The 72,089-nt window shown below is 35.2% G+C and overlaps 2 protein-coding genes across 3 annotated transcripts; both read right to left on the reverse strand.

The window, feature by feature from the left end:
- Positions 1–1,437: 1,437 nt before the first annotated feature.
- ADHFE1 (alcohol dehydrogenase iron containing 1) lies at positions 1,438–35,327 on the reverse strand. 2 transcript variants are annotated; one of them, XM_003759739.4, is made up of 14 exons: positions 35,062–35,327; positions 30,586–30,623; positions 25,345–25,391; positions 23,035–23,088; positions 22,694–22,848; positions 21,913–22,109; positions 20,409–20,486; positions 19,129–19,234; positions 18,022–18,174; positions 14,799–14,897; positions 13,348–13,426; positions 13,086–13,182; positions 7,672–7,829; positions 1,438–3,009 (listed from the first exon to the last, which is right to left on the reverse strand). In XM_003759739.4, exons 1-14 carry the CDS (start codon positions 35,310–35,312, stop codon positions 2,926–2,928), a joined length of 1,596 nt encoding a protein of 531 aa, XP_003759787.2. In that variant the 5' UTR covers positions 35,313–35,327; the 3' UTR covers positions 1,438–2,925. The 2 variants fall into 2 exon arrangements, 1 of the variants encoding a protein (XP_003759787.2); XR_004230930.1 differs by lacking the exon at positions 13,086–13,182.
- Positions 35,328–40,477: 5,150 nt separating this feature from the next.
- On the reverse strand, positions 40,478–43,295 carry RRS1 (ribosome biogenesis regulator 1 homolog). The gene has a single exon (XM_023495977.2). It carries the CDS (start codon positions 43,257–43,259, stop codon positions 42,003–42,005), a length of 1,257 nt encoding a protein of 418 aa, XP_023351745.2. The 5' UTR covers positions 43,260–43,295; the 3' UTR covers positions 40,478–42,002.
- Positions 43,296–72,089: the final 28,794 nt, after the last annotated feature.

Consider the following 72,089-nt stretch of genomic DNA (forward strand, 5'->3'; position numbering starts at 1 on the left):
AAATATCCAAAAGAAAGTCAAAATTCTGGGAACTCCAAAGATAGTCAACGATATTCCAAATATAGAATAGATCCTTAATTTAACCAATTCAATTCAAATTCGTAAACATTAATTAAGAATGAATATGTGGTAGGCAAAGAAAGTTAAGGGAAGAAGTGATTGATGTCAGAGAGATCACTGAATGAGAAAATTGTTATATGATAAAAAATAGTGCAAGGAGAAAGAAAACTTCAAGCAGGGATATACTTTCCCGTAGGCATTGTACTTATCTGCATTTTACCACTCTAGCATGTCATAGAGCTGGCTACTTCTTGAACTCCAAATTTTCAACTCAGTCTTTTGGAGTAATTTTTCTCCATTAAAATGCACCTTTCACTTTATAATGAGAGTGAATGAAAAAAAAATGGGCTTAATTTTACATAAATTCACTTTGAAAACAATTTTCAATGAAATTTAACTCTTCTACAAAGAGAGAAATACCTTAAAAAATTAGAGTTGACCCTATGTCTCATTCTTGTTGGCTATTAAAAAATCGATAATTTCACATTCTCTAAGGAAAGGAATTAAAATAAGAAATTGTGATTTCATAAATCTGTTTCTTTAATCCTAACCTTTAAATTCTTCTCCATTAATGTGACTGCCAAGCACAGTTACTTGTGATTCACATTTAGACATCTGGCTACTCTTAGTAATGGCAATGAACATTCAAAAAAGAAAATTTAGTATTTTTAGTTCTCAGATTTTTTTTCATGTGATAGTTTCTGAATTTAAAACTTCATGTTGGTGACCAGAACATAATTATTAGAAGCAATAAAGTTTTGGACAAGAAGGAAACTTAGAAATCATTTAGTCTAATATCTTTGATTTATATTGTGGAAATTCAGGTCAGTAGATGTGAAAGAATTGGACACATCTTAGAAACAAGATGGCTGAACTGAGACCAGATCCTAAGTTTACTGAATTCCAATCTATTGTCATTTATAATAGAAATATTTTTAAAAAAATTAATGTATTTCAGCTGCCTGAACTTCTATTATTTCTGTGTTTCTAATTCTCATTGAGACTTTCAAATATGTCAGTTATTTGTAGTTTTTGCCATGTCAGCTACACTTGGAGACATTTTGTTCAAGTTTTACAGAGGTTTTCTGAACTCCTTTCAGATTGGTGAAGAGTACACAAATATTCTTTCCTGTGTTCATTCTGTTCTGATAGCATTACAACCTGAGAAGTTATTTAAGGGGATATCTTAACTGTAAGATGGACTAACTTGGGATATTGAGGCTGTCTTGGTCCTTTCTCAAATCTAGGTTAGGAGAGAATTAAGTAAAATATGGCTGTAATTAAAATTTAACAAAGAAATAATGGACCTGATTTTACATTGGATAGAAAATAGCTATTCAATTATCTTAAGGCTACAGACTCCAGAAGAAATTTGAGTAGTATAGCTTTTGGGAGATGCTATAATGTCTCCTTCCTTTATTTTTCTTAGCAATGTAATATTTATGTATACATTATTTAGTCATACATGCACATTTTGAAATGTTAAAAAAAATTTAAAAATATGATTCACAGTACCAATATTATACTGCCCCTTTTCAGGACACTGATGCCATTAACATGAACTACTGCTATGGCCCTAGTCAAGGACAAAAAGGCTGAAGAAGTTTTTGAAGGCTAGTTGTGACTGAGTGGAATAATTGTTTAATATTCAGGATTTTTATCTTATATATGTAGGGCAGGGTTCTGACTCAATTGCTCCTCTTTCAATTAATTTATTCTGGACCAAAGAGGCATTTTATGGGCCTTTACTTCCAGAGTAAAGTAAATGTTCCTCTCAAAGAATATTCTGTTCACTACTTTAAGGGTTCTTAATCTGTGCTCTCTGGATTTGTTTTTAACAAATGTATAGTTAGCCATATTTCTATAACTGTTTTTCTTTGTAATTCTATGTATTTATTTTATACATTCAAAAATGTTAGAAGAGGTCCATTGGCTTCACTAGATTGCCAAAGCAGTTCATAGCACAAAAAAAGGTTAAGAACATCTATACTGGAGGATCAGGAGCCTTAATATTGTTTTCTTGTGATTTTCCTTGATTCTCTTCAATTTTAGTGTTTTTGGAATTTTTCATGAACCAAAAGGTGACAGACATAAAAGCATATCTTCATGGAGTCCTCCCCTTTTCATATTCTGGTGCTCTCTCAACTTATTAGATAGCTCCAGAGAAATAATAAATATCTAGAATTTTTTAAAATTGGAGATAAAATCTGGTGGATTTTACTAGATGAGTCACTCGGCTTGTTTTCTTTAAGTGACAATCACAAGAGTTTATACCTGGCTCAGACTGCAGGTAACAAAAGTCATGGAAGAGAAAAAAAACAAAAGATTAGAAGGATTATGTGAGGCAAGGGGGGGTGGAGAATGAAGAAAAAAGGGAAAGGGGAAAAGCCAAAGGGAGAAGGAACAGAGAAAGAAGGGAAAAAAGGAGACTCTCTTTTTGTCTGTCTTCCTTAGATGGCTCCCTATTATGTAATTGCTTCCTCAAAAGAGAAATATCCTATGCTATACTTAAAAAAATTTTTTGAAAATTTGAAAACTCAAGAATACCAAATTTCAAAAATCCTAAATTTCTCCCCATGTCATTTGGCATATACTTTTTGATGTATTAGTGGAGGAAACAGAAGAGAGCTACTCCTGAGGACGACCATGAATGAGGAAGCAATGACTTTGGGGCAGTTTTTCTAGATTGCTTCATGAAGGTAGCCTAATCCAAGGACAAGATCTATCCATTGAAGACTTTCTTGCCAGTTGTTATAGAAGAAGGGGGGATGATTTGTAAGTGAGAAAAGTTCAAGATCCTGGGAGGGCAGCTTCTGTCTTCTGAACGAAGATAGCTGATGGTAATTCTTTGTGTTCAAATTTAAACTAGTAGAGTTTCATTGAAGCCTCAAATAGAGCTGACAATTCTTCTTCTGACTGAGGACGTGGTGCAAGTTTAGTTACTCTTTCCTGAAACAGTAAATGAAAAGGGGTTATGTGGAATCTGGAAAAGTCTAAATGCTGCTAAATCAAACTGAATTAGGCTGGTCTTTAGAAAAGAGGAATTTGGCAACAAAAGGATATGGCTTCTTTTTAAAAAAAATCTTTTACTGGATGCAGTGCTAATTATACTTAATAGCTATTAGGATGGGTTAGTGGTGCTGTGGTTGGAGTGCCTGGTTTGTACGCAGGATAGTTGGAGTTCAATTATGACCTCAAGTATTGTGTGACCTTTGGAAAGTCATTGAATCCCTCTTTACTTCAGTTCCTCAAATGAGGACACAGTGAAGAAAGGGATATACTATAAAGTGGGGACACATTGAAGAAGAAAATGGCAAACCATTTGATAAAAACCCCATGGACTTTTCTATGGATCCTATAGAGTCAGGCACAACTGAACAACAACTTTTTAGTCGACATTTATACAATATGTGGGCTCCTTACAGCCATCATCTTCTTCCTCATGATGACCCAGTGCAGGTATTATGAACAATGGTTTTCAGATGGGGAAACAAGCTCAAGAAGAGTAATTTTTCCAATAAATGCAAGAATTGGGATTGCAATCATAGACTTTTTACTGTGCCACACTCACCATCTCTTACATCTTCTATTCCCCCAAAGAGGAGATATATGTAGGAATTTTTCTGTTTTGTATAAGTTTTTTCTGAAAGTTGTATCTCCCCCCCACCCTACCCCTCTCTGCTTCTTTTGTCTTGATCCCCAAAAGATAACTAGGTAAAATAACCAAAATTTCAGTCAGTGAATTATGCCATCTGACTTAGAGAGCCTCAGAAGGATGATACTGAAGTGGGAATGGGTGTGAATTTTTATTAGGATCATAGATTAGGAGCTAGAAGGGAGGCTGTCTAATTTGGTCTTCTCATTTTACAATAGAAGAAACTGAGGTCCAGTGACTTAAGTCAGATCAATATTGCACATGAGAGGTGGGATTTGAACTCGGGTTCCCTTGATTGCAGAAACAGTGTTCTTTTCACTGTGCTACTATGTTTCTCCCTTTCTACTTTTAGCACATACTAATATAAATCTATTTCCTACCTTACCCTTCTGCTAGGGAATGAATGGAAGTGCTTTTTTGAACAGTTCTTCTCAAAAATGAAATGTTTTCATTCTGAATTATTGCCAGAAGTTTCAGAAACCCTAAAGATTAATCTCTACTCCTATGCTTCCCTTTCAGTGAGTGCTTTACAGTGATTGTGTCTTCTGTACATTGCAATGTTGTGTATTGTCATCAGTCTATGATGTGGAGTCTGGCCCCAGATACTGGCCATGTTGTTTCTTCCTATGGGAACTGATTACTTCCTGCTGAACATAAAAAAAAAAAAATCTTTTTTTCAAATGCTAGACAATATGAAACATCCTTTGAGTTGATGTATTCTTCAGGAATCAGCCTGCCATTCTCATTATATTAAATCTTACCTGCAGTAATAAGGAATAATGAAAACTGAATTCATCTTTCATTATGGTATCCCCTGATATAATAGCCTTGGTAGTTTTCACTTAGAACCTCATAGCTGCTACAAAAAATGAAGGAAAAACAATGCTATATGATCTCCAAAAACTCTTTTGGCTTCACATTCTACAAATGTATGAATTTACACTATGTATGCTAGAGAAAAGAGGAGGGAGGAAGGAAGAGAGAAAAAAAAGAAAAAGGGAAAGAAGGAAAATAGAAAAGGGAGAATAAAGAAAGAAAAAAAAAAAAGACAGGAAGAAACAAAGAAACAAAGAAGGAAGGAAGGAAGAAAAGACCCATAATAACCCCAAAGCAAAACTAGAGTTCTTTTGCACTGGAAAATATTCACTGGATAATTATTAAACATTGTCACAGGTTTTCTAGAGGTTCTTATAAACTATTTTGTAGTAGACAATCTTATTTGTAGTCTTAGCTTGGTAGCCAGAATATTCAATTTATCTACAATAGTTTAATCCAATTAGCAAATTCATTTTGTCTGATTCTGGCAAAACAACAACCACAAAAACAGAGTTAGCTTTGGGGTCAGAAGTACTGGGTTTACTGACTCACATACTGGCTATGTGACTGGTTAAGTCACTTAACCTCAATGTAGGAGGCAAGTGTCTAAGATTATAAATTGCTGAGAAGATGCTAATTGACACTGATAGAAATTCTTCACTAGCAGTGCTCTACAATAATTTTTTAAAAATAGTTTTTGTTCAACTTATTTTCACGTTGTGACATGACATGTTAGGTTATCAGAATAACTACTAATTAATTTTCTATTTTAGTGAATGTTCTTGAATTTTCAACCCTGTCTGAAATTGCATTTTGAAAATGAAAATTTGAGAACTCTAAGTCATGTGGAAGAAAACTGTTGATTTGGTGCTGGTGGCTAAAAAAATCATTGTTAGTAACTAAAGCCAAATTATCAGGAATATCTACAGATGCTAGATATTGCATATGGCCTTCTTTTAGATTGCTGGGCTGGTTTTGCTGAAACGTATTGCTTTGGCTGATGTTGTTGGGAGTAGAGTAAAGTAAGGTGTTCTGGTATTTTGGTCAATAGTTGGTATAAAATAGAAAAAGCTCATTAATGAATGTTTAAAAACACAGCAGGTAAAACAAAAAACACAGCAGGTCATAATATTCTAATTTAATTCAAAGATGATTTGGAGATAGGGGAAGAGGTATCAAATCCCACTTCTACTTAATGCCTGTGAGACAAGCTTAAATCATTTTTATCTCTCTGGCTCTTTGTTTCTTCTCAGTAAATTGAAGAGGTTGGATTATATGGCCTGATTTCTAAGGTCCCTCTTTCATCTTTCATTTTTATGATCCTAAGATAAGACAATTTAATGAGAAAGCCAAAGGTTTTTTGCAAGGAGGTGGTAGTGGTGGTGATAAAATAGCAAATATTTCTGGCAATAGATTAACAAAAAGTTAAAATGCAATCACTTTTCACAGGTTCCCTTGTAGAATCAGGAATATATCTTTAAACATTCTGCCTAAAGTCAAAAGCTATGGTCTAAGTCAAATTATGGCTACCTTATTCCCAAGGATTGTCCTTGATTTTAGCTATCTCACCCTGTTTAAAGTGTCTCCAATCTGAATTATCCTTCTCATTCTTTTTGTGGTGGCAAAGAATTGGAAATCAAATCGATGTCTATCAGTTGAAGAAAGACTAAACAACCTATGATATACAATTTACTGTGCTATAAGAAATGACAAGCAGGATGATTTAAGAGAAACCTAGAAAAACTTACATGAACTAATATATAGTGAAGTGAACAGAACCAGGAGAATGTTATATGCAGTAAAAGCAATATTGTTCAGTGAAGAATTGTGAGTGACTTAGCTATTCTCAGCAATACAATAGCCCAAGAAAATCCCAAAGGACTAAAGCATACTATCTACCTCCAGAGAAAGAACGGATATTGTTTGAACATAGACTGATGCATGATATTTTTTCATTTTCTCTCATTCTTTTTTCTTTTATTCCAGTCTTCTCATACAAATTGACTAAGACAGAAATGTTATTACATGATTGCACACGAATAACCTACATCTGATTGCTTACCTCTCAGGGAGAAGGAAGGGAGGGAGCAATACAATTTGGAATTCAAAACTTTAAAAGAAATGTTTAAAAAGTGTTTTGACAGGTAATTGGGGGGGGAAACAAAATACATTTAAAAAATTATTCTGCTCAATACAAGCTAAAACAATAGCTCAAGAGACGCAAAGAGAAAAGAGATCCTCCCAAACTATTGGAATATTTGCCTTGGATAGAGAAATATTAAATGACTCTAAATTATGTTTGTGTGTACATATGTACATCCATGTCTAATTGGAGTTAAGGCTTTTGGATTAATATATTTACATTAGCTATAAATATGCTGAAGGAAGAAAAATTATTAGGCTTTATCCCCACTCCTACTTCCATGTAGCAGTTTTGCTTTGACTTGACACTTCCTGGTACAGACTACCCTCTCTCCAATCTCTTTGAAAAAAATCAAACTCTCAGAAGTATGTTTCTGGAAAACTGTTAAGCAAAACTGTAATTTAAAAAATGCTACTGTCCTTAACAAAACAATAGAAACACTAATTTTCCTTAAGGTAACTTTTAAAGTAAAATAGTAAAATGTTCAAAATATTTTCATCCAATTAATGGGAGACTATAAAGAGTACTTCATAGATGGGGGAGGTTGGAGGTAGATAAAAGAAATTTTTGTTAATTGAAAAAAAAATACTACATTCAGGAAAAACCTACAGAGAGGAAGGAAAGTTTCTCTGGGAAACCAGAGCATCTTGGGAAACCTGCCTCGATTCTTAACGGAAACCCCTTTGGTTGCATCATAAAAGTATCACATAACAACACCTGGCTCTGTGTTTGTGCGGTTCTTTATGGAAAAATATAAAGGCAAAGGGACATTTGGCATCTCCCTCCCTCCTCCCTCCTCTGTTCCCTTTAAGAAAGAGGTCTGCGTTGCAGGGTGGGCTAGCAAAAGGGAAGCAAAATTTCTCCAGGGAGATCCTTGGGCTTCAAATCCTTTAATATAGAGTAAAATGATTCTTTTTTTTCCTTCTTAAAAATAAATAAAACTTTTATTAAATACTTGTCCCTCGGGGGAGGACTGAGTGAGGACTGCTTGTCTTACCTGGGGCAGCGTGCCTTTGACTAGCGCGGGTATATCAGCTTTGGAATAACCAATGGCGGCTAAGCCATCATCAACATTCAGATCAAACAAAAATTTCCGGAGCGTGTCAGCCAAAATAAGCCCAGCATCTTTGATTTTGGCAGTGCGGGTGTCGGCTCCTGAAATAAGACATAAAGACCGGACTGTAGGGAGGAAAAACGGGGTGGGGGGGAGGGGGGGAGGAGGAGGAGGGAGCCTGTTCTGAGACGAACTGAATTATAACATCAGCTGAAGATCTCACTTGCACATAACTGTCACCTTTCTACCTCCAAGAAAAAGCGCCAGCAATGTTGTTCGCTAAGAAAAAGTTTATAAAATATGGGCCCGAACCAGGGGGGGACGCCGCCAGGGAAACGTGTAATACCTCTTGCTCAGGGCAGACAAGTTGGCAAATGGAGGCAACTCCTTTTCCCGCCTCTCCGGAATTAGCCTTTTTGAAAATGACCTTGACCAAAAACAAACAAAAAACACAGCCACTCAAATCCTTCTTCCGAAATCTCCCCAAACTTGTCCTTGGCTTGTAGGAGGGAAAGGAAAAGAGAAATGGATGAGAGGGAGGAGAAAGGGGGGAGGGAGAGAGAGGGGGAGAGAGAGAGAGAGACAGAGAGAGAGAGAGAGAGAGAGAGAGAGAGAGAGAGAGAGAGAGAGAGAGAGAGACGAGACACGAGAGACAGACAGAGGGAGACAGACACAGATAGAGACAGACAGAGGGAGACAGACACAGAGATAGACAGAGACAGACAGAGAGACAAGAGAGACGAGAGAGAGGGAGACAGAGAGAGACAGAGACAGGAGGAGAGAGACAGAGAGACAGAGAGAGAGGAGAGACAGAGACAGAGACAGGAGGAGAGAGAGATAGAGACAGAGAGACAGAGAAGGAGGGAGGGAGTGAGGGAAAGAGGGAGTAAGAGCAATAAAGTAAGTCTAAAAGGGGAAAAAGCTTTCATGTGCAAATGAAGGCTGATACTTTTACAGAAAACTTGATCATAAATTTCAAGGACTGGAATTTGCTGACATCTAGAGGTCTATTCTTTTAATTTCCTATAATTCTCCTCTTGAGCAACATTTTGATTCCAGAGGTAGACTCTTTGAAAACACCTTTCTCTTCAGCAGAGATACAGAAATACAAGAAAGACCATGAGAGTAAGAGCAATCATAATAACAAAATATGAAAATAAACAAAACATATGCATATGTGCTATATTGAAGGAAATACCTTCTGGTTCTCATTATATTCAATTGATCATTTAACATGTTGTTCCTATTCAAAAATCAAATAATAAAGAATAATAGACCATGCCCATAAGAATTCTTTGAAATGACAATTTCTAATGTGGACATTTTTATGATACAAAAAAATCTTATTGTAAATAAGTCAAAGATTTGGAAGGAGAGACTCCAGAAAAAGAAGTCTGATAGAGTAGAACATACTATACCCTCAAATGGGTACACAACTAAAGAACAGAAAAACAAAGGCAATTTTATTCCATTTTTTAAGACCTTTGGGTAGTAAGAGTCCATAATCATCTCCTTAAATTCATCCCATGGTCTATCATTATTGTCAAGAAATTAAGATTTTTATAAGCATAAGGCAATATTATCATTCAACCTAAGTATACTCTTTCATGCTTCAGATTAAACTAATTTTATCTTCCTTTGTCAGAAAAAATTAAGAACAAAAATTTATACCCTCCATATAATAATTCTTCCATTTTTATAATTGTTTTGGTAATCCAAATGTGCCTTCTATTGTACTTTGAAAGTTGTCTACTTTGGGAGATGAAGTATAAAGGATAATATAGAATCTTAAAAAGAGATTTTAAAAAAAGGAAAAGAACTTATATTTACAAAAATATTTATAGCAGCTCTCTTCTTAGGGCAAAGAATCGAAAACTGAGGGGATGTCCATCAATTGGGTAATGGTTGAATAAACTGTGGTATGTGATTATGATGGAGTATCATTGTTTTATGAGAAATGATGAACAGGAAGCTCTTAGAAAAACCTGGAAAGTCCTCCATGAACTCTAGCATAGCGAAATGAACTGTGTACAAAGTAATAGCAATGTTATGGGATGATCAGTTGTGAATAACTTTGCTATTCTCAGCATTTCAATGATCCACAACTATTCTGAAGGACTTAGGATGAAAAATACTATCCATACCCTGAGAAAGAACTGTATCTGTATACAAATTGAAGCACACTTTCAAAAAAGGGGGATAAAGTAGGGCATTATCTGAAGGAAAAAAAAAAGGAAAGTTTTATGAGATGGAGAAAAATTTGTGGATTACTTATTTTAGAGAGTAGCCCCTTTTTGAAAGTAGAGGTGATTGCATCAAAAGACAGAAATGTATGTTTCCTTTTTTTAAAAAATCAAGCCATAGCTTAAAAACAATAATTCAGATTTATAGAAAATATGAAAATAAACCCAATAAAATGATAAAATACTAACTAGTTTAGAGCATGGGATAGAGATAGAATGGGAGCTTGGCTATTGAGTTATTTAGTCAGCCTAGGTTTGGAGGAACTGATATGTGGCTTAGGCAGAAGGCTGAAATATGAGAGCAGTATTTTTATACCTTCCCTGATTCTGGGAGGGCAACCTAATATATATCATCAAAAATTCTAGATTTGCTTATGACATTTATTACAATGTAAAAATATTAATGTTGCATGGAAACCGAAAGTCTCAGATCAGTTACAGAACATTTTGTAGAAGTCAAAGAAAAAAAGGCAATGTATAAATCTAGGACAATATAGCTGGAGTCAGGAAGGCCTGAGTTCAAATTAAGCCTCAGACTTTACTAGCTCTATATCTCTGGCCAAGTCACTTAATCCTGTTTGCCTCAGTTCCCTCATCTACAAAATGAGCTAGAGAAAGTAATGACAAACCATTCTAGTACATTTGCTAAGAAAATCCCATATGGGATCAGGAAGAAGTCAGACATGAGTGAACAACAGCAACAAAAGAACATTTTAATGACTCAGTAGAGCATGGCATAAAACAAAATTGAATTTAAAAAGGTTCTGTTTTTGTAATTGAAGCTTTATATTGCAGAAAGGACAAATGATTAGTTATCAATATATGTCTTACCCCAAAGAGATCTAAGTTTCTCAATACTTTCATTAGCTTTCTTTCTTTTTTATTAACTTTCTTGGATGTTAATTAATTTTAGCCTCTAATTTATCTTTGCTAACTGCGATTTAAAGTTAACAATTGGTGTTCCTCATCCCTACCAACTCTGGATACATTACAAAGCCACTCTAGTACCAGTTTGGGGTTGTCCACCATCCCAGAGAAAGGGAAAAGTGAAACAGAAAACCCTTTCCACTCCTAAAGATTAGCAAAAATGATCAAAGGAAAGTCAGTCTTTAAGAAACAAGTATGGCAATATCAAATTGCTTTGTGACAATACTCATTCACCCCAGGGTTCTTTGAGTAATATAATATGAATTATATAATGAAAATAAGGGAGGCTGAACTCTCAGCATACTCAATGCACCCAGTATATCACCTGGAATGCCAGGAAGGAACATAAACGCAGAAATGTACAAGAGCACAAACAAGGAGAGTGAGATAAATAGCATGGAGTTTAAGGAAATTTGGCACTTATTATTAACTTTTAAAGAGCTTCTAGAAAGTGAAGCCAGAATAACACAATGATATCATATATTCTGACTAAATAAATATCCTGGCTGATAGAGTTAGCTTCTGTAGTATAAATTTCAACAATTTTCAATTCTTTGAAATTAGATAATAATTAAATAATAAACTAGTGGGGGAGAGGGAGAATGGAGAAAGAAGGAGCAAGACTTCAAATGAAAATGTCATTGATATCCAAAAAATTCCAAGGATCTTTCAGGATCTGAAAGTGCATGAGAATAATCATTGAAAACATCAATCATACAATTTGCCAATATTCTCTTTTCAACAATGAGGGGATTCAAATTAGTTCCATTTGTTCAGTGATGAAGAGAGCTATCTACACCCAGAGAGAGAACTGTGGGAACAGAGTATGGATGGAATACAACATAGCATTCTCTCTATGTTATTTGCTTGCATTTTGTTTTCTTTCTCAGTTTTTCTTTTTCTTCCTTCTTGATCTGATTTTTCTGTATAAATACAGATAACTGTATAAATATGTATACATATATTGGATTTAACATGTATTTCAATATACTTAACATGTATTGGACTATCTGCCAGCCAGGGGAGGAGGTAGGGGAAAGGAAAGGAAAATTTGGAACAAAAGGTTATGCAAGGGTCAATTTTGGAAAAATTATCCATGCATATGCTTTGTAAACAAACAAACAAATAAATAAAACAATATGCCAATATTGTATCAATATAATATCAATCCCCAAAATATTATTTGGACTTACTGTGTATTAGATTCTGTATAAGAAGGGGTTTTTGGCATAGACTGGATTTGAATCAATTTGTTAAAAATTATTTTTGTCAATTGTCATAAATGGATATAGTAGTCACTTGAGACATCAATGGAAGATTAGGAATTGCACTTTTGGAAGGGAGGGAAATTGGTGAATAATTCCAATGTCCATGAAATTAGTGGAAATAATATTTCCATTTAATTGCTCATACTTATAGGATTTAGGGTTAGGAGACAACTTAAAAGTTATGTAACCTAACTCTCTTGTTTTGCATATGAGAAAATTAAAGGCTCAGAAATACTAAATGACTTGTTAATCACATTAACGAATCATGGAGCTAGAAAGAACAGTACCCAATGGCTAGAGTTGCAAGAGACCTTGGATGTCATTGAGTCCAACTGCCTAATTTGCATGGGGTCACACTAGCTCTAGATGTCAAAGTCAGGCTTTGAATATAGTCCTTAGACACTAAGCCAAAGCTGTTTTTGTTGTTTTTAAGTCCTTTTAGTAATGTCTGACTCTTTGTGACCTTTCTTGGGGCTTGCCATTTCCTTCTCTAGATCATTTTACAGATAAGGAAACTGAGGTCTCCTAGATACATAAAACAATCATTAAAAAATACTAATAAACCCTTTTAAGGAATGGAAGCAGGAAGCAGAAGGCACAAGCTGTTTATTCCTGGGCAAGTCACTTGATCTCTGTAAGCCTCAATTGCTTCTTCTATCAAATAAGGATAATACCTTACTTATCTGAAGGCAAGAAGAAGAACCAGATGGTCACAAAGAATTCTCTCCACCTCTAAAATTTATGATTCCATGAAATATTATTATAATCTAAGGTAAATTTTCTGATTTATTTTGTGGTATCAAACTCTTCCCTCTCAGAATTAGTTTTAAATGATTATATGATTTTGCCAATGGTAAGCAACATTGAAAAATTTATGTCACTTATGTAAATAATAGGTTCATGAATAGCAGAATCATACCCAAAATCTTTGCAGTCTCTAAGTGCCGTTCAGGAAACATTTGTGCCGTGAAAGTAAATACTGCTGGGGATGTGAGTACCACAGAAAGGCCATGTGGCTGCAGGAGGGGAAAAACACCAAAAAATGATGAATATTAACAGACGTGAGAATTTGTTCTTTGACCAGAAGGTTCTAAACAGTGACCCTGTTTAATATGTGATTCAAATAACTAAACACAAACCCATAACTCCCCAAAATAGACAATGGATTTAAAAAAAATTACCACCAAAGAATGATCCACATTATAATCCTTTGCTTTATATGTCTTCACCAAACCAGAAATTGGGTAAGACATCCCATGGCTGGAAACAAAAGAAACTGCTCAGTCAAATACATGGATGTAATCATTTCAAGTCTCAAAATTAATAATAAAATAATAATAAAAAGAAGTAATAAAAGATTCTAACATGAAAAATTCTCATCTAAGTATGGTATTTTATAAAAGACACTAATGCAATGGACTATATGAATACCACACATAATTCTCAGTTTCATGCAAACCTGCCTTCTCCTCCCCACTCCTGCTTTGTTGACTTGGGAAGCTAGAGATACTATAGAGCTGTGCCTTGTTCATGAATAAAACCCATGAAGTATTTCAATCCCAATACTTATGGTATTTTGTGAGAAATGTTGATACAAGAGAAAAAAGTACCCATCTGTCCCCCAGCTTAATTGGCCTTCTCCAAAGAAGAGATGGTATCACCCGGAAACCTTCTTTAACCAAATATAATGGAATTTTTAATGAACTGCCTGATGATGCTTCCTCAGCACATACCCCCTACAGGATGTTGAATTCATTGGAAGTGCTACAAGCTTGGGGAACATTGGGAATGCAATGTGTTCCTTAGTGACACATTATAGTCATCATTGGTATTTTACCAAATGTTTCATTTAGTGATGCTGGATGAATAGATCTGTATGATTATGAAAGACTCAGAATATCTGTAGCACTGGCAAATGTACTAACCAACCAACCTATAGGATTATATATTGCAAATTCACTCCTATGCATTTTATATATATAATGATATTATTTGTATATGGACTCCCTGGTTTCCTTCAAAACTAAGGTCAAGAATATCAACAGTTCCTAATGCCCTTCCTCCCTCAAATACCTTGTATTTGTTTTGTATAATGTTCTGGTTGTACAGGCATATACGTGTATGTGTATATGTATGTATATGTATGTATGTATGTATATATATGAGTTGACCACAACTAAAGATAACTTTTAAAATATTTTTAGAGTATAGGGATAAAAGCTTTATTCATTTTTAAAAATGTCTCTGAATACTTACTGTAATATAGCACTGTCAAAATTAAATTAAACAGAGGAGAAAGTTAGTTCTAGTAACAGATTTGTTTTTTTTTCTTTTGGAGATGTTGGTGGAGAATAAAAAAGAGTAAATGTCTTGCTTGAACTTAACAACCAATGACATTAATTTATTCAATAAAACATTTAATGAATATTTACCATATGTGAAGTGATATGTTATATGTAGACAATAAGATTCTGAACTCATGGGTTTTATAGTCTCATAGAGGAATAGAAACTATCCATTTAATGAGAAAATATTTACAGTAGGTTAAGCTGAATTTCTCATTATAATATCTCTAAATTTGACTATTTGTCTTAAATCTATAAGTTGAAACGAATATCTGGGCTTAGCTTACCAGAGATGAACACCAGCATTTCCAAAGCCAATACCAGCAAAAGCACTTGCCAAGTGCATGTTTGATCTTGCCTCAAGGTCATCAGGATTTTTGACAGCTCTGTGAATAATATAAATAAATATACAACATTAAAATATCAGCACTGTATTATCAATTGGAAAAGGAGCTACCTGAGAGAAGGAAAAGAAAAGAATGTAATATTATGAAGGAAAAATAGTTGGTTGGATAATTTAAACTACTAATAGTTTCCTAGATCTAGTCAAGGGGAGAAATATTCTCCAATAAACAGTTTTAGTAGAAGAACAATAAATATGCTGCCACATTGGCCACATGAGACAAAAGCTCTAAGGAAAGAAAAGCACTAACCCTTAAATTTTAAAGACATTGCTTTGGAAAATTAATCAGAGGCTCATTTTTCTTCTTCAACTGAAAATGATCATGACTAAGACTATATAGGCTATATGTATATGTGTCTGTGAGTATGTGTTGATATATACACATAAAAACATGCACACATATGATTATAATGAAACTCTCTGAAGTCAACAGTTGCCTGTGCAGACTAGAAGATCATTCTTTTATTTATGGTTGCTTCAAGATGTACCCTCTAGGACTCTCTTTTGGAATCTTTTGACATAACATATACTTTTTAAAATATAAAATTTACTACTATTATTATAATAAAAGCCTTTCTTTAATTCCTCTTATTCTTAGTGTCCCTAGAGAAACAATGAATTTTCTGAGCTTCCCTTTGAAAGCAGCAAAATCCTCATATGGCATTTAAAAATATTATTTAGAATAGTAAGGTGGAACCCTATCAACTGAGCTTATTTCTCATTTTGCCATGGTTTTACCTCATTGTTTTTCTTGCATCCTTTGATACTGGAGATGGTATTTTTTCTCTTCTCCAAAGCACATAGCCCAAAGCCTACCTCCTTCCATAAAGATTTCTCTGTCATGACTAACATGAAGGAAATACTCTTATCCACACATAGTCTTTCAGTGCACCTTTCCCGATGTGGCACAGAAATATTGAGTTCTCTATTTTCAGGATCTGTGATTTTATTGGTGGGGTTGATGCCTTTCTGATTTGGAAGATCCAAGTCTTTTAAGATTATCCTCCATTATACCATTTTAATGGACATTTTCTAATTCCATTGTGTCCTTCCTGGCATCAAGTGAACAGAATAATGGGCAGTATTCCAGAAGTGGATGCTTTTGAGAGTTGTCATAGCCAAAAAACTCATTGTGGTCAAAATGGTATTGAATATATAAATAGACGTGTATATATATTATAGTTGTCTTGATTGAATATTTGCATTTTTTAATGGATAGGAAATAAGCTTTTAAAAGCAGGGACCACAGTTTCCTATGACATTACATGAATATTTAAAAAGATAACTGGTAATGATCTATATATGTTTTTGATCAATTTGGACAACAATTACTTTGTTGTCTCCCCCTCCCTCACAACCCTGATCTCATGTGGTGCTACATGTACTATGTAGTTTACTAATGTATTTATTAAGTAATAGTGTATCTTGAAGTTACCTGTGTTCACATCTTAGGCATAAGACAGATAAAGTGAATGTTTAGGGTGAAAACACAATTATGAGAAACCTTTTATGAATTCATATGCTAAATAATACATCAGTCCATAAGATAATGAGTCTGGACATGAACTTGGTGGGATCAATACTAGAGGAACTGAGTCTAATCCTTATCCTCCTTCACCTCCATGTATAGGAAAGATTGTACACCCAAGATATTGGTGAAAGTGTTTGTCCATTTGTTCTTGATATATCTTTGAAGAAAAAATCTCTTTGTAAAATTTTCCAAGTGTTTTAACATTACATGAAAATGGAATGCTTGTCATTGGGCCCTTCAAAATTTAGCCTGAAGTCAGAAAGAAATGAGTTCAAATTTGACCTCAGATACTTATTAACTGTTTGATTCTAGGCAAGTCACTTAACCTTGTTTACCTCAATTTCCTCAAATATAAAAATGGCAATAAATACAGCACCTACCTCATTGTATTGTTGTGAGGATAAAATGAGATAATATTTGTAAAGCACTTAGCAAAGTACTTGCTAAGTAGTAGGTGCTACACCCATGTTTATTATTCCCTTTCCCTAAACTCTGCATCCTTTTCCATCTCCATACTTAACATAGTCCTTTGCACACAGCAGACAATAATGTTTCTTGTTACTTAAAGTCAGGAATGGCCATTCTGGGTCAGAATCATGGTCTATCTAGCTCAATAATCTCCAGTAAAATGTAAATATATCAAGGGCAAGGGTTATTTTTATTTTTGCCTTTTTATCTCAGCACCCATCTCAGTGCTCAAATATTTGGTGAATGAATATTTTCTTGCTAACAGAGATTTCAAGGACTGTTCAATTACTTTGCATGTCCAACTACAACCTTGAAGATTTAGATTCTATTAGTAATTTTTCATGGTGGTGTGTTTCATAAATTTGTCCAAACCTTTTTTAAAAATTCATTTATATATTTTGCCTTTACTGGCTTCCTCTTGGTTGCAGCACCATAATTTATGACTCAGTACATTAAATATTTCACAGATAAATAGAACATTAGAGTCAGAACAGATGTTAGAAAATCACTAATCCAACTCTCTCCTTTTCAGAATGAACCTAAGTAATAACTTCTTTTTATTTGTCCTTAGCTTGTTCAGCTTCCAGAATGTCCACTCTCATCTTGATCAATTACCACATATAGCACTTTAAGATATGTAAAGTGATTTATATACATTATTTCATTTTAATTTTACAACAAACCTGTAAGATAGGTACTACAGGTATTACTATCTTCACTGCACAGGTGAAGAAACAATTTCCAAGAGGTTGGATTTGTCCGTGGTTATGTAGCTAGTGGGTAGTGTCTTGGGGGTACGATCTTGGGACTTCCCAAATCTAGATTCAACCTTCTGGGTGATGTGGTTATCCTCATCCATACCATTCAGGATTTTATGGATTTTGGTCAGATTCCCCTCTTGGCCCCTTAACCTTTGCCTTTCTGATTTGGAAGATCCAAGTCTTTTAAGATTATCCTCCATTATACCATTTTAATGGACATTTTCTAATTCCATTGTGTCCTTCCTGGCATCAAGTGAACAGAATAATGGGCAGTATTCCAGAAGTGGATGCTTCATGCTTTCATATAAAGGTAGGATTATATTTTAAAGTCTATATGCAGAACATACCTTTTCAGATACTTGGCGACAATTTGAAGTGCATGTAGAGACCAGACATCACTTATGGGGTTGCTGCCCTGATAAGCTGGTCGATTGATTGGATTTAAAGGACAAGGGCTTCGCATATGGTAAGGAAGGGCTGTGTATGACTCCAATGCATGGCTGGAAAGGAACAATAAAGCAAATGAATTAAATGAAAGAGCTATTTTCTCTTCACACAAAATATAAATTATTGCTTTGAAAATTTTTAATGGTTGTTCTACTATGGATATGCTATTAAACCTTCTATTTATAAGCTTTTAGCTGCTAATTTTTAACCATTGTGGGAGTTGATAATTGGTGGCTCTTAAGCTCTGTAAGTCTTTAAAGTACATATATCAGGCTCTTTTAGGCAAAACAAACAAGTGAAGTCTTACTTATGTATTGACTCATTTCATTAAAGAGCAGATATTATAAATTATGAACAGAATTGTTAGTTTTGGTGATCAGGCCTAAAGTTTTCACCATCATTCCCCATTCTCAACTTTTCCAAAGCTTGAAGCCCTTTTTCGGGGCACTCAATACTTCTTGCTCCTCTTTGGAGTCATACTTTTCCCCTTCCTACCTTCACTTTCTTTTCTGTGCCTTACCCTATCTATTAAAACCCAAGCCCTACCTACTTCTAAGTAGACATTTAGATTATATGATAATCTTATTTTTATTGCTGTTTGGTCATTTTCAGTGGTGTCCAACTCTTCATGATCCTTTTGGGGGCTTTTTTTGGCAAAGGTGCTAGAGTAGTTTGCCATTTCCTTCTCCAAATCATTTTAGAGATGAGGAAATTAAGACCAATTGAGTTAAGTGACTTATTCAGTCATATAAGCTAACAAGTATTTGAGGCCAGATTTTAAAGTTTTCTTGACTACAGGCCTGACACTAGTGGATGCTATAGTATCCACTGTACTATCTAGCTATCCCAATCTTATTTTACATATGTGATATGGGAAAGGACTTCTGCTCCTTGGGTAGCAGCGGGCTCAGTCTGTCATTCTGATGATACTATAAATAGCAGAACATATATATTTAAGGAAAAAGGGGGAAAAAAGAGTAATTTTGCTGTTTATATATGGTCCTTACCAAAGTACATCAAAACCACTGTTAGCTACCACCCGAGGAGGCATGTGAAGTGTATGCAAAGGATCAATTATTCCTAGGGTGGGTTTGATAACTCTGGAGGCAATACCTAAAGTAGAAATTATAAAAATGAATTAAATGCATGAATATTCTTTTAAAAAACAAATCACTTGATTCAGCTCAGTTCCAATGATCTTGTGATGAAGAGAACCATCTACACCCAGAGAGAGAACTGTAGGAACTGAGTATGGTTCACAACATAGCATTTTCACTCTTTTTGTTGTTGTTTGCTTGCATCTTATTTTGCTTCTCTTATTTTTTTCTGGTTTGATCTGATTTTTCTTGTGCAGCAAGATAATTGTATAAATATATGGATTTAACATATTTTTTTTTTTTACCATGTTTAACATATATTGGATTACTTGCTGTCTGGGGGAGTGGGTGGAGAGAAGGGGGGATAAATTGGAACACAAGATTTTGCAAGAGTCAGTGTTGAAAAATTATCCATGCATATGTTTTGAAAATAAAAAACTTTAACAAAAAAAACACTTTTATAATAATTCTGAAAAAAATCTAAGAGAGATTTCTTAGGCTTTATGTCAAAGGGCAATATTGCATAGTGAAAATATGCTGGCAAATGAGAGGTCACTTAACCCTTCAGTTTTAGTTACTTAAGGCTTAAATGTTTCACTGGGATTCAAGTACTACACAATAGAGGTTTTACCCCATTTTAACTATGACATTGGGCATAGTGGCTGCTACAATAAACAATTAGCTAAGTGCTCATTCTGTTATGATAGAACAGCTTGAATAAAGATAAGCCTAATGTGATACTCTGAGCTAGAATTCAGGAAAAAAAAAAACATTTGGGCAAAATTAAACTGTTAGTGAAATGTGATTGTATATTGGATTTTTTGGGTTTTTTTTATTTTTTAGGGCAGGGGAAAATATAAAAAAGAGCAAAGCATGTATCACAAATACATAGTAGAATTTCTTAGTGAGGAAGATGTCTCATTGATGAGGAAAGAGATTGCCATCTCATTATAACTATTATAAGACTAATCTCTACTAAAGTTATTTGGTTATAACTAAACCCAAGTGACCTTGGGTCGCTATTTATTTGTATTGAGAATGGAAGAAAATAAACATCTATTAACATCCTTTTTCAATCTTGTTCTTTTTAATTTTTCTTATATCAGGATTTCTTTTAAAGATAGTTTGGAAAGCAAGAGAGATGATGAAACCAAGACTTATTGATAACTTACTGACATTAACATTCTTACCAGTTTTTACTTTTAAGCACTCATAGTCAAAAATGGCAACCCCTGTAGTCTCACTCCCAGTTCCAGCTGTAGTTGGAACTAGAATAAGAGAATATCAATATCAGAATACATCTCAACAAGGGTTTATGGAAATATTTAATCCATTCTTAGAAAACAAGGGACTAAATGACATGGCAGCAGGTCAGCTTTCCTGACCTCATTCATTCATCCATGTTAACAAAGTCTGTATTAGTTAGTGGAGGTGCATTGTGGGAAGCTCTGGAGTCTTTCACACCAGTGCTTCTACAGCCACAGCTGTGCGTTCACTCGCAAGCTGCTCAGCATCCCTTGTAAGAAAAATCAAATTTGGGCTCTCCTCTGGCAACAAGCCTGGCAATGTTCTACTTTTGCTATGCTTCATGGTTCTGGACATCTTGTCAAGATTTTAAACTTTGCTAATCACCCCTCTGTGTGATGCTGACACAGTTTTCACCAGGGGGTGCCATTTGCCAGACATCAATTATCCTCCTTCCTGCTGATACCAAATTCATGTCAAAACACTTCATTTGTCATCAACTGAATCCCACCACACATCACATCACAATGCTCCTCCACAATAGGCAATGGTCTGGGGTTGGAGGAAGGAAGGGCTGTTTTTAAGTGTGATTGTAAACACTTCAGCTAAAAAATACTACAATAATGATAAAATATCCATAGTATGGGGAGAGTGACATAAAGATGCTAATGTATGATGTGAATGGAGAAGAACCATTGTTCCTTGTATTTGCATGTCCGTGGAGAAACGGTAGGGAATGGAGCAGATGTAATTCACAGCCGCTCTCATAATGTAGCTGATGCTGCCCACATGTCACTGGACAGGGACAAAGCATGAGGACAGCTGAATGATAGATCATATGCTGGAAAGGGTTAGACTAATACCAGGGAAAGAACAATGAACAATACTCTTCCATACCTCAGTGGACAGTAAGACGGATAAAGGACAGGGAGATTTACAGCCAATAGGAATACAATATTCTGTGCCCAAAAGCATCAAGGGGCATGGTGTTGGGTAAAGAATTCTTCCCACATGGTTACTACTTCATGATTTAAGTTTAGAGATTTTTCTGTTCACAAATTTTCCTCATTTGTGGAATAACAAAGATAATAGAAATTGAACTCTAATATTTAATAATAATTGTTTTCATCATTGAGCTGTCAAAATCTTGAAGTAAAATGAATCTTCCCACATGGTTACCACTTCAGGATTTAAATTTAGGGATTTTTCTGTTTCCTCATTTGTGGAGTAACAAAGATCATAGAAATTGAACTCTAATATTTAATTATACTTGTTTTTATCATTAAGCTGCTAAAATCTTGAAGTGAAGTTAAAACAAAGTATCACTCATGAACTGTCTTTTATAAAGTTGACATTCTTAAATTATTGGATTAAATACTGAGGTAAAATTCCCTACTCCCTCCCCCCAATGTATCAAAGGTGAAGAGATTAATCAAAAGTGTGCTTTACCTGCAATCAGTGGCTTAAGGGTCACAGTGACAGGTTTTCCTTTTCCAATGGGAGCATTAACATAATCTAAGAAATCAGCATCAGGGCTGGATGCATAAAGGTTGGCAGCTTTACAAGTGTCTATGGTAGAGCCACCACCCACAGCAACAAACGCATCAAAGGCTCCTCTTTTGGCAAATTCAATAGCTTCCATGAAGCTTGGAGGAGAAAAAAGAATCCTGTCATCTTTCATTAGACACTGATGTTCATTATTACTAAATATTTCCATTTAATGATAAGTATTTATTCTATGCTTGGTATGTTTTAGGCACAATTTTATTAATGTATTAAGGACATAATAACTAAGAGAAAGAGAGTTTCTGATCCTGAAGAGCTTAAATTCTACTTCATAGAAATAACATGAAGAGGCAGTGTGATATAAAGGACAGAACACTGATCTTGGAATCAGGAAGATCCGGATTCAAATTCTACCTTGGACACTTAACTGTGGGTTCCTGGACAAGTCACTTAAATCTGTCTGTGCTTCAGTTTACTTATCTATAAAATGGAAGGACTGAACTAAGTGGTCTCTGAAGTCCCTTTTAGCTGTAAACCTGCAATCCTGTGGACATGCACATAGAAAATATACTGTAAAGAGTTTATAGAAAATAAAAACATAGTAAAAGGAGTAGGAGAGCATTAACATAAAGCTCTATACAAATATTAAGTAATAAGGGTATGATATATTTGCAGTTCTTTAGAGTAGCCAAAGTTTCCCCATATTTCACCCCCCCCATAATACCTTGTATCCGTTGGTTCCACCCTGACATTATTATAAACTTTAAAGTTTATGCCATTCTTTATTAAGGAATTCATGACTACTTCTACTGGTGGTAGCTGGGAAAGGTTCTTATCTGTCATCAAACAAACATTTTTAGCACCCATGTTTTGAAGGTCCTATAAGACAAAAAATATAATAATTTTGAAGTGATAATTGCATTTGTTAGAACCATAGCTCTCATGACAGATAAATTTGAACAATTCAATTTCTAAAATGTTATTTTTTCTAGTACTCAATTATCATCAATTACTATTATTTTTTAATGGATAACTACAAAATAGAATGTAGACTCAAATATTTACCATGCCCACTTCTTTTGTCACTCCTGCCCCATATCTAATATTTGAAACTGCCATCTGCAAGAAAAAAGTGAAGTTGTAACAAGATGACACATGCATAAAAGATTATTATGATTATGATGATAAAGACATAATGTAAAAACTTTAACATAAAATTCTTATCTGCCCTTCTCTCTTTTTTTTACAATAGCATTGCTACAATAGGCAATAGCCTAAAAGAATAGTTTCAATATAGAAATGTTTTACATGATTGAACATATATGACCTATATATGTGATTGCTTACCATCTGGAGGAGAGGGAAGAGAAGAGAGAATAGAATTTGAAACTCAACACTTAAAAAAAAAACCAAACTCCAAATGTTAAAAAAAAAAAAAAACTGCTTATATGTAGTCGAGGGGGGAAAAATGTATATATAATTAGAAAAAAAAATAGTCTCACCTGGTCTTCCTGCCTTGAGCTTTTTCCATTCTACAATCCATCCTTCACATAGTTCTAAAATAAATTTCCTAAAGCACAGTTCTAATTATTCACACACTGCTCTGCTCAAAAATCTTTACTGGATTTCTATTGCCTAGACGTCAGTGGTTCTCAAAGTCTGGTCCAGAGCATCCTGGGAATCTCTGAATCCTTTCAGAGAGTCTACAAATTCATAATTAGTTTTTATTTTTAATGTGATCAATATCTATAACTATAAACCACATAAACAAAAAACTCTTTGGACAGATCCTCAATCGTTTTTAATAGGATAAAGATATTGAGAACAAAAGTTTGAGGACCACTGCAAAACTTCTTGCTGTGCAATTTAAGATCTTCTACAATCTGGTTCCAACTTACTTTTACAATTTATTTTCTATTGCTCCCCTCCATGCACTCCAAAGTACAGCTGATCTGCTACACATTTTTTCTCTCATTTCCATCCCTCATTGCCTACAATGATTTTTATCTCTGCCTGTTAAACTTTTTAATTCCTTTAAACCTTTTAAATTCAAGTATATGTCTTTCAAGGAGCCTCTGATCTAGTCCTCTTCTTTTAGCAAAATGACCTCCTTCCTCAAATTTTCCTAGTGTCCGTTTAGTAGGCCATTCTGCATTTCCATCATATTTATGTTTTACTTATCTCAGTACATGTTATTTTCCCCTAGCAGAATATGAGTTCTTGTGAGGGTAGCAAAAGGATCATTTTTCACACTTGTATTTCCTATGCTTAGCACTGGGGCTTTGCTTATAATATGCCCTTAAAAAATGTTTGCTGAACTAGACTGAACCTATGAGATATTTAAGTTAAGTTTTCAGGATTAACTGAATATTTATGAAACTAGAATTTTTATCATGTCAGAAGATATTTCATTAACCAGGACGGAAGATTTTTAAGCATTTGTTTTCTGTTACATAGAACTTCAAGATTTGCAAAGTGCTTATTATATGTTATTTCATTTGGTCTTTATAATCATGCTGTGAGGCAGGTTCTATTATTATCATTCCTGTTTTTCAGATGAAAAAACTGAGGCAGAGATAGGTTTAGATGATTCTTCCAAGATCATACCGCTAGTATTTGAAGCAAAATTTGAACACATATTCCTGACCATAGATCTGTCACTGTATCTTTGCACCACCTGGCTGCTTCACAAAAGATCTATGTCAACATTATATCTTGAATGTACTTTGTACTAGAAAGGTCTTTACAATTATAATGAATTTATATCAGTTTAATTTTTAGCTTTAAAAGTATAAATGTTTGATGATTACAGTAATTATAAAATATTGTTTTGAAAATCATTATCTATCTACGTAGTACAATAGACAGCGTACCCAGAGTCAGGGAAACTGGAGTTTACATTTAACTTCAGATACTTATTAGCTGTGTGATTCTGAGCAAATTACTTATCCTCTGTCTGCCTCAGTTTCCTGATCTGTAAAATGGGATAATCATAGCACTTCCTTCCCAGAGTTGTGAAGATTGAATGAGATAATAATTGCAAGATGTTTAGCACAATTTAGTGCTACACGAATGTTAGTTATTATTATTGTAATTTTTTATTTATTAGAAGTGATCTTGGTCTCATGGTGACCTTGCATATCTATTGTGTAAAGACAAGTTTGAGCTAAGTTTGAAGAGGTTCATTTACCAGCATGATTGGTTTTTTTTTTCTTTTGCTACAGTCATTATAAATACTGTTTACTAAGTTGTAGAAGGTTGCTATTTATGTTACAAAGATGACTTTACAAATCTTTCAATTATTTAATCAAACTTTAAAGTAACTAAGTATTGTTTTCTCTGCTCATTCTTAAAAAAGATTAAGTTGTTTTCTACCTCAAATGCATAATCTGTTGTTTTTTCAGAAGCAGGAAGTCCAGGAGCTAGAAGAGAAATTGAATGATGAAAATCAGTATCAAACAGGACCTCAAAAAACCAAAAGATCATTACTCAAAATCGACTTGTTTTTAAACAGTGAACATTTAAGTTTGCCCTTGTATGAAAACTTTTTTTTTTTTAATGTGTCAGGTTTCACTGTTGCAATTCTAATTAAATTTAAAAAATTGTTTATTTAAGGTTAGCCTGTAGTCCTAGATTGATTTTGGAGACATGGTTCTAATGCCAGCATTCTTTTAGTCAAGTTCATTTTGGGGATGAAAGGAGGCACTTGTAAGTCATTTAACATTTGAAAAAGGAGGTTTACTTTGTCCTAATAAGCAAAAACATGAAACAAGGATAATGTGATTTGGCTTCCAACCCCCTCTCCATATGGAAATGTACTAGACAATAGGACAACAGGATAGGGAGGTTCTTGTGCTCTTAGGCACCCACCAAGTCTCTCTTGGCTGGGACTTTTTAAGCTCTTAGATGAACAGAAAGCTGGAGTAATCAGATTTCAAAGACAGCCATGTCTTCTTATCAGATTAAAAACTCTTCATGTGATGGATGGGAGGAAAAGAAACTATGTTCAAGAAGATACCTATCATAGATGCTTATTTAGAAAATGAATAGAATGATTTTAAATATTCTTTAGTGACTACATTAACAGTCTAACTTAAAAAGATGTCAAATGTCTACAGCCCACTTAAAATGAATTGAAAAGTCTAGCCTAAATAATGAATAAACAGATACCTTATGCAAATGTTATACCTCAAGTCCTATCTCAGATTAATGTAAGGTTAATATTCTTAGTTGCTGAGGTGAGGACTCTATTAAATTTCTGGGAAAACTGGAAAGCAGTATGGTAGAAATTAGATTTTGGCCAATATCTCAAACTGTAAGCCAAGATAAGCTCCAAATGGTTGTATGACTTAGACATAAAACATAACATCACAAAGAAATTAGAAGAGCAAAAGAAAAAGTACCTTTCAGATCTATTGCTAGGGGAAGAATATGTGACTAGAATTAAATAATCCCTCCAAAATGGACAATGTTGATTATATAAAATTTGAAAGTCTTTGCACAAACAAAACCAATACTGCTAATATTAGATGGGAAGCAAATAACCGGGAAAGAAACATGTCGATAGCACATTTCTCATATGAGGATTTAATTTACTATTTTTAATGGCTTTAATAATAATTATTGTTTATGTAGTACTTTGTTTTTTGTATCTGTATATTGTTTATATAATATTTAAGTTTTGCAAAGCACTTTACACATCTTATCTCATTTTATCTTCTCCAACAACTCTGAATTAAGGTACTATTATTATACCCATTTTACAAATGAAGAAATTGTGGCAGAGATTAAGTGACTAATTAGCTATGTCAATCACATAGCTAATAAGTATTAGATGCAGGATTTGAACTGAGGTCTTCTTGACTCTAAGTCCAGAGTTATAACACTGTACTGACTTTTCATTTGAATGTATAAGAATCATTCCTTATTGGGGCAGATATATGGCACAGTGGATAGAGCATTGGCCTTGGAGTCAGGAAGTCCTGAGTTCAAATCCTGCCTCAGACACTAAAACTGTATGACCCTAAGTCAGTCACTTAAGCCAGATTGTCTCAGCAAAAAGAAAAAAAAAAGAGCAATTACCCAATTCACAAAGAGTATGAACAGGTAGTTCTCAAAGAAGAAATTCAAGATATAAAAAATGCTCCAAATCATTAATAATTAGGGAAATGCAAATTAAAGTATAACTGAGGCTCTATTTCATACCCACTAGATTGGCAAAGTTGATAAAAAGGAAAATGACAGATGTTGGAGTCTATAAATGCCTGCTTTTAGAGTTGTAAATTAGTACAGCTCTTTTGGAAAGCAATTTAGAATTATACCCCCAAAGCTATTAAAGAATAACTGAGGCTCTATTTCATACCCACTAGATTGGCAAAGTTGATAAAAAGGAAAATGACAGATGTTGGAGTCTATAAATGCCTGCTTTTAGAGTTGTAAATTAGTACAGCTCTTTTGGAAAGCAATTTAGAATTATACCCCCAAAGCTATTAAATTATGTATATCTTTTAACTTAGTCATATCACAAGTAGACTAATATCCTCAAAGAAATTTTTTTAATGGGAAAAAACATATAGGAAAAATATCTATTTTATGTCTTTTGTTGTGTCAAAGAACTAGAAAAGTAGTGGACAGTGGAGGCCAACAATTACAGAAAGGCTGAACAAATTATGGTATAAAAATGTATTGTGTTTTACTAAATGATGAAAGGGAAGGTTCTAGACAAATCTAAGTAAGAAGATTTTCACGAGCTTATATAGAAAGAATTAAGCAGAACCAGGAAAATAATGTATACAATAATAACAACATTATAAAAACAATCAATTTTAAAAGACTTAAGAAACTCTGATCAGTGTAATGACCACCATGATTCCAGGAGATTAATGATGAAGCATGCTGTCCATCTCTTGATAGAAAATGAAGGATTCAAGATGCAGAATGAAACATGAATATTTTGGGGGATGTCTAATGTGGGAATGTTTTGAATATTCATATTTTTTACAAGGATGCTTTTTTTTCTTTTTCAATGGAGAAGGGGGAAGATGAAAAAGAAAGAAAATAAATGCTTCTTAATTGAAAAAAGTTTAAATAATACAATACAATGGAAAGCATGCAATTTTTTATTTTTTAAACTTTTTAAAAAATATTTTAAACATACAATACAATGGACATCTCCATTAACAAATTTTTAAATTAGGGTCTTAGACTTCTATTATTCCTTGAATGTTTGCTTTAATTATGATTGCTTTAGTTTATTATGTTGTTCTCTCTCAGCAGGAAATGTTATTAAGTTATGCATCAATTATAAAATATTGTTTTCTTTTTGGAGATGAATCCACATTTTCCTAGCATAGAATGATAATTTTCCAGAACACATAGGATCTTACTTAAGGTAACAAAGGATTATGCTTCACAATAAAATTATAAACAGGACTCCAATCAATAAATCATATATATATATACATATATGTATGTATATCTATCTATCTATCTTATATACTATACTAACCTATAAATTACCCAACAGTTGCCAATCTGCATTGACTGAGATTGTTTCCTGCTTAGAAGTTTCCTGAATTAATGAAATCAAAAGTTTGGTCCTCCAGGGAATGATGATGGTGATGATGACAGTGATGATGGTGATGATGGGATTTCACTGGGAATTCTTCTACCAATGCAGAGTGGCACCTATTTGATAACTTCTAGTCTTCAATAATTGTCTAGGACACTACATTTTAGTAATTGCTAATATAATACCTCTTAATGTCTTATCTTTGGTGATGGGGAAGGTGACTCTGGGTTCTCAAAGGCCATGCCAGTAAAGTGGAAGTTCTGGTCAATCTGTCAAGTTAGATTTTGAGGAAGGGACTGGGCGGTAGATTATAGTTTGTAATCTGAGAAATAGTCTAGCTAAATTGTAAAGCTTCATCACCAAGTTGGCAACCGGATGAAGAAATTTTTTTTAGCCATAGAACCTTTGTAAGCCCATCTACTAAATTGTGGAAGTGTTTCACTATGTATTAGTGAAGGATGTGACCATACTGAAGAAGTCATAGTGCTTTGAGGTATTTAAGTATAATACACTTTTATAGCCTGTATAAACAAAATGACTGACAGAACACCTTCCCGAAACAATTAATTTAAATTTTTTTTTTCTTTTTTTGTGGAAGGCAGTTTAGACCTGTAATTTCTTGAGGGGGAAGAAATCAATTAATGCACAATTTGTCTATGACTTATGGCCTTAAAAATGGTTGACTCACTGAAAGATTGTGACTTACTTATGGTTATATATCATAATACTTGTGTGTGTCAGAGACAGAATTTGAACCCAGGTCCCAGTTTTCCTAAGGTTAAAACTGGCCTTCTAGTCACAACACCATACTGCTACATGTTCCCCATAAGAAAAATTAGGGCATAATAGAAGCTGAATCTTTGATGTCTCTTTGAGAATTTGATTCAAAATTTTGAAATGGGAATCAAGTGATCCTTTGTTAATTTTTGCTAATAGTTAGAAGAAAATAATTGTGAAAAAGGAAAGACCTTTATGCTTTTCAGGAGGTTTTAATGATTGAGTCACTCCACAGCCTGACAGAGGAACTAAAATCTGGATTCTGAATCAATGAATCAGACTATGATAATAAGCTACACATTCTTTGGGGTTAAGTTTGAAATGCTGAGCTACTCGACCAATATGGAAATGTACTATTATGTCTTCCTCTTTGTTCCCCTCCTTCACAAACTTCTCTGTTGTTTTCAGCAGTGGGTTTCATGCTGTTAGGCGCCTTCTTTACTCCCCCTTGTCAGGTTGCTTGGATTTGACCTTTCTTTCTAAGGTCTAAATCAGTTTTTGTACTACTAATTAATATGACATTCGAAGGACATGCTAATGTTACAATGGGTATCCTGCTGGTCTGTTGGACAATGGACATTGTGAAGACAATGGACTTTGTAAAGGTTTAAGATGTTGTGGAACAGGAGATTGTTAGTTTATTTCAGTTTTGGAGAAATGCAGTGTTATTTTAAAAACTCGCACAACAAAATATTATTTGATTAAAAAAACACTAGTGTCTTTTCCTTAGAGAAGTCACTCTTGACTTTAGCTTCCTTTTCTGACTTCTATCAGAAGAAAGTTTCTTGAATAAAACTTTTCAATGAATTCAGATCAAACTTCAAATTCTATCTGAGCCACCATTTTCAGACCTGGCAAATCATTAATATATATAGTCCTGTATTACTTCTGTCAAGAATAAAACATTGTACAATTATATATTTAATATTTATCTTTAAGCAACATTATATATCTAGCTATAACTAGCTAATATAATTCAGCAATATGTAACTATTACCAATTTTATAGGTATAGGTCATTTAACCTTTTATGTTCACAGAGTTTCTGCTTACCTCCTAAAATTATTTTTATGTTTCTTGCTTTGTCCTAATTTATAACAAACTTAGCTGTAGAGATTTAAATTGTAGCTATTTTTAAAAATATTAAAATATTTTAAAAATATATTTAATATGTATTTATATAATATATTTTATTACTATATATAATTATATAATAAATATTAATATAATAATAAATATAAATAAAAATAAAAAAATAAAATGCATTACCTTGGGAATAAGTATGAGAATGAGTTGGACACTGGCATCTAAGGAAAAAGAAAAGAAGAAAAATTTATTTAAGGAAAACCTGCAAAATCAAAAGTTCAGAGACTTGATCATTGCAGTAACTCTCCATTGACCAAATTCTATAAAATATACAATTCTAGCGGGTAATCTATAAGATGGGTAATGAGTGGCTATTAACTAATAAAATATAAATATATCTAGGGATCATTGTGAATCTCTGTAGCTGGATAAGGGCTAGACCATTTATTCATTCTTTCACTATTCATATTGATTTAACAAGTATTTACTGAATACCTACTGTCCTGAAAGCACAGTATTTAATATAATATATATTCAATAAATATTTGTTTAATTTAGAGTTTGGTATCCATCTCTTCCACAATGGGAGGTTAGGGCCTTGACTCCAAATCCCATCTCTAATGATAATTACTTACTGTTCTATGGCTTTAATTTCCCTATCCGTAATATAGTGGGGTTAGACCTGATAATCTCTGAGGTTCCTTCCAGTTATAATTCAATGATATTATCATCCTTTTCAAGGTTAATCCCTTCATCTATACTATCTTATCCCCTTACACATCCTATAGGAATTTGTTTCCTAAATTCTTCCCACTCTCTTGAATCTTTGTTTCTTATGAACTCTTTCTTCTTATGTCTTTAAATTAGAACAGATCTTTTTTGTTATTTTTATTTTTTTCCTGAGGCATTTGGGGTTAAGTGACTTGCCCAGGGTCACAGGTAGGAAACGTTAAAGTGTCTGAGGCCAGACTTGAACTCAGGTACTCCTGACTTCAGGGCTGGTGCTCTATCCATCGAGATATCTAGCTGCCTTAGATCTTTCTTATTAAAAACAAAAACCTTAACTTGACTATACTCCTCTCTAAAGCGACTGTCCCCTTTATTTCCTTTCTTTGACTTCCAAATTTCTGCCAACTGTGGTCTACCTCTTCTCCCATTTCCTCACCACCCATTTATCTCTTGAAAGCCATGAAGCTTGGTTTCTATCCCCATTACCCTGGTGGAATCTCATCATTCCAGTGAAAACACTCTTCACAGTGACTAAGTTACCATATTCAATGACTTTTTACTTATTCTCCATTCTGTATTCTTCTATAGAGTTAACACATTTACATCCTTCCCTTCCCCATTTTGGAAACTTTATTCTCTCTTAGTTTCTATTAACTATACTATTCTCTCTCTCTCTCTCTCTCTCTCTCTCTCTCTCTCTCTCTCTCTCTCTCTCTCTCTCTCTCTCTCTCTCTCTCTCTCCTGATAGCTCTTTGAATCATCTAGACATTTTAAAAGCAAGAATTTACATTATAGCATTTTAAGATTTACAGAGTGTATTTTTATGATCTCAGAGGCCACTTTTTAATTTTGGAGGGCAATCACTAGAGTATCTACCAAAAGGACGTGTACTTGGCTAATCCTCAGTGTATTGTTGAGTGGTTCAAATAATCAGAATTGTAGAACTGGTATGAATCATGAATGTTCACAGAATGGCTAGATATTTTATAATAAATCAAGACTGCCACCTAGTGTTTAGAATGGTGAAATGTCAATTGATTTTATTTACTGAAGCAATATACTGGAATTCCTTGGAAAACAAAAGTAAAAGATAACTCAACTATTCACAGTCAATAATATTCTTCCTCTCTTGGTTATTATGACATTTCCCACTTGAGTGATCATTTGAATTTCCACTAGAAGAAAGACAAAGACAAAATCCAAATTCATCACTTTCAAGCCTGAATGTGACTCCTCATTATATTATTAGGATATCATTATATTCTCATTATAGTCCTACTGTGGTAAGGGACCTCACAGGGCCATCTAATCTTATCCTATTACTTTATAGATGAGAATACTGAGTCCCAGAGACTTTAAGTGATTTATTTGATGCTGTGTGAGATGTGGGATCTGAAACAAGGTCTTCCAACTATAGCCAATACTCTTTCCATTGAGCCATACTGCTGTTTAGATCCTTCCTCCCCCTCTTCTCTGCCCTTATGCATTTCTGTCATAGGGCCTGCTTCAATTGAATACTTTTTTACTTACCTGACTATTCCTACATGTATCTTTCCATTGTTTTCTTTTTCTTTTTTCTTTTCCATATTTCTAATTGTTGTGTCAGTGAGCTTGACTTTGCTTTATTCAAACATTTGATTTTAGCTTAAAAGTGCCTCCCTTTTCTTTTTTTCCCTTCAATGGTATTTTTCCAAATACACATAGTTTTCATCATTCAGTTTTGCAAGATTTTATGCTCCAATTTTTTTCCTCCTTCCCTCCCTTACATTCCCCCTTCCTCACAACAGCAAGCAATCTGATGAGTTAAACATGTATAATCCTTTTAAACATATTTCCATATTTATCATGTTGTACAAGAAAAATCAAACCAAAAGGGGAAAAAACCTAAGAAAAAGCAAGCAAACAAGCAAACAAAAAAAGATGAAAACACTATGCTTTGATCCAATCAATTTCTCTGAAGGAGGATAGTATTTTTCATCCTTCATTTTCTAAAAGGAACAATGTTTCAAATAAGGAAAAGATGAACAAGTGGTAGGAATGTCCTCTTTATAGGATGACTTGAAATGATTTCCTCATTTTATTTTCATCAGATTGCTGTTTTTGTGCAGAAATTCAGTAGTGTCTGTCTGACTCTTTGTGACCCCAAAGACCATAGAATACCAGGTCTCTTGAATCCTTTACTACTTCTCAAAGTCTGACCAAGCTCATGTTCATTGCTTCCATGAGACTATCCATCTCATTCTCTACTATTCCATTTTCCTTCTGCTTTTGTTTTTTCCACTAAATCAGGAGCTTTTCCAATGAGTCCCATATTCTCAATATGTGATCAAAGTACTTAAGCTTCAGTTTCAGTATTTGACTTTCTAGTGAATAGTCTGAGTTAATTTCTTTAAATATTGACTGATTTGATGTCCTCACTGTCCAAGGGACTATCAAAAATCTTCTGTGGCACTTAGCTTTCTGGTCCAAGTCCAGCAGCCATACATTGACAGTGGAAAAACCATAGCTTTGACTATATCTTACATTCCAGGTTCTTAGTAGATTGTATTTATAGTTAAAATACCTAACTTAATTCTCAAATTTTAAAGATTATAGGGATTGGATCTGAGATTTCACTGGGATAGGGAACTTCTAGGTGAGGAAACTCCCTCTAACAATGAAGACTAGCACCTTCTCTGTAACTATAGTATTAGAAAGTTGCCTAGACCATTCCAACAAACTTTAGATGGAAAAATGCCATCCTTATTCAGAGAGAGAACTGAATGCAAATCAAAGCATACTATTTCACTTTTTTCTGCTGCTTTTTTTTTCTGATGGTTTTTCCCCTTTTATTTTGATTTTTCTCTCCCAACATGACTCATGTGAATTATTATTTGAGAAATAATAATTTCTCAATTATTATTGAGAAAAAGAAAAATATAAAAATAAGTTTAAAATGGGAAGAGAAATCACTAAGCAAGTCCTTTAAACTCTTATTCCCTCAATTTCTTCATCTGTCAAATAGAGATAACTGTCCTTGCATTATGAACCTCAAGAGAATGCATTTTTTTTTTTTTCATTTCAGTTTTTGGAAAAGGTTCAGATTATGTTCAACCAAATATTATTAATGGAAGAATCTGTTTCAGAAATTGTTTTTTTCCCCTAAATCTTTAAGTGCTATAAAATTTTGAGTTATGCTCAAACACACAAATGGATTTCTGTTTTCTGTCTTCTATTCCCTCCAAAGATGCAAACTGAAACTCACCTACATCTATTTATCCTGTTCAACTTTTCTCTCTGTCCTCCCATAAGTTTAACATCCAATCTGCTAGAATCTTTCCTCATTTTCTCCTGAAATCTGGTTGCCCATTTGTTAATATTATTGTTGTTACAAAGAGGAAATTGAATTATGGAATATTAAAGCTGGAGGGTAAAGGGCCTTAGGGATCATTCAGGACAACTTTAATTTACAGAGGCCCAGAAAGGTTGTTACTTAAAGTCATGGAATATTAGAGCTTTAATGTTGCAGCTTTAGAGAAAGAGGAGCTAGAGTACAAATTCTATGAAGATAGGGTGCGGAGGGAATCTAGCTTTATTCCTTCTTTCCTCACATTACCCCCTCCCCAATCCCAAAGATAATAGTCCTGCCTTTTGAACAATAAACTCTAAATCAGAGTTCTGCTTTATGCCTGCCCAGCTGGGACGTTAGTAGAGGTAGTCTGAGACCAGGACATTAGTGCAATGGCAAAGGTTTCGCTGGGGGACGCAAGGAGGGATAGCGTGTGGGGTCACCCCAGATCCTTCTCCTATAACTCTCTGGGGGTCTGAGTGGAGGGGTCTCTTAGCTGGCTAGCAGATGGCCCGTCCCCACCCAGCGTTCTCCCCAGGCTCTGTCGGGATCCCCGGGGCCTGCCCCAAAGCTGGGCCCGAAAAGGGGGCTCGAACACTCACGCCGCGCGCTGCAGCTGCCTCAGCAAGTGAGCGACCCTGTCCCTGCCCGCTGCGGCCATGGTGCCCGGGCTGCTCTCAGCTGGCAGGCTAGGGACAGACAGACAGACAAACAGAAGCGGTGTCTGTGAGCCCGAGAGAAGCCGCCAGCTCCGGGGTGGGACCATCCTGGGCCCCGCCCCCGGACCAACCCTCCATCCTCCCCCTTGGATCGGGCCAGTGCCAGTGCAGGCTCTCTTTCCTCCTTGCGCCATCCCTTACATTAATGCCCTTTGCCTCTGATCGCGGGGCAAGCCGGCCGGCCGTGCATCTGACCCTTACAGGAGGGGAAGCTTCCTTCCTATTATTCTCTTCCTCTTTTCCCAGCTGTAAGTCACCAGCGGAGGCACTTTTTTTTTTTTTTTTGATTCAGTTTCAAGTTCAAGAGTCCCTACCTCCAGCTATTTATGGACACTAGGGACAAAACGAATTCCTCCGCCCATTGCTCATTCCATCCTCTGGGGCCAGGGAGCAAATCCAGTGAGCCTTGACCTTTACGGTCATTTCTTTGGCTTAAGTATTAAAAAGTCCACTTCAGATTGTATTTAAGCAAATAAATTTGTGCAAATTAAATCCCATTTCTTCCAAAAAACTTCTGAGTAAAAAATACGGAGAGGAAACTTTAGTAGTGGGGGTTGTTAGGGAGTCAGGAAGAAAAAGGGCTAGGCTCTCAGCTTTTGGACATGAGTTTTTTCCTCTGTAAAATAACTTAGATGATCAATCTCTGAGCTTCTTTCTCTTACTGTTCTGTGATTGTAGACCATTGAAGCTTTCTGGGACAAAACAACCCTATTTGGGGGGGGGGGGGGAGGAGGGGGGAGGGGGAGAGGGGGGGGGGGGGGGGGAGGGAGAGGGGGGGAGGGAGAGGGGGGGGGAGAGAGGGAGAGAGAGAGAGAGAGAGAGAGAGAGAGAGAGAGAGAGAGAGAGAAAGAGAAAGGAGGGAGGAGGGAAAGAGGGAGAAGGGAGAAAAAAGGAGTGGGAAAAATGCTTTTTCCTTTCTTTCTAATATCCCAGTATGGGGAACTGTGCTAAATCCGGAGCATACAAAAATCAAACGCCTCCCCCCTCACAAACCTTATATTCTCCTGGAGGGAAACATATACATAGCTAAATATACAGCTAATATTTACCAAAAATACAAAGTAATTTTAAGTGGAGTCTAAAGTCCTACTTCTACAAGAAGCCTTTCCTTACTTAGTCTTCTCTCAGATTATTTCCATTTTTGCTTGTACATTGCTGCTTACATTTTGTTACTCCACAGATTATGTGCTTCTTGAGAGCAGAGAGACTGAATTGTTTTTGTCCAGTTCTTAGCACAGTGCCTGGTACCTGTATTACAACAGAATCTTTTTTTTTTTTTTTTTTTCAAAAATATAACTTTTTATTGACAGAACATATGCATGGATAATTTTTTACATTATCCCTTACACTCCTGTTCTAACTTTTTCCTTCCCTCCCTCCACCCCCTCCCCTAGATGGCAGGCAGTCTTATACATGTTAAATATGTTATAGTATATCCTAGATACAATATATGTGTGCAGATCTGAACAGTTCTCTTGTTGCACAAGAAGAATTGGATTCAGAAGGTAAAAATAAGCTGGGAAGAAAAACAAAAATGCAAGTAGTCCACATTCATTTCCCAGTATTCCTTCTCTGGGTGTGGCTGATTTTGTCCTTTATTGATCAATTGGAACTGAATTAGATCTTCTCTTAGTTGAAGAAATCCACTTCCATCAGAAAATATCCTCTTACAGTATTGTTGGTGAAGTGTATAATGATCTCCTGGTTCTGCTTATTTCACTTAGCATCAGTTCATGTAAGTCTCTCCAAGCTGCTGTGAAATCATCCCGCTGGTCCTTTCTTACAGAAAAATAATATTCCATAACATTCATATACCACAATTTACCCAACCATTCTCCAATTGATGGACATCCATTCATTTTCCAGTTTCTAGCCACTACAAACAGGGCTGCCACAAACATTCCTGCACATACAGGTCCCTTTCCTTTCTTTAGTATCTCTCTGGGATATAAGTCCAGTAGGTCACTGCCAGATCAAAGGGTATGCACAGTTTGATAACTTTTTGAGCATAGTTCCAGATTGCTCTCCAGAATGGTTGGATTCATTCATAACTCCATCAATTATAATAGAATATCTTATCATTTTAAAGAAGAACAAAATGACATTGATATGTTGGGGTCAAGGTATAGTTTATTCAACTTTGGTTGATCAGACCAATAAAAGCTCAAAAAGCTCCACCACAGATTAGGCACAAATAGCCTGACACACAGTAGGCAATGAACAAATGTTTGTTGACTGATTGAAGAGGAGGATGCATCAATAACTAGGAAAATAGGGAAAGGTCTCTAGAAGGCCCCTGAACATGATTTGAAGGTCTCTAGGGATTTTCTGTGGCAGAAGTAAATGAAGAAAACAAACAGGGGACAACACCAGCCTGTACAAAGGTTAACAAGGTAGGAAATGAGCCATTCTATGCCCGAAGGGACTAATGGGGATGGAAAGTAGAGTGTGTGAGGAAGAATATTTGATGAGAAGCCTAGAAAAATAAAGTGAAGCCATATCATGTTTTTTAAGTCGTTTCAGTCATGTCCAAATCTTTCTTCACCCTATTTGGGATTTTCTTGGCAAAGAGATTGGAATAGTTGGCCATTTTCTTCTCCAGCTCATTTTCAGAAAGGAAGAAATCAAGCAAACAGGGTTAATTGACTTACCCAGATCACACAGCTAGTAAGTGATCTCAGGTCACATGTGAACTCAGATCCTCTTGACTCCAAGCCTGGCACTCTATCCACAGCACCATTTAGTTGCCTCAAAGCCATATCCTGAATTTTAAATGCCAGATTGAGGAATGTTTATTTTGTCCTAAATGCAATAGACAGACCCCAAAACTTCAAGCAAGAGAGTCTTTTGGAGAGGGTACCAGACTTGGATACATTTTAAAATTCAAATTCAATATTGCCTAACTGATTGTTTGGCTAATTACTTTTCCAATCCTATTTCCCCTTGCTAGATACATAAAACAGGGTTTTAATACTGTAAAAATCAACTCTCACTTTCCTCTCTGCTACCTTTCCATTTAAACAAATTTTCTTTTGAAATCCTACTATTGATTTAGGTTAGTATGGAGGTTGATACTATGCAAAACAGGAAATAGTCTGAGGACAGTGTTTTGCAAAGTTTAAAATGCATACAAAATTTGAGTCACGGTCATATTAAAAGCAAATTAATCTGTCATACCAGTTTGGATTAAGATAGAAACATATCTGCATCTATTCATCCTATGCAACTCTGGCTTTTTTAGGCTATTTCAGATAAATGTGAACTCTAGTAGGTACTTAGGACCAGAAAAGCTTCATGTACAACCCAACCAAGGGTGCTATTTGTTTACTCAAAGACCTAAGGGTGGAAAAACTTATCACTAGAATTAGTCAACAAACAGCAAATTTTGGGGGTCATAGCAGACTACCTATCAACAAACAGAGCACTTGTTTGTGTTGGGGAAGTCAAAATGCAATCAAATCTTTCTTCAATGTAACAAAAACCTGTGTTTTTGGCTAATAGCTCACATTTTTATAGTATATACTTTAGTATTTGATACTTACAGCTACCTTGTAGTGATAGAGATTATTGCTTTTTTACAGATTAAAAAAAAAACAACATACCTAGAGAATTCCAGTACTTGTTCATGATTACATACAGTCTCTGTCAGGGACTAGCTATAACCAGGTGTTTGTTGATTACAAATCCTATGTTTTTATTACTGTATCACACTGCTAATTGGTAAATTACATGACACTAGATTTTAGTTTCTATAACAGACTCCTTTGAAAGGGATCAGCAAATTGTTTTAGTTATTTTAATTATTCTTTCTCAACTTGGTCATAGTTATTCGGCTAAGCATGTTATTTCCAGGGTTAGAAAGAAAATCTCTGAAAAGTCCTGGAAAGCTAACTACAAAGAGCCAGATGTCAAACACTTAGCAAGCAAGTTGATTTGTCATTCTAGGGAATTTAGTTTCCTAATTATATGACTATAAGGGTTGAAAGCTTCCTTAGTTAAAATAAGCCCTCAAAAGGCCATACAATAGTGTAGGTCTCCTGGAGTACTAGAGTACTACAGGAGTACTAGACCACGATACAGTTTTAAGTTCAAATCCAGTCTCTACCACTTATCACCTAATTGAACTTTTGATTACCTTTCCAACCCTATTTCCTCATTTAGAAAATGGTGATGGTTTACATTAAATGATTTCTAAAATCCCAATGCAAACAAGGATATGAGAATTCAGCTTAACATTTGAATCTGTAACCTTAGATTTGGAGTTGTAAAACTTGGGCATTAATACTTGTGACTTTGGATAAAACTTTTACCGAGTCCATTTCTTCATCCCTACACTGAATTAGCCCCAATAATATCTAAGTTATATTTTAAGTGCTATGGAATTTAGAATCTCAAAAACTTTTCTATTGTGCAGTCATGAAATTATTGGCTAATTTTTCTTTTTTTAGAGAGGGGTAGGAGACATTTACAATTTCATCAGATTCCAGAACTCCTATTGAGTAAATTCCTTCTTCGATCGCCAAGAGTGGCTTGTGAACACTGAAAGGTTAAGTGACAGCCATGGTCACATAACACATCAAAAGTAGAATCTCAACCCAAGTCTTTTTAATTCTAAACCTGGTTCCCAACACACCAAGCAACATTACCTCTGCTACTAACATTCACACCATTCTATAGCATTTACAAGGGATACATTGCAAAAGGACAAAACTGCTGAATCAAAATATTTCTTTCCAGATTTTAGACCGAGTAGAAAGGTCACCATTCTAGTATATGCCCTCATGTGTTTGGACAATAGCAATAGGTCGCTTGTGGATTTGCCACTAAAGTGAATTTTTCTAAAATGAAGATCCAATCACTTGAACTCCTTCCTCCCCTCCAGCTTAATATTTAATTCCTGTGGCTTTCTTATTGCCTCCAGAAGCAAATACAAAATGCTGTTCTGCTTTTTAAGTCCTTTATAACCTACCTGCTCCTACCTTTTCACTTTTCTTCTACCCTACTTTCCAACACTGTCCTTCAACCTGTTCCATGAACAAAATACTCCAACTCTGGGCATTTTTTCTGGCTGTCTCCCATTCCTGAAAATTACTCTCTGCCCAGGTTTGCCAGAATGTGCCAATTAAAAATCTGCCTACTACAGGAAGTGGGTTTTCCTCAATGCCTCTTACTTCTGCTGCTTTCTTTTATTTCTTGCATATAAATATCCTCTATATATAGGGTATGTATGACTTGTTTTATATTTTATTTCCCCCATTAGATTGTAAACACCTTGAGGGCAGGTATTGTCTTTTACCTCTTTTTTTTTTTTAAACCAGTGCTTGCTTATCATACTGCCAGTTATACGATAAGCAATGGAATCATTTCAACCCCTTGACCTTACAGCTGAGGAAATTCTGCCCCAAGATGCTGAACTGACTTGTCTAAGAAATCTGAACAAACTTTTCTGATTCCACACTCAGTTCTCTCCATGCTGTATCCAATTCAATAATTACAAGAAATAATGCAAACTTATTTTCAGCAACCTGAGACATTTAAAATATTCATATACTTTTACTATGGATAAATAGGAATTTTCATTTTAAAAAGTTAATAGGGACTGATCCTAATTGACTAGAAACCATGGTCTGTCAGCTTTTTTTTTTTTTTTTTAAACAAATACAATTCCACTAGAATATGTGTTTTTGACATAAGAAATAGGAAGGCCTTCATCATGTTAAACAGATGCTCAATGGAGGTCGTCTTAAGGAAAAATAGGGGGAATTACTATTGAAAAAGCACAAGGGTTATGATCTAAATCGATAGGAATACTTCACAAACTAGTGAGATGACAAACCCAAAATATATTTATGAGATTGCTGTATGATCCTGACAAACTCTTTTCATTTTTGCATTGCCCAGCAACTACCACAAAGTATGGGTTAATAAATGAACAATTGAAAATTTATCATTTTCTGAATTTTGAATTAAATCATTTCAGCAAAAGGATATGAGTTGCTTAAATATTACTTAGGGATACCATGCTAAGTAATTAAAAAGTGGATTTTACAAAATGGTCAAGGTAATATAACAGGAGGCCTTTAGGGACAAGAACCCTAAGTCAGCTATCATTAGTCATACTTATTAATATTCAAATCCCAACAATTAGTTGGAATATTCTAATTAAAATTCTTTTTCATAAGTTTTTTCTAGGAGTTTGCAAGTTTAAAACTTATGTGGTATCCATGTACAATTAATCACTGTACACTCAAAACATAACCTCATGTTTTTCTAGTTTTAGGTATTTCCCCAAAGACAACTATATCAAACTCATCTGCAAGTTGCTGTATTTCCTTTTCATAAAAATCCGGCAGTCATCTGACTGCAGGCTGCTGTTTTTAGGTAGCAAACTCAGAATGCTACACCATATTTTAAAGTTATAAGCTCACAAATACATAGACAATTTTGAATAGAAACCCAACATTTATTAATCTTTACAACTGGTTACTTTTAAACTCAATTCTGAACTCACAAAATAAAATTTTTGCCAAGAATCTGAAATATAGTCATACCTTCCTCAACAATCCCCCTCCTCCAAAAGTTACAAGCAGTTTTCGAGTCCCGAAAAACATTTCAAACTAGGCTCGAGTCTCAACTCCTCCACAAAAAATTCCTTGATTACTGTCCCCCATTCAACTTTTTAAAAGTCCAAAGCGTTTAAGTTTCGGGTCTCCGAGGGAGGTGCTTCACCAGAGCAGCAGAGTTCCAGAGCGCAGGGGATCCTATCTGGATCTCACCGGAGTCCCGAACACAAGGCACTACCAGAACGTACTAGAGGAAATCCATCACTTCCTCCTCTTCCCTCCCGGACGCTGTCCCTTTTTGCCCCCCACACCGGGCGGCCCCCCTTTCCGCTTGTTCCCCGGGCCCGGGGGTCCTCCTTTCCCCTTCCCCCCCAGCCCCGGAGGCCGCCCTTTCCGCTTGCCCCCGTGGCCCTTTCTGTTGCCCCCCCTGGCCGTTTTCCTCTTGGCAGCTTCTTCCCTGTCCTCCTCCCTCATCTGCTTGTTGGTGGCCCGGGTCACGTCCATTCTGGGCTTTTTGCTGTTCATGACCCTGATCAGCTCCAGCTGACTCTGCTTTTCGGCAGCGAAGTCGCCGACGTTGGGCTGGAAGCGGCGCTTCCTGCCCGGGCCCCGGGGCGGCTTCTCCTTGGGCAGCCGCTCCTGGAAGCGCCCCACGGAGGCGGTGGAGACCTTGGCCACCTGCATGGCCTTGCCCAGCTCGGCCCGGCTCTGGTAGCCAGTGGGGTGCATCCCTCCCTGACTGGGGAGCTGCACCTTGTGCGCGCGGGCGATATTGCGGAGCCGGTTCAGCTCGTTCTTGGCCACGCGCTCCTTCTTGGCCCGCTGCCTCTTGGCGAACTGGTCTTCGTCGGGGTCGGCGCCGCCCGGCACCTCTATCAGCCACTCCTTGGTGTCGTCGCGGGCCCGCTGGTAGCCCCAGCGCCGCCGCCACTGCTTGCTGGCCTCGTCCCACACCAGGCTGGTCTTCTTCCGCGGCCGGATGCCCTTCAGCTGCGCGAACTGCTGCCAGCGGGTGAGCGGCCGCGGCTTGGGAAGCGGCTTCTCGCGGGGCAGCCGCAGGCTGGGCTCGGGGAGCTTGGCCACCACCGCCTCCTCCACGCGCTCCGTGGGCAGCCGCCACAGCTGGTTGATGAGCAGCTGCACATTGTCGCGGGCCAGGCCCTGCAGCTGCGCCTCCAGCTCCGGCCCGCTCCGCTGCCGCAAACCCGTCGGGGGGTTCCTGTCAGTGGCCAGCAGGTTGCCCAGGTCGAACTCGAGCTCCAAGTCCTTGTGCACCGTGATGAGCCGCAGCTTCTCCGCCTCGGCCTGCTCGGCCTGGGCAAGCAACTCCTCCGCGCTGCGGACCCCCATGGCTACACGCAGGGACCCGCAGCTGAGGCAACCGCCAGCACACGCCGCGGACGGGACCACGTGCAGTCCCGCGTACGCTCTTCCGGAAGCCAAAAAGTTATCCTTCCGGTGACAAAGGGGAAGTTCCGGGCACCGTCGTCCTGGGACACGACCGTCAGGGGGCAGCATTGTTGTATTTATTGGACAAGACAGCCGGAAACCGCCTCGAGATTTGGGGAGGGCTGTCAAGAGGCATCCTCGTTGTGGGACTACAAGTCCCAGCGACCCGGCTAGAACTACGAATCCCAGAATGCCACGCATGCTTCCGGCTTCCGGCGAGTTAAGAGCGAGGGCAGAGTTTGAATTCCAAACTGAGATTCTCGCCACTTTATAAATTAGAGCAGGGCTTCTTAAACTTATTCCACTCGGGACCTCTTTTCTCCCGAGAAATTTTTAGACGACCCCAGATATCTATATCTCTCTATAAAATAAATTTAAATTTATTGATAATAAATCATAGTTGATAGTTTGCGTTATTGATAATAAATCAATTGATAGTTTGTGTTATTGATAATAAATCATAATTGATAGTTTGCGTTATTGATAATAAATCATAATTTACAATTTGCGCTATTGATAATAAATGATAATTGATAATTTGCATTATTGATAATAAATTATAATTGATAATTTGCATTATTGATAATAAATCATAATGGATAATTTACGTTATTGATAATAAATGATAATTGATAATTTGCATTATTGATAATAAATCATAATTCACAATTTGTGTTATTGATAAAAATGATAATTGATAATTTGCGTTATTGATAATAAACCATAATTTATAATTTGCATTATTGATAATAAATGATAATTGATAATTTGCATTATTGATAATAAATGATAATTGATAATTTGAGTTATTGATAATAAATCAATTGATAATTTGAGTTATTGATAATAAATGATAATTGATAATTTGCATTATTGATAGTAAATCATAATTGATAATTTGCATTATTGATAATAAATGATAATTGATAATTTGCATTATTGATAGTAAATCATAATTGATAATTTACGTTATTGATAATAAATGATAATTGATAATTTGCATTATTGATAATAAATCATAATTCACAATTTGTGTTATTGATAAAAATGATAATTGATAATTTGCGTTATTGATAATAAACCATAATTTACAATTTGCATTATTGATAATGAATGATAATTGATAATTTGCATTATTGATAATAAATGATAATTGATAATTTGAGTTATTGATAATAAATAATTGATAATTTGAGTTATTGATAATAAATGATAATTGATAATTTGCATTATTGATAGTAAATCATAATTGATAATTTGCATTATTGATAATAAATGATAATTGATAATTTGTATTATTGATAGTAAATCATAATTGATAATTTACGTTATTGATAATAAATGATAATTGATAATTTGCATTATTGATAATAAATGATAATTGATAATTTGCGTTATTGATAATAAACCATAATTTACAATTTGCATTATTGATAATAAATGATAATTGATAATTTGCATTATTGATAATAAATCATAATTGATAATTTGCATTATTGATAATAAATCATAATTGATAATTTGAGTTATTGATAATAAATCAATTGATAGTTTGTGTTATTGATAATAAATGATAATTGATAATTTGCGTTATTGATAATAAACCATAATTTACAATTTGCGCTATTGATAATAAATGATAATTGATAATTTGCATTATTGATAGTAAATGATAATTGATAATTTGCATTATTGATAATAAATCATAATTGATAATTTGTGCTATTGGTAATAAATGATAATTGTGAATTTGCATTATTGATAATAAATCATAACTGATAATTTGCGTTATTGATAATAAATCATAATTGATAGTTTGCGTTATTGATAAGAAATCATAATTGATAATTTGCATTATTGATAATAAATGATAATTGATAGTTTGTGTTATTGATAATAAATCATAATTGATATTTTGCATTATTGATAATAAATTATAATTGATAGTTTGTGTTATTAATAAATTATAATTGATAACTTGCATTATTGATAATAAATCATAATTGATAATTTGCATTATTGATAAATCATAATAGATAATTTGCATTATTGATAATAAATCATAATTGATAGTTTGCGTTATTGATAATAAATCATAATTTCATGAGCCCCCACCGTTAGTTGCAACACCTCAGATGGGGTCTCCACCCTCGCTTTAAGAAGCTTTGAGTTAAGAGGGATGAAAAAATTGAAATAAATTTTTTAAAATTGAAATTTAAAAAATACTTAACTTGGATTTTTTTTACCTGGCAAAGACACTTTGTGAAAAATGATTTTGGGGAAGGAAGCAAGCAGGTCTAAGTGATAAGTGCTAAGTACTTTTTTACTTCCAGCTCTTGATCCCAAACTGAACCAAAGAATTTGCTTAGGTTCTCAATGAAGATCCATGATTCTGGTGAGGAACACTTGAACACTCGCTGTGTGAGAAACACTAGTGGGTACTGGGAGAGAGAATGATTTTTAGATTAAAAAAATCAAGATAATAGCTCTGTCCTTGGTGGGACATGTAGTACAGTGGGTGGGAGGGGGTGGGGATATAGTAAATGAATAACTATAAAACAAAATGATAGGTCGTTGTGTTAAAGAGGTATAAATAAAATATTTTGTCAGCTCTGAGGGGATTTGGATTGCCTGGAGAGATGAAGGAAGGACATAATGGTGGTGGTGGAGTTCACCTTTGAACTGGACTTTTGAAGGTGGTTAGGTGAGAGGAATTTCAAGTATAAAATATAAAGCAAGATACGAGATAGTGCAGGACTTGTAAGAGACATAGTACAAGAACCCTGGAGGACAGTGAAAAATAGTTTATCTGGAGTATGAATATATGGGAGTTTATTAATGATAACTATATAATTTGTAAGGAACTTAAATGTCAAGATGAGGAGATGGATATTTGTTCAGTTGGAAATAGGGAGCTATCAAAGCGTTTTATGATGGAGGAATGATATAAATAGCTCTTTGCACAAGAAATAAGTTTGGTAGTAACGAAGGATTTATTAGAGAGGGAATCTATTGCAGTAAGCTAGGCAGTTGCTGGTTAGTGGGAATTGTAAGAAGGGAAGAATGTGGAAAATGTTTCAGGTAAGTGACCTGGTAAAGGAAGTGAATTGGAGGGAAGAATCAAAGAAAACCCCAAAGTTGTGAACATGACAAGTCAGATTGTGTTCACTTATGGGTATTGATCATGAAGGGTATTGATAAATTGGAGATAATTCAGAAGAGATTAGCCTATTCAGTGAAGGGTTGGAAGATGGCTTGGGGAAGAGAAGACGTGTTCATGAACTTTACATTCCAGACAATTTGGTCTGCTACTTAATTCTCCTACATGATATTTCATCTCCTATCACTGTGGTGTTCTCTTCTTTAAAATATAATGGTTCTCTCTGAGCAGGTTTCTTGGGGAGGTTTTCTGGAGGCAGCCTTAGTTTCAGTTCCGAGTAATAATCACCTCAAATACAGTCAGCTGATAAAATCCAAACGTTTATTTCTTATCTCTTTCCTTGGGCCTGGTTAGCTTTCTTAGAGGCCTATCTCTCTGCTTGGTTCCAAGAGCTCTTGCCGCTAATCTTTTGCCTCTGCCAGCTTCGGCTTCTCTTCTTCCAAATATCTCCAGCCAGCACCAAGGTGAAAGTTGGAATGAATCTGACTCCACCTCCAAGAGTGGGCTCGTAGGCTTCTTCCCAGAGTGCTCTGTGTCTGGCCCTGAGAGCTTCTTACTTATATGAGCTCTCTAAAGGTGTGAACACAAGCATTGTTTCTATCAGTTCTACTTAGTACCTTGTTTCAAGTTCTGGCCCATAACATCTCCTTGTAAGATCAGATCAATCATACCAAACTATGCTAAATTAGATAATTATGGTCCCTATCAACTCTAATGAGTTAACACTTTGTAAGGATTCCAACATATCACCTTGCTTTTATGCTTAGATTTAGAAAATACTCCTTCCTCTCCTTCACATCTTAGAGTTTTTGCCACTCTTTAAAGTTTAGGTTTGGGGTTATCTCTTACATGAGGCATTTTCTTAAAATTATTCTATTTACTTATATTTGTACCTATTTTCCTTTCTCACTCCTCTATAGAATATAAATTCCTTGAGGTTATTTTGTTTTTATTTTTCTATAATTGATGCCTCACACTCTCTAGCCAAGTCAAGCTGTGTTTCAATTTTTTCATCTGTAAAAGTTTAAATCTGACCTCAAACCCTTAGTAGTTGTGTGACCCTGTTTATATCAGTTTCCTCATCTAGAAGATGAGTTGGAAAAGGAAATGGCAAAGAATCCAGCATCTTTGTCAAGAAAATCCCAAGCTGAGTCATAAAGAGTTGGACATGACTGAAAACGACTGAACATCAATAGTCTAGATGTAAGGTGATGGCATAGAGCTTGCAACATGGTGGTCCAGGCAGCATCAGAAGAAAGAGAACATATCTGAGAGAGATGTTATGAAGGTAAAAATTGACAAGACTTAGTCACAGATTGGATATAGTGTAGGAATATTGAAATAAAGGATGTAATGAGAAAAATATATGATCAGAAGAACAGATAGTCCATTTGCATAAGGAAGAATGACAAATGGACATATTGAATATTCCACTGATATTAGATCAGTGTGAAGAAAATGCAAGAAGAACCCCTAATAAATCGGGTAGATCATTTTCCCTATGCAGATGTATAAAAGGACATGTGTGAAAGTTGCCCAAATGAGTAGAAATGGATGGATTGTAGTTTGCATTTTTGGATGGAGTGCTCACATTGAGACCACACATTCACTGGAGAATTGATAAACGAGAGCATTTTATAGAATACCAAGATGGTGAAGGATATTGAGACTATGAAGTTGAAGTTACATATGAAAATGAAAGGCCATCTCTAAGTATCTGAAAGACTGTCATATGGAAAAGCAAGTGAATTTGTTCTGTTTTGTCCAAAGAGGGCAAAACTAGGGATAATGGATAGAAATTACAAAGAGGTTGTTTTAAGTTAGATATAAGGAAAAACGTCCTAACAATTACCAACATTTAAAAGTGGGACAGAGTATCTTGGAAGGTCTTTAATCATTGACTAAATCACTCCTAGTCAGATTTGGTATAGAAGAAATTCTTGTTTCAGTACAGGTTGGACTAGAGAGCTTTTGAGATTTCTTGTAGCCCTGACAGTCTGCTTGTTTTGTGATTGTTTGATATATGGTAGTCTTTTTTGATATTTCTTGTAGCTCTGACAATCCGCTTATTTTGTGATTGCTCAATATGTGGTAGTCTTTTCTCCTCATCCAGAATGCAAGCTTCTTGGGGGCAGGAACAAGGTCTTATATGTCTTTCCTTTCCTCCACAGCAATTAGTATAGATGCTTAGGAAAACTCAATAAATTCTTGTTGATGGATTTATGTGGTTGTATGATTAATGATTACAGATATTTATACATAAAATAAAAACATTGTGACTTTCCCCATTGTGGTTTTGTTATATCACAGGCTTTGGCATAAAAAATTAAAAGGGAATGTTTTGGAAATCTTGCAGAAGCCACAGATAATATGTGAAGGCCAGCAGACAACATAAAAAAAGTTTAGAAAGTTGGAAATACATAAAATATGTGGATATTATTGTATAATAATAATATCCACATATTTTATCTTTTACTACCATAATAATTCAGAATTCTCTGGTATGAAGGGAAGGCCAAAAATGTTTTGCATGGATTTTTTTCAGCTCAAGGAGATGCCATGCCTCTAAACCCAGCAATGTGAAAGAAATAACTATGGTAAATATAAGGTATATTGGCCATAGCAAAATTTGTATAAAACTTTTGGAGAATTTTTTTGTTATTATGACAACAGTACCTTATCTTTGAGATTTATCACTTGAAGTTACAACATCTTTGTATTGTTAGGTTGGCACCATGTTGCAATAATACAGAGAACAAAAATATTCAATTGTATATGTTAGTGACCATAATGTCTTTTTACTGATGATAATGTTGATGCTGTAGCTCTAGGCATCCTGAATTTTTACCTTATTTGTCTGATCACCCCTTTTGTTTGGAGAAATTTCTAAGCTCCATTGACAATCTTTACCAAAAAAACCAAAAAAGACAGAAAAAGAAAAAAGTGATAGAACTCACCTATGTTGCTTTGCTATTTTCAGTTTGGTGATTTAGTAGATGTCACCTGGGACCACATCTCAAGCTAAAACATATAAACAATTACATATTTTAAAACATAATATGCTTTTTGATATCATCTCCCTTAAGGACTTTGCCAATTAGAGAACCAAGCCTCTCAATCCTCTGAAGCAAGAAGAGCACTGAGAGCATGATTACCAAGTTTCCCTGGCTATTTTTCTCAAACACTTCCCTCCTCTCCACTCAATTATGGGGAACACTGCTTTGAATGAATTCAATGCCGACATTGGTAGGAAGACAGGACTTCCTTAGTCCTTCAAATTTCAGAAAATGCCAAATGGTGCACTCTTCCAGTACTTTCAGAAAAATGAAGTTCGTCCATGAAGGCTAAATTACCTTCAGGAGTATATCTCTCAATCCTGTTTGAAGAGATCTCCTTTCAGGGTTTAATTCCTTTTAAAGGATAGTCCAGGAAATGTGCGTGGGTTTTAAATGTTGCCAGGTACATCCATCTTAACACAAACCAGGACACAAAGCAAATACAAAATAGGATGCACAAAATTATTCACATCCTTTTTATTTGGAGAAGATATAACTGTTGTCAATAGGTAGAGAGCCAATTCACAGAAGTAGAAACTCCCGTTTTGGAAAATTTCTCTTGTGTCCAACAGAATAAGGGAGAAGTTCTAATAAGGATCTGGGAGAAGCAGCTCTTATTTCTCTATTCCCCTGCTGTTGTCATCTGTTGTATTTGAGATTTTAACAAAAAAGTAAACAGAGGCAGATCTCTGCACAAGATAACAATTATTAGCAATGTGGCATGATACCTGTTACTAAAAAGGTCAATGGATTGCCTCCATTTATGCTAATGACCTTGAGCAAAAGGACTATTACCATTTTATAGGTTTTTGGGTAGTACAGAACAAAAAATAGAACAGGATAAATGACATCATGGGATTGGAAATCAACATGATTGGTTGCATAGGTGAGGTGCAGGGAACAACATGATTAGTGAGAAGAACTTCTCTCATGAGACTAAGAAATGCTCATTGTTCCAATCCAGGTGTGAGATAACAGCCCAGACTTTTGGACAACAAACCAGACATTCCTGAAGGATAGCTTGGTAGATTAAAGATGTCAGGCCCAACTCTGTTTGTTTCACATACATTCTCCCGGATCAATTAAATTCCTTGAGGCAGAAGAACTGGATTTTTAAACTTAACTCACTATTGGCCAGGTGAATTCTGAACTAAGTTCAAAGATGAAGGATCATACCATAATCAATGATGTGATTTTTGGTTTGTTCTTTGTACTATGTTTTATGAAAAATGTATTGCATCCTCAAGTTAGGGTCTTTGAGGGATCAAGAGATCTGTTTTATTTATTGGGTAGCACCTGTACTAATGATATATAACTTCACTGGGAGAAACTTGTCCTGATTTATCCTTTTGTTAAATCTCAAATACAATCACATAGAACAAAGAACAGAATAATTATAGGGAGGAAAATAATGCAATTGATTATAAGAATGGAGGCATCATGAGGATGAGAACAACATGATTTTTAACTTTAAGAAAAGCAAACTAACACTGATGTGGGCCTAGCAACCACCCTTTTACATATTAGAGCCCAGCTTCTTAAACTGTGGCTAGTGACCCTATATGGAGTCTCATAACTGAATGCAGGGTTTGCAAAATTATGATTCATTAATAAATGTTTGTTTTGCATATACCTATTTTATATACTTATATACTTGGGATCACATAAAAATTTTTCAGGCAAAAATGGATTACAAATAGAAAAAAGCTAAGGAAGGCCTGTGTTTGAGGAATGCTTGATTGATTTATAGGCCCCATTCACATCATGAAAGGATTGATAGTGGATTAAAGATAGTAAATTCCCTGATTCCTAGGAGGGAGATGAGACTCCCAATTATTCAAGGACAGGTAAGGATGGACATTATATTTTGTGGAAATGTACCAGGTCAGCTTATAGGACTTCAACAATGGCAAAAAAAAAATCATGGAATTTTTCAGGAACTAAAGGTTCACTTGCAAGGTTAGTGATAGTGGACCATACTGGTTGGTGCCTACCTGAATTCCTCAAGGATAGCAGCTTTTCTTGAGGTAAGAATAGAACAGTGATTAGCAGGAGAATTGAAGTTCTAAACTTAGCTCATTGGCAAAGAGATAAGGAAAAATATGGCTTGAGTAATAAAAAATGGGCAGTAATACAGAAGAGAATCAATTATAAAATAATATAGAACCAATTTAATCCTTTTACCTTTAAGTTTGGTAAGCCTGAATGCAGGGCTCTCTCTCTCTCTCTCTCTCTCTCTCTCTCTCTCTCTCTCTCTGTACTGAGAGATAAACATGGGATGAAAAAGAGGGAAATAAGAGAGAGAAGGGGACAAAGGTGAGAGACAGTAGGGAAGAGAGAGAATTTGAAAGAGAGAGAGAGAAAGAGAGAGAGAGAGAGAGAGAGAGGAGAGAAAAAGAGAAGAGAGAGAGAAGAAAGAGAAAGGAGAGAGAGAGAGAAAGATATCATACTTTTGTGTGTGCTAACAAAGAAGTTTTGGTGCAAATAAAGGCAGAAGTAGAGAAAAAAGATAAAGTTTGATGTGGCTTTACCAATTTTACTTGGTTGTTTTTGTACCCAGGTCCATTTGCGTGTCAACTAGGAGCATTGTGGAAGATCAAGGAAGCCTCATTCTACCTGCTTTCCTCTTGTCTCTTACACCCAGTCCTCTACAATTCCTCTGAAATTTTAGGATGCTGACTGACAATCAAGGATTTGACAGGATTTAAAAGGAATTCCTTAATCCCAAATCAGATAGTTGACTAAAATTGAAAGCAGCAGAACAGTCAATCTTAAAGTATAATCTCAATCAGGACCTTCTGTTGGCTTTTTTATTGACTTCCAGGTTAAATGTCCTTATCAAAACTTTAATCTCTTTGGAAGATTAAAAATGCTTTAGTCCATCTTTGTAAAGGAACAGATTTTTTGCAGTGGTACCCAAGTAGATGGAAACAGAGAGCAGCCAATGTTACTGAAAAGAGATTGTGTACCTGCGGACCAGAAGATGGTAGCAGAGAGCAGTGAATGCAGCATCTGAAGCATAGAGAGACCAGGGGAGCCTCTTCAGAGAGTGGGGACTTGGAGCATAGCAGAGACTGTCTGGTCTCTAGCATAAAACATTTGCTATCCGGCCCTGGAGATGGAACTTCTTTCTGCCAGAGAACTGCAGTACTTCTGCAGCCTCGGAGATGGAAGTGTGATCACATATGTCTGTTCCAGGAACTATCACTACAGCATGTTGTTTTGATTAGATCATTACATATAATAACAGCTACAAATATATGTGCAAGTTCTTTAAGAATTGTAAAGTTCTTTACATGTATTTTCTTATTTGATTCTCATAATCCTATGAAATAGATGCTCTTATTATCCCTATTTTGATCAGAGAAATGAGAAGTCATTGCATCCATCTCTTTTGTTTTGTAAGTGAGAAAACTGAACCCCAAAGAAATTCAGTTTCCTGTCCACGGTTATATAGCTTTTAAGTATTTGAGACAGGATTTGAATTTAGGACTTCTTGTTTCCAAGGCCAACTTTATCCATCACACTAAGATATGAGGTATATTTTCCATATGTCTCTTTATTAGTTTAGTTAGGTAATTCTTAGACCAATGATTCAATTGTAGCTCAAATATAGACTAGATTTCTAAATTTCCCTCTCAACTTTAAAATCTTAGGAACCTAGAATTTTTAGGATTGGACAGTGTTTATAGGAACCATTTCGAATGTGTTGTGGTTGTGTGTAAGTGAATTTCAAATTCAAGATAGTAGAATAGCCATTTTTGATATTGGTTGTTATCTTTTTTCAGAGGACCAAAATGTCATCACTATGTTAGAGTCTAATTAGAGGTTTGGGGTGAAAAAAAGGTTTTTATTTTGTTGGCAATGTAGCTGTCCTTCATTCTCAAAGAGAACTTAAATAATATCACCGTGGTAGAATCAAGTTAGTGTGTTTGTGGCTCAGAATGCTCTGCCACAGGTGGGACACAAATAGTCCCTATGAACATTTGGAGTAATTTCTCAACTTTGCATATCTTATGTTTCTTCTGAGCTAATTCAATTCTGTTTTGCTCATAGAACACATCACCTTCTCTGATGATGGCAGCTAACATGGTACAGTGATCCACTCCCTAGGGCAGATAACTTTCTCTATAGAATTTTTTTCTTTTCTTTTCTTTCTTTCTTTCTTTCTTTTTTTTTTTTGAGAGGCAAAGAGAGATTGTAACTTACCAAGGATCACACAACTGCTAAATGTCTGAGGATACATTTGAATTTAGGTCTTCCTGATTCCAGGGATCCATTATGCCACCTAGCTGTCCCTCTCTATAGGGTTTTCTTTGAAATCATTTTGCTAGATGAAATTTTCCTAGATGGATAAAAGTCTTGGACTTGGAATAGGAAGATCTGAGTTCAAATTCTGCCTCAGACTCTACCTGTGGGTAACTCCTTCCAATCACGTCTTTACAATGGTAATAATAAAGCATCTACTTCCCAGAATTGTTGTTAATTAATGAGATAAGATATATAGTGTTCTGTAACCTTTAAGTATATATACTAGCTATTATTATTTCTTACTAATATTTAATATAATATTAATGTTTTTATTTAACTATTCCTCTATTGTCAGGCATTTAGGTTGCTTCTATTTCTTCCCTCCATGAAAATTCATGAAGTCAATTAATTTAACAAATAATTTTTGAGAAAATATTGGTTGTTTTTATTGATGTTTAATGTTAAACTTCTAATGTCACAGATGATTGGGGGAAAGGGAGGAAGAAGAATCAATAGTGGCAAGTTTCCTATAGAACTATTTTCACCTATTGTTTGGTCCATATGTGCCCAGAATCTCACTGGTTGGAAAACATAGGTCAGATTTAAAAACAAACAACAAAAAATAAAAACCAGCCTACCCCTAAGCCCCAGAATATTTTTTACGAGTTTAATGGAAAAACTTAGTTCCTTACTAGAAAATGGAGATAATATCCTGCTACCTTTTTTTCACAAAGCTGTTGCAAGGAAAGCACTTTGTAAAACACAATAAATGTCCTCTATTACCTTTATTTGTTGTTATTACTTTTCAATTTTATTCAATTCTTCATGACCCTATTTGGGATTTTCTTGGCAAAGATATTAGTAGAGTTGAAGTGGAGCTTTGAATTACCTGACTAGATCTGTGATCTGATCTTTTCAATGATAGGTATCACATTCTATCCGTGCCTGCCCAGTTTGTGGGACTTTTGTCCCAACAAACTAGAGCTGTCCATAAGTGTAGTAGGTTGCATTTGGAGGGAGTAAGTTTCCCTTCTTTGGAGTTTTTCAGGAAGACTTATGAGCATGAATGGATTCTAGATAATGGGGATCCCTTTTGGGTATGTCTTGTATGAGATGCCTGCCAAGGTACCTTCCAACTTTAAAGTTCTTTGAAAATTCTCATCTTTTGGGGAAAAAAACTAACACTGTATGTATAAGGGCCATTCTGTCAAGTAAAAAAGCTGAAGTATAAGTTTTTTAAAAATAAATTAAAAAGATTTGATACAACTCTTTTTAGGGACCTTTTAGCACCTCAGCTAATGCAACAATTGAGGCTCAATAAATGGCAGCAGTAAGAAAAACCCAATAGGGAACAGACTTAGCAGAGAATAAAAGAATGTGGTGATTTCTCAAAGATGGCAGCATCCTTGTAGCTTCAGAGGTGTGAGTTGCCTCATAGACCCTGTCCACATGTGCTCCTTATATGTTTGCTGCTCATATGTGATTCCTGTATTTATTCACTCTTCATAATGATGGTGTGTATTTTTGGGGGAGAATGTACCCCAGGTCTATGAGTGGATAATGTTTCATTGCTGCAGTTCTTATTGTGCTGTTTCATTAAATGCCTTTTCTTTGAACTAATTATACCTTCTGACAGATCAGTAAAAGGAAACTCATAACTAGGGGCTTTTGAGCTATATTTTTGAGTGAAAAAAGGTCTACAAAGTGTGTTGAACCTGAGCTAGCTTTTGTGTATATGTATATGTGTGTGTGTGTGTGTGTGTGTGTGTGTACCTCAAGTGTTACATATGTGGTACTTTGAAAAAAATATAAAGAAATAAATAAGTATAAAAGTATTATTATCATAATATCACTTACATATAAAGTAATATCATAGTTATGATTTTTAAATAAAGGCAATGGGATAGCTAGGTGGAGCAGTAATCAGAGTGCTAGACTTGGAGTCAGAAACACTTTATTTTTGAGAGTTCAAATCTGGTCTCACTTAATAGCTATGTGATTACCGTGGGCAAATTATTTAATCCAGTTAGCCTCAGTTCTTCTATTAAATGAGTGGAGAAGGAAATGGCAAACTATTTTAGTATTTTTGCCAGGAAAATCCCAAATGGGGTCATGATTGAAAAATAACTCAACAATAAATAAAGGCACTAGAGGATGCTTATTGTGTTTTACAAAGTGCCTTCCTTGCAACAGTCCTATGAAAGAGATAGCATGTATTCTCAGCAATACAGTGATCCAAGATAACTTTGAAGGACATATGATAAAGAAAATGTTATCTATATCCAGAGAAAGAATTGATTGTGTCTGAATATAGATTAAAGTATACTTTAAAAATTTTTTTTTTGAGGGGGAATAAATGTTTTCTTTCACAACATGATTTTTATGGAAATGTTTTGTATAACTTCACATGTGCCCTCTCAGTGAGGGGGGTTTAGAGAGTGAGGAAACAAGAGAATCTTGAATTCAAAATTTTAAAAACAAATTTTAAAATTATTTTACATGTAACTGGGAAAAATATTAAACTAAGTGGAGAAATAAAAAAAGGGAGCATGGCATTACCTCCATTTTCTAGCGAGGTAGTGACTTCCAGAGAGATCAGGTGATTTTTTAATCAATATTACAGCTGGATGGAATTTCTGATACAATGTCAATTAAATGTTATCTCAAAAGAAATTTTCTGAATAGCATGCTTGTCAAATGTTTGCCAGTCTTCACTTATGGACATAGGGGGTGAGGGATTCCTGCTTTCTAAGACTGTCCATTCTACTTTTGCATTAGTCTTTCTTGTTTATTGTTATTATTCATTTGTTTCAGTCTTGTCCAACTCTGTGATCCTATTTGGGGCAAAGATACTAGAGTGGTTTGCCATTTCCTTCTCCAGCTCATTTTACAGATAAGGAAAATGAAGCAAACAGAGTTAAGTGACTTGCCCAGGTCATACAGCTAAAGTATCTGAGACTAAATTTGAACCCAAATTTTCTACTGTACCAGCTGGCTCTCTCTCTAGTGGTTAGGAAGTTATACCTTCTATCGTCCATCTCCTGTAACTTCCACCTACTATACTAGAAAGGTTGTATAGTTCCAAAAGGACTGACACAATACAAAAATCCCAAAGTGATCTTTTTACAGTCACTTTAAAAAGTATTGTTGGTATTAAGGTTTAATTTCAACTAGAAGCTAAGGAAATTTTTATCTGAGTTTGTGGGATTATTCTTATATGTTTCACTATGTTCATAAGAAAATATCTCCAATGATAAATGTTGGAGGTAATATGGTAAAAAACTGGGACATTGTTGGTGGAATTGTGAAATGATCCAGCCATTATGGAGAGCAATTAGGAACTATACCCAAAGGGCCATAATACTGTGCATACCCTTTGATCCTGCAGTGTCATTATTGGGTCTGTGTCCCAAGGAAATTATAAAGGAGGGAAAAGGACCCACATGTGCAAAAATGTTTGTGGCAGCTTTTTTTGTGGTGACAAAGAATTAGAAAATGAGTAGATGCCCATCAATTGGGGAGTAGCTGAATAAGTTATGATATATGAAGATAATGGAATATTATTGGTTCCATAAAAAAATGACAAGCAAGCTGATTTTAGAAAGATCTGGAAAGATTTACATGAACTAAAGCTGAGTGAAACAAGGAGAACCAGGAGTACATTGTATACAGTAACAGAAAGGTTGTGGGATAATCAATTATGGTTCTTTCCAGCGGTTCAATGATCCAAGGCAATCTCAATAAACTTGGAATAGAAAATGCCATCTGCATCCAAAGAGAGAACTATGGAGAATGAATGTAAATCAGTATCTGCTATGTTCATTTTTCCTTTTTCTTCTGATTTTTCTTTCCCAACATGATTCATAAAGTAATATTTTTTAAAAACATTAATGTACATGTATACCCAGAAAAACAAAACAATTAAAAAAAAAAGAATATCTCTCCAGAAAGGCAGAGGTGAGACACTGGATAGAAAGAATGACAATATTTTTCATTTTTCTATTTACAATTAGAAAAGTTTTCAATAGGAAATAAGAAAGAAGTACTAGTATTATTAGCTTGTTTTTATTCTTTCTATTAGACTAGGTTTCTGTAGACTTATCTTATCCAGGCTGAAAGTTGAGGGGCTACTCATGGTCCCCAAACCACTGCCAAATGACATGGGAGCTTTGACCTGCTCCACTTTTGACTTGGATAGCTTGGTGGCTCCCAGCTTGCTGAGTGCTTATCATATTAATGCCCTCCTTAGTACAGTCACCTGGTGGGCATAGATCATTTTGGCTTAGAATGACTGGCCTCTAGAGATCTGTCAGCCTTAGCCTCCCCTGAAGCTAAGACTAAAGGCCTGAACCATCACATCTACCTGGTGTTAATGTTCTCACAAATTAGGGACAAAAACATGTCATCCTTTTGTACTCCAAGAAAAATGACCTGTTTTTGTCAAAGAAACATATATTTACAGATTATTTTTTTCCATTACTTTTTGGATTCTATATCACCTAAGATTTTCTCCCCAAACTTTTCTCAATTACTCCTACTTGTCAACAAAAATTATTATGGAAATGATTCAACCATTTCCTTATCCCTGCTGTGAGCTTAGTTACTATGAGTATTTTTGTCTAGAAAACTCAATGTACCTGTAATTTAATAAAATAGCAGAAAAGGTCCTTAAAATACTTATACCATTTCCAAATGATTCCTGTTGGCTGATTTATAATTTTAATTTAGAAGTGCTTGAAGTGAAAGTTTCATTCTGATGGCATTAATCACAGCCATTGTAAAAGATTGCTTAGTCATGTGTTCCGGCTTTTGCCTAGAAAACTACTTAAAACTTGTACCAACTTAAAACATTTTCATTTTAGAGAAGAAAAGAGAGCCCACGCTTAGGATTTTCTAGCTGCCTAAGCAAGCACCCTGAGTAAATTGAGCCCTGAGGGCAAAGTACTTCAGCTCCTAGGATATTACAAATTGCAGAAGTGATGGTATCAGAGTGATGCTGTTCTTGAGAACACAGTGCCCGCTTCCACATGTAAGTATTATGGCTTTTCGTGGGCCACAAACTTGTCACTAAAATGGCAAATGTAAGAGAGGTTGCCTGAGCTTTATCATTTCTCACCTGGACCTAGTAGTTTGGGCAGCTAGGGCACAGTGGATAGAGTCCTGAAGTCATGAGCTTAAATCAAATATACACATGCATACATACATACACACACACTTATATATATATACACCATATATATGTATATGAAATGCTTTGCAAACTTTAAAACACAATATATGATGTCAGATATTATTCTCATGAGATAAATTATAACCTTCTGGGATATTCAGAAATTATTAGTGCTTTCCACTGACTTTATAATAAGTTATAACCAAGGCCTTCTGATAGAATTTTGTAGGCTATAAGTAAACAATTCTATTTCTTATAAATGGAAAATTTGTGGAACTGAAGCCAGAGGGAGAAAGATACTCTGAAGATGTGGAAGAACAGCAGGCAAACACATCTTGCCATTGAATAAATGTGCTTTGAATAGCTGCTTTAAACAAAATCTCATAGCTGTTTGAGGTCTGAGATTTTTGGTTCTTGGATCCATTGTGGATAACTTAAATATTCAGGGGACTCATTAAGTTATTGGAAGCAACAAGAAAGTATCATGAATAGAGTGCTGGGCCTGAAGTCAAGAAGATTCTTTTTCCCCCCCCGAGGTCAAATCTGGCTTCAGACACTTACTAGCTGTGTGACTCCAGGCAAGTAATTTAACACTGCCTCAGTTTTCTTCTTTGTAAAATGAGCTTAAGAAGAAAATGGCAAATCACTCCAGTATCTTTGCCAGGAAAACTCCAAATGGGATCACAAAGATTTGGATACAACTTAAATGATTACAACAATCGTGAAAATGTAAGGCCATTCACAAAGCAGATATTCAATTATAAATCATTCTATGGTTTTGAGGGAAGATTAACGAAGGAAGGAAGTGAGGTAGCCCAGGGGAAATTAATGGGGGGTAGATTAATGATTTCAGGTAAACTTGGTTTGTAATAATCTGATATAGTACTCTATATCATTGTGTAACACAACAATTCATTGACATGCATAGAACCCCCAAACACCACTGAGACAGAGAAACAATTTTCTTATCTGTAAAACTGTACCTACTGAGAAGACAAGCAATATGATATTGATTGTGCATATTGATTTTGCATCAACTATACAAAACACGTTTCCATGTCAATTGTTTTGAAAAAAAAAAAAGACAACAAAACTCCACTGCAAAACAAGAAAAAGAATAATGTGCTTCAAAGTATACTTAGTTTACCAGTTTTACCTCTGGAGGTAGATAACATTTTTATCTTGTGTGTATAAAGAAATTGAACCAGATAATATTTAAAGCCCCTTTGTAGTTGGAGGGTTTTATGCAGAAGACATTGTACCTTTGTTTTCCTCAGTAGGTCAATGTCCATCTTGTCACAACTGTTGGTATCACATACTTTTTAATATGAAGAAAAAAAGGTAGAAGAGAAAGACTAAGTGGAGAAGTACTTTAGAAAAGTACTAAAAGGATCAGTGGAGAATATGGAGGTGGTATCTTCAAGAAATGAATGCTTTGAGAATAGTTGTATTTTCCTTCTTTCCAATTTACTGTGGGCTGTATAAGACAGCTTTATCTCTAATGAGAAGAGGCTTGTTACAATTTTCTCTAATCACCAATGTTGGGTGCCATCCTTAGAGCAGATTGAAGGAGATTCACCATGATTGGAAAGTAGTTAATAGCTGACATTTCTAGAACTGTAACATTTACAGAGAGCTATACATGCATTATCTCATTTGCACTATCTCATTATCTCTATCCACAACACAGGATTTCATGCTAGAAACATTTTCTTGGATATCAACTTTCAGTCTAATTTCCAATTTTAAGTACTGTCTCAAGAGAGAGATGAATTACAAATTCTTTATTAGGCAATTATATTATTTTGTTAGGTTAATAAGGGCAGGTTGTAATACTAAAGATTAGGGTGCCACAATTTCTTTTTTTTAAATTTTTATTTTCATCCATTTATTTAATTTTATTTAAGATTTCCCCAATTACATTTAAAGCAATTTTTACATTAGTTTTTTTTTAAAAACTTTTGAGTTCTAAATTCTTACTTGTCCCCACTCCCATCCCCCATTAAGAAATCACCTGTGAAGTTATGCAACTTACAATTTCTTTCTTTTTTTTTGCTGAGGCAGTTGGGGTTAAGTGACTTACCCAGGGTCACACAAATAGGAAGTGTTAAGTGTGAGGTCAGATTTGAACTCAGGTCCTCCTGACTTCAGGGCTGGTGCTCTATCCACTGCACTACCTGGCTGCCCCAACTCATGATTTCTTTTTTTTTTTTAATTTTTTTTCATTTTTAATAGCTTTTTATTTACAAGTTATATGTATGGGTAATTTTACTCATGATTTCTTTTTTTAAAAAATCAATTGACAAATTTTATTTTGATGTGTCATACAAATCCCCAGGGTACTTCCAGTTGAATCTCCTACAATATATAATTCTTGATAAATTCTGAAAAATATACAGACATTTGTTCAGAAGTGGAAAGATAGTTATGTTTTATTATCTGTTTTGGGGGGCCCTTATTGATTTTCTCAATTTCTCAAAATTTAGATTTCTTTAGTGATCCATTCATTTGCCTTTCTGTAGCCATCATACAAATTTTCTTTTGGTTCTGCTTTTTTCATTTTGCAACAGTTCTTAGAATTTTTCCATGTTTTTCTAAATTTTTCATATTTGTTGTTTCTTAACTGACAATAATATTCCATTATACTCATACATGAATTATATCATCCATTCTCTTTTAAAAATTAATTTTTTAAAAAAAATTTGAGTTCCAAATTCTCTCTTGGGGGTGGAGCAAATATGGTGGAATGAAGTCAGAAAACTGTTCAAGCTCTCCAGTTTCCCTTGAAAAAACACATGAAACCAAGCCTCTGAATAGAGTCTGATGGGACTGAAACTATTCTTCAACTCAATATAAATTGGGAAGCCTTCAAGAAAAATCAATGAAAGGGTCTTAATCACAGCAGATCAGCAATTGAGACCCCAGTCCTAGCTCAATAGAGGGGCAGACCAGTGGGGCAGCCTCTAGTCCTAGCTCAGAAGGCAAATTCTTAGATATCAGGCTTTTCCTGGAAAGAACAGGCAAAGCTATCCCTTTGAAAACATAAGGGGCCTCTGTGCTCAAAGCCAAGTCTCAGAGCTGCACAGGAAGCTTGGGACAGCACCCCTTTTACCTCAGGAACAGAGCTTCAACTTAAAAGTAAGAAAAAGAGGAAACACCAAAAGAAAAGGAAAGAAAATAGACAAGAAGCAGAAAAGGATCCTGACCATGGAGAGCTATTATGGTGACAGGGAAGACCAAAATACCAACTGTCCACAGAGGAAATCTCAAAGAGTGATATGAACAGGTCTCAAGCTCAAAGAGGCTTCTTGTAAGTGCTCATAAAAGACTAAAAAAACAAATAAGAAGTAGAAGAAAAAATGAGAAAGGAAATGAAAGATATGCATGAGAGAGTTCAATAGCTTAGAAAATGAAGGCAATTCCTTAAAAAATACAATTGGCCAGATACAGAAAAAAAATCCACTTAAGAAAACACCTTGAAAAGCAGAATTAATCAAATGGAAAAAGAGATAATAAAGCTAATTGAAGAAATCACACATTAAAAGCTAGAACAGGGCAAATGGAAACTAATGACTCTATGAGGCATCAAGAATCAGTCAAACAAACTAAAAATAATAAAAATGAAAGAAAATGTAAAATACTTCATTGGAAAAACAGCTGAACTGGAAAATAGATCCATAAGAGACAATTTTAAAATTATTGGTCTACCTGGAGGCCATAACCAAAAAAAAAAAAAAAAAAAAAAAAAAAAAAAAAAAAAAAAAGAGCCTGGTAAGCAATCTTCAAGAGATCGTCAAAGACAACTGCACCAATATGCTAGCAACAGGGAAATAGTCTATAGTCTATCAATCATTTTTGGAAAGAGATTCCACAAGGAAACCCCCAAGAAACATTGTTGCAAAACGCCAGAACTATAATCACAAATTCTCTCCTTCCCTACCCATTGAGAAGTCTAGCAATATGGTATTGATTATGCATCAATTATGCAAAACATGTTTCCATATTAGTTGTTTTGCAAAACAGAAACAAAACAAAACCCCAAACCAAAGAAAACACACCCAGTTCCAAAACAAGAAAAATAAAATGTGTGCTTTAAGGTACACTTAGTTTTTAGTTCTGTCTCTGGAGGTGGATAGCATTTTCATCATGAGTCCTTCAGAATGTCTTGGATCATTGTACTGATGAGAATAGCTAAGTCTTTCACAGTTGACTATCATTACTGTTACTTTGCTGTTACTTTGCACAATGTTCTGGTTCTACTCACTTCACTTTTCATCAGTTCATATGTTTTCTTAGATTTTTCTGAAACCACTTTTTTGTCATTTCTTATACAATAGTATTCCATCACAATCACATACAACAACTTGTTCATCCATTTTTTCAATTTCTAATTCTTTGCCACCACAAAAATAATTTCTATAAATATTTTTGTACATATGTCTTTTTCCTTTTTCTTTGATCTTTTTGGTATTTCATCCATTCTCAAAACAATGATCTTTGTGGCCCAGGTTTTTTGTGGTGAAAAATTCTTTTTTTTTCCTCTGAAGTCTCTTAGTTGAAGTGTTTGTGTGTGTGTGTGTGTGTGTGTGTGTGTGTGTAGTAGTAGTAGTAGTAGTAGTAGTAGTAGTAGTAGTAGTGATAGATTGAATGGGAGCTCCTTTATAGATGAAATGTTAAATATTTTCCCCCAAAATACAGCTAATGTAATGGAGGAACCAGGAAATATAGGACTGAAAGAAGGGAGATAGATAATGTTCAAAAATGTTGGCAGGGAACTTCCATTAGCAATTCACAAGGAAGATGGAAAGAGATATTTTGGCAACTTCTGACTTTGGCCTACTCCCCTGTGTAAATGTCTACATGACTGCATGATGCTATCTCCTGATAAGCTTCTCATCTCTGGGATATGAACATTTAAAACGATGATAAACCATCTATTAAATATTTGTGAAGGGCAGAAAGGGAGATGAGGCTTTGTGAAGTGTCCTATGGTCCTCCCCACAATCAAACTGATATTTCAAATCCCTTGGGGCCAAGGTCAGGTTCTACAATCTACTAACCTCTTAGGAACACTTGGAATCATGGTAAAAAATGGAAAGGATATTAAATTTATAATTAAATGCCCTACGTTTAAAACCTAGATCTGTTACAATTCAGAACTAAAAAGACATTAACTATCACCTACTTATGTATGATCTGTAGGGTATAGGGAGAGAATGCTAGATTGCAAGCCAGAGGACCTGAGGTTTCATCTTAGTTCAGCTATTTACCATGGGTGACTGGGCAAATCCCTTAACTTCACTGCTTCCCAGTTTCCTCGTCTGTAAAAAAGAGGGAGTTGGTCACTGACTTCTTTTCCAGATTTAATCTCAAAAAAATTTCTTACTTTCTCTCCAGGAAAGATTGAAATAGTTTCTTAGTTTGGGTGTCTATGACATTGTTTTAAAAAATATCTTGATGGGTGTATTTCAGAGTAATTATTTCTCTTTATAATCACATATACTTTGTTTTATTTATTTTAAAACATAATTCTGACAATGAGTCCATAAGTTTCTTCAGACCGTCCAAAGGGTCCATGCTTGACCCACAAGAAAAATTAAGAACCTCTAGAGAAGGTGATATCTGAAATCTCTTCTAATGCCAAAGACTATGAAATTAAGTGGCTCAGGGATACTATAACACCAGTTCTTCAATGTTTAAAGTGGCAAAAAACTGGAAATTGCAGGAATGCCTATCAGCTGGGGAATGGCTGAACAAGAAATAAAATACTGCTGTGCTATAAGAAATATTGAGCTCAATGATTTTAGAAAAACATGGAAAGACTTGCAAATGAAAAGTAAAATGAGTAGAACCAAGAGAACATCATATATAATAATAGTAATATTGTTTAAGAATGATTTTGAACAAATAAATTATTTTGACTATTTTAAATACCCAAATTAACTATAAAGAACATATGAAGAAAGATGCTATCTATATCGAGAGAAAGAACTGATAAATAGAAGTATGTACAGAATAATTTTACATATAAATATATATGTATACATATATGTATATATATACACACAAAAATTTATATATACATATACACACACATACATACCCACATATTTGTGTCTAATAGTAGCCATCTCTGATGGAGGGGGAAGATAAAGAATTTATATGATAAATTTGTTGTATATTTGAAAGGAATACCAACTTGTGCATTGTAGATTTGCAGCTTCATGTGCAATCATTTTTTTCATTATGATATGTTATATAAATGCTTATTTTATTCCATAAGTTAATTTTTTAAAAATTGTCATCTAGAAGTTGTAATGGAATTGTCACCTACCTCCCACCTTCTATCCCTATCCCCATGATATATTGTACCCATCAAACAAAACTTTTCAAATTATTTGAAATGCTTGTAGGCTATTGATCTTCATGGACTTTTTGAATGTGAAAATTTCTCACTTTTAGAGAAGAGGAAGAAAGGAACATTAGCATTAATACTGTGTAGGCCTATATAAACACCCCGCCTCCACTTACTTTCTGGGTATTGTTTAAAGCTGTTTTCTCCTAACACAGTAAAGAGACTATTCCCTTTATGGTGTATTTAGTAGCAGACAATTTAACAAAAGCCTCCCAACTGTAATTTCTCAATTTTTTTCTGAACCAAAGGCATTTGGAACATTTCAGTACATTATGTATATTTTTGACTCTGTTGACAACTCCTAAGTTCACTGCATATTTTAGTAACACTCATCTTACTATGGCTCAGCAGCAGTACCTTGTATTATTTAGATTCTTGTAAAATGGGTACATGACAGTATAGCTAGATTATTTTTTTCCTTTTGAATTGATAGTAAACAAGTCAGAAAATATTTACTTACTACATCAAGGAACAGAGCATTGTTTTGGAGGATGTGGAAGAAAGCTATATTAGTGATATGATTTGGGAGAGCAATTCCTGGTTTCAAATGATGTGATTTAGAATAACAATTATGTGTTTGAGGTTTAGCACCAAATGTTCAGAGGCACCGAATGTTAGGATTTGTCATGTGAAGAATTCACAATGTCCATTCTGTTTGACAAAAGATAGATTTATTCAGGAGAAGAGATTACAGACAAAATGAAGAGATACAATAGTCACCAAGAATGGTAACTGTGAAATATAGTTAGTAGAGAGCAAGGAAAGGATTTTTTTTTTTTTTAACAATTAATGATGGAAAGGACAAGTTTCCCAGTGGAACTCACAGTTAACCAGGAGGAAGAAAACACCCCATAAGGTTGGAGTATGCCCTTGTCTGGCAGGCTAAATAACAAAAGAGATTTATCATTGTAAAAGAGTTACCTGTAAAGAGAAAAAATAGAGACATGATGGGGAATGAGAGGAGAGATACCATGAGGCAGAGTGCCAAAGCAGACTATAATCAAAAAAGATTTCAGCAAAGATGGTGTGAGCCATGAACAGATTTATGAGGGAAATTCAACTTCAGGAGTTTGACTTAAGTAATATTTCTGACCAGACATAGCAAAGTGGAGCTGCCCACCATTTCCACAGAGGTGGGACTATAAGACTGAACTGATCCCCATCAGTGCCCTTCCCTGCTTATAGGAGGGAGTCATTCTGTCAGTACTTCAGTTTTTCTCTGCCAACCTCACCTAGATACTCAGGACTTAATCACTAGGATCTTTCATTACCAATTTATAACCTTAAGCTATTCCTGTCTTAAGTGAAGAATCACGGACAACAAGTTCCCAGTCCTCACTTCTACACTATAAATCAATTTTTCTTTAAAATTGATCTTCAGTAACAGGGACAATGTTCTACATCATTTGATGACCAATATAAACTTCCTTACACAAAATCACTTTGTGATCTTAAAGAGATCATCATTTACAATAGACTAAATATGCCTCATAGGCAAATAAGATCCAGAAAAGAAAGTTCTCATCACCTAAAGTACTTTGGGACCATAGAATGATTCAATTTTAGATATGGATATGACTTTTTGGGGTGATAATGGCACTATATAAGATTCATAACCATCTTCTCTGCCACATCCTGATTTGTAGTGGGAATCTTTGTGTTGCATGGTCCTTTGAGAGGATGAAATTATCATTAAGGCAAGGGAGAGTCTGAGGCTCAGGGAGTTTAAATGATTTGCCCACAGTCTCACATATTATTTAGTAAAAGGTCATAATTTGAACCCTGGTTCTTTAAATTCAAAGTCAGTGTTTGTAAGTTTTTTTGTAAACCTTAAAGGGCCAAATAAATGCAATTTGTTATTAATATTAATATAACATTATTATTAAAGGCAATATAGCCAGTCTAAAAAACTTGGAATAACAGAGTTCAAGTAGGAATCCTTGACACTTACTCATCCTTTGACCTTATTGTATCTCAGGCATCTCCCTATGATTTAATAAATAAATCATATGTGGGTTGGTAGGGAGTGGGGAGAGAATTATACAAAGTGAGGAACTGCCCATGATGATAAAAGATCCTTCTCATTTTTTATTACCTCTACTATTATCATTTGGCTGCACTTTCTACCTTGAAGATTTCCTAATGTTATAAGAACCTTTCACAAGGATTTCTAGTGATGTGAACCAATTCCTCCTTAAGAGAAAGGGTATGCTCTGTATTATTTTACAGATGAGTAAGCTAAGGCTCAGAAGGAATAAATAATGTATCCAAGGTCACACAGGATGGAAGTGGTAGAGCTGGGATTTGAATTCTGGTCTCTGATTCCAAATTCATCCCTTTCTGTTGTGCCATTTTGTCTTCTATCTCTTATGTTAGAATCAGATTTCAAGCAACTGGATTTTTCTATTCTAACAATTTATTTATTTATTTTTAATAGCCTTTTATTTACAGGTTATATGTATGGGTAATATTCTAACAATTTATAATGGTTACCTATTCTGTGGAAAGTCTGATATATCACATCCCTGACATCATAGATTACGCTGTTGTTGTATCATGTCTGGTACTTCATGATCCCATAGATCATAGCATGACAATGTTATCCATGGGGATTTTTTTAGTAAAGATACTGGAGTGATTTGTTAAGGCAAACAGAGAGTTTAAGTGGCTTGCCTAGTTTGACCCAGTAAATGCCTGAGGCTACATTTGAACTCAGATATTTCTGATTTCAGTCCTAGCTCTTTATCCATTGAGTCATCTAGTCATCCATGGGGCAAATCATTAACAGGTAGAATCATTAAGAAAATGTTCATGTAGAAAGTGGTACTTAAATTAAACATTGAAGGAAGGGACAGAGGTTTCTTGTAGGTAGAAATGAGGAGGAGAGCATTCATCATCAAGGGATTGCCTGTGCATAGAGAAATTTTCAGTCCTTGTTACATACAGAAGCACAAATGTAGAAGTATGATGTAGCCAGCTCCAATATTCTCCAGCGAACCAATTGTTGAATTTTCAGTATGGAAATAACAAATACTATAAATCAGGGCATGATTTATTGTTTTGTTGATTATCTGGAGAGTTTGTAAAGCAACGGAGAAAATGTTAAACCGATATACTAAACTTAAAAGTGTGTTGTGTTGTGTGTATGTGTATATGTAGAACTAGTTGTTACATATTTATCAGCACAACCCTGCATAAATGCCTTTTAAGGAGGAAGTACTAGAAATTGTGAAAGATTCTCATTCAGTTAGGAAATCCTGAATGTAGAAGGCTCAGCCTTCTGTGGTAGAAATAATAATGAAATGAGAAGGGTTTTCTTTCTGGAAGTAACTAGTTCTGTTTTTTGTTTTGTTTTGTTTTGTTTTTGCTTTGCCCTCTGATATTAATAGATTTGGGTAGTTTTTTAAAAAATGGTTTATTTAAATACAGTGTCCAGATTTTTTTGTGTTATGGTTTTTAGGGAGTCTAATATTTAGATTTTCTTTCCTTGACTAGTTTTCCAGATCAGTTGTTTTTCATTGTATATACCTTATCTTTTCTTCTCTTTTTCAGTCTTTTGATCTTGTTCTAATATTTCTTGTTGTTTTATGTTGTCTTTGAGATCTGATTCTATTTTTTCAGAGGCTCCACAAGTTGAATGAGCCTTTCTACTTTTTGTTTGAAGCTATTTATTCTCCTTTCAATGTTGTTCCTCAAAAATCTTCATTTAATTTCTATTTTTATTTTTTTAAAAATTCTTGCCTCATTTGTTTTAGCCACTCCAAGTCTTCATGGTCAAACTATTACTGTTCCCTGAGCATCTTTTGGAGTTGTTGTGGAATTGCTCTTTTTCTGAGTGTACCTCTTAAATTTAAACCATAGTATTTTTTAATTTTTCTGAGAGTTCTACTTAATCATATATTCATATTTAGTTTCAGTTCTTACTTGGAAATTTTATGCTAAGGCCAGTCCCATCTGCCCTTTGATGGGACTGTCCTTAGCATAAAATCCCCAAGTAAGAACTGAATAGGTAAGGGAGGCCTTATTTTGTCCTGTCCCTTTTGTAGCCTGGATACTATTGCTACTGCTAATCTAATTGAGGTGGCTAGCATCAGGCTCCAACTTTTGCTCCAATTTCTAGTTTTTCTTTCTTATTTTAGATTCTGACCTTGACTTAACTCTTTCTTCTTCTTGCATGATCCCCAATTGGTAGTTGGTTCCATCTCTCTGTCCTGGTTCTGATAGGCCTTAGTGGGATGCTGGAAGTCCTCACACTGGTCTCAGATTCTCCTCCCCACAGCAACGCCAAAAGCTGTTCAAAGAACAATAATTTTGTTGACTTTTTGTATAATTATATTAGTTGGATAGTTTGTATAGTTGTGTATAAGTTAGCTTGATGATATTATTTCTAATTCTTTCTAATTTTCTTTATCATTAATTTTTCAGATATTTGCTATGGCTTGACTTCTCTGGGATCTTTCACATTATCATAGTAACAAGAAGCAATAAAGTAATTTAGCTGTGTCAGCTGTCACAGAGAAATGGGGGTCTATACTTTGCAGAAGCTTGGGTACTTTGATACTCTAGGACACCTTCATTTGCAGCTGAGCAGGATAAATAATTTAACTAGACGTCTCATTATGTATATATATTATTCCTTTGTGATGTAATCATTTTGACTTCAGTGTTTGCAAGGACCCCCAACTGGGACCAAAAGTAAACTGTTCTGGTACTAGAGCAGATATACCAATTAATTACAAGTCCCTTTTCATCACAGACAATGCATAAGATCATCCAAGACTCCCTGCTTCTCTTCCTCTGCTTTTTTCATTCCCTGGGTATATCCCTAATATTCTGCTTTTCTAGTAATTCAGAAGACGCGTGTTTTGGCACTTAACAATAGCACTTTGAGGTTTCCATCTGAACAATTTAAGATGTATATTTTACTAGTGGGGCCTGTCCATACTCTTATAGCAAGTTTATAGCAGTCACCTGAATTTTTTAGTCATCATCATTATAAAAATAATTAATTCATCAGGCATCATCTGACAAAGGGTGGAGCTTATTGCCCCTACTTTATAGATGGAAAACTGAGCACTGAAACCTTTACAAAAATTGGCCCATGGTACTATCAGAGTTAGGAAGAGAACTTATATCTTCTGACTTACCGTCTAATGCTTTATTTTCTTCATAACACTTATATAAAATTAGACTTGCTATTTCACCTTTATGTGAAATAAGTGAAATCACACCTAAGACTCAGGAAAATTCATTGGCTTAGTGCTTGACCCCAAAGTTCAAATCTTAAAATTACCTAAAAATGATAATGAATCTGATTCTAAAATAAGCTTGTTAAATGTTATTCTTAAATAAAGATAGTAGCATATGATTATAAATTGCTATTTCTGTTATTTACATAGGAAGGTGAGATAAGAGGCATTGCCTTAGTGGGAAGTCCCAACCATGCTAGAGATCACACTTAGCTCATTCAGCTCAGCTCTACTCTTAGATTCTGAAACACATAGGAAGGAGGAAGGAGGAAGACTAGCTAGTTTCTGTATTTTTAAGGCATTTTCTTTATAGAATAATGAGCTCATTGGTTTATGGAGTGGTAAGGGACCTTCCAAATCTTCTTAATACTTAGTACTCCTTAGTTTCACTTTAAAGATAAATTATGGCCGGAGATGTTAAGTGACTTTCTTAAGTCCCCATAGGTAATAAGTAGAAGTAGAATCTCTTCTATTTGCTTTGTGAGTATTTAGGCATTTCTTATCACTTATTACAATTGGCAAAAAGGGATGAGAAAAAGAGAAAAAGATAAACTGGGTTAGTAATTCAAACTAGATATTTTGTTGTAGAGAGAGTAAAATATAATGTGGTTTTCCTGACATGTACATTTCAATTATCCATACTAATCTTGAACCTCAACTTAGCGGAGCTAATTGTGGTATGTGAAATGTTCAGTAACAAAGGAGCACTTCTAAAGTATGGACTTGTCAAGCCCTTTTCAGAGCTGTTCATTCACCTTTGATGTCCATGTTCACCCAACTCTTACCAATGATTCCCAGAAGCTGTAGCATGGGCATTGGCCAGACCCCTGTGAAATTGTCTCAGCATATGGGTTAAACCAGGTTAAGAGTAATCAATAGGCCTCACAGCCATTGATGAGTTAGTGGGCTATCTACCCTAAGCATGGGAAGGCTCATCCTAACAGAATGGATGCATGAGTGTAATCTGTACCAGCCACCGTGAAGGTGCTTAGAACTTGGTCAGACACTGAACCTCAATTATTGCATCTTAGGCTACCACCGTGAAGGTGCTTAGAACTTGGTCAGACACTGAACCTCAATTATTGCATCTTAGGCTATCACCAGCTGTCCCCATTTCTGTCTTACCACTGGATCTTTCTAACTCTGGAAGAGAAAGTAAGGCTATTTTGCTTAATGCTGCCTCACAAATACAATTCATGTGCAAGTCAAGATATCCTCCCATAGTGTCACTGGTCCTCTTCAAAATGAACAAACAACAGTGCAGCTAATTAAGGGTTGATTATAGATTCAGACAAACCCAGAGAATATTTGTGTATTTATATACTTGGTGATATATGCTAGAATCTTATATGAAAATCATTGTTGAGAGCCAGAGGTCAGGATTAATGACATGCATTCTAAAGATGTTTCACCTTGCTTCAAAACAAAACAAAACAATACATCCAAGACAGTATTGCTGGAAAAAACCCACAGAAAAATCACACAACCTTCCATTCTCTGTATTAAATTTAAAAGGGAAATAAAATTTAAAAAGATAATAGCTCACTTCAGGAAAGTTGTTTATTCTTTCTTCAAGAACTATGCATCTAATATGCAAG

The sequence above is a fragment of the Sarcophilus harrisii genome, chromosome 1, assembly GCF_902635505.1.
Source record: "Sarcophilus harrisii chromosome 1, mSarHar1.11, whole genome shotgun sequence".
Taxonomy (NCBI): domain Eukaryota; kingdom Metazoa; phylum Chordata; class Mammalia; order Dasyuromorphia; family Dasyuridae; genus Sarcophilus; species Sarcophilus harrisii.

Bases quoted from the DNA above. Each gene is read 5' to 3' on its own strand.
- ADHFE1 (XM_003759739.4), bottom strand. From the start codon at position 35,312: ATGGCGCAAGGAGGAAAGAGAGCCTGCACTGGCACTGGCCCGATCCAA. The intron at 22,110-22,693 runs GTATTATGGGGG...TTCTCCTCCAAG, and splicing joins GTGGAACCAACGGATACAAG to CTTCATGGAAGCTATTGAAT. The intron at 7,830-13,085 runs GTATGATTCTGC...GTCTTATTTCAG, and splicing joins AGAGACTGCAAAGATTTTGG to GAGCCGACACCCGCACTGCC.
- RRS1 (XM_023495977.2), bottom strand. From the start codon at position 43,259: ATGCTGCCCCCTGACGGTCGTGTCCCAGGACGACGGTGCCCGGAACTT.